Here is a 72,089-nt window from a genome sequence, read left to right as displayed (position 1 = left end):
TATTTTTTACTTGGAAAATAGGATCTTATGATTCTTGTGTTGATTCTTGTGTTGATTCTAGCTATGATTCAATTTTCGAACTCTCTCACTGAGTGTGTGTAGGATCTTGATCCTGATAACCTTGGTGAAACATCATAAGAGAAAATTCTTGAAACACACATAAATGCGCATCAAAATTTACAACAAGCATAAATGTCACATTTTCATTGGTACATCTAAATTCAATTTTTCAACAAGTACTGTGGTAGTCCATATGTAAGTACTATGTAATCTAATCACAATTTGACACTTAAACAAATTGTAAAATTAGATATGATCTAAGCATAAGTTGATCAAAAGAGTGTGTTGGGAAATTTAGACCCCAGTTGATATAATTAACAAGTTTTAAATCCAAGTTTCTAATTAGATTTATTATGAATAAAACTTGTTAAGAAAAACAAACATCAATATCATGTCAATAATGAATGCAGCGGAAAAGTAAATAAGACAAGATATGATAACCCAGGAAAACCAATAAAACAAACTAGTTTCACAGTAAAAAACTTAGGGGAAAACCTTCCCGAAAAGCAATCCACTATAGTAAAAAGAAGTTTCAGATCTAGTACAAAACCTTTGTCCCAAACTCTACAATCCCTGTAGATGAACTCACAGCAGAAACCTTCTACCGCTTCAGAACCTCTGAACTCTTCAATATATGAACACTACCTTTTTGCACGGATCTCAGTACGTGACTAACCAATAATGCACAGCTCCCAATACATGACTAACACACCAACTAGAAGAAGATGTTGGCTACAAAGTTCTTCACTTCATCAATAATGAAGATCAAGAAGCACTTGGTTACAAAACCCTATAGCGCAAAGACACAGTAGCTTCTTTAGAGAGAATAAGGCATCGGTCACCTTTTGCATATGTTCTCCTTGTATTCTCTTAAGTGATGGCCTCTAAAATAAGCCTTATATATGTCTAGGGTTGTGAGAAAAGAAACCCTATACATGCATGTCAGCATTGGCCAAAAATCAGATCTGGAAATCTAAATTTCATAATTCTCGATCGATTGAGAAGGTGTCGAGCAGGTGTTAAGGGGACAGAAATTTGCTCGATCGATCGACCTAGCTATCGAGAGGTGTCGAGATTGCGATAAGAAGCAACTGAAGAGCTCGACAGATAAGCCAGGTGTCGAGAGGTGTCGAGCAGCTATCAAGCTTTAAAATTCAGCACTTTCTCACTTGATTCTTGGACAGACTTTCATGGCTTTAACACTTGAACTTGAAACAAGGTTTCTTGAAGTATTAAACACATCCTAGATCTACCTAAATACAAGTAAAGTGCGTTTTGTCAAAGGATTAGCCAATTACATAAAATAGTGACATATGTTCCTAACAAGTGAATCACATATGTCCTAACAAGTGAATCACATATGTCCTAACAAAGTGGATAAGGGAGCCCAACATCAAGTGCACATTCATATCGCCAATGGCAAGCTAGGACATATCCGCCAACCACTGCCAAATGAAATTAGCTCAAAATTCTAGCCTCTAAGATCAATTTCTATCCCCAAGAACCTCTTTAGCATGAACAAGTTTGGCTCGTCCCATATACTTAGGTCCCTACATAGAGCCCATGCATTGACTAGCACTTGTGCACCCTTTGGGATTGTGAAGCCCGTAACTTCAATATTTTACTTTAGGTTGACGTGAGTAGGGATGTGTAGTCAACCCACCAACCTGCCAAAATTGACCCGACCCAACCTAACCCGCCAAGTTGGGTTGGTTTTTAGGGACTGGTGGGTTGGATTGAGTTATGAAATTTTTTTTAATAGTGGATCGGGTTGGGTTTGAGTCATAACAATTACAACTCGCCTAACCCAACCCGACCCACCTATATATTTAAAATTTAAATTATATATATTTACAAATATATTTTATAATTAATAATTTTTTTTATTTAATTTTTTCCCTATTCGGCTTCTCTTATATAAAACCCAATTACCTCGCAAACTCTAACAATCTTATTTCTCTCTATGCCGCCTCCCACTCCCACTCTCCCACTCCACACCTATTTGTTTATAACTGAGTTAAGACACTAGTTCATATATATTTTGTTTATCAATTCAATTGGATATATTTTGTTTATAACTGAGTTGGAATACTAGTTTGTGTATATTTTGTTTATCAATTCAGGTGGCAGGTGGGATATTTTTTTTTTTTTCTAATCAATTTAATAACAATAGTAATAAACAAATAAAAACTGTCCAACCCATGGGTTCAACCCAACCCAACCCAATTCATGTGGTTGGGTTGAACTCTTGTGATGAGTTTGTTTGGGTTAGACTTTTTTTAACCCACCATGGTGAGTTGGGTTGAAAAATCTCCTCAACCCGACCCCTAGATGTGAGTGGAAGGGAACTACTAGGTGCAATTGGAAGGTACCAATTAAAACAAGTCAACATTTCAAGTAAACTTTCTTTTTCTTTTTCTTTTTTTTTGATGAAAACATTTCACATTTGTTGGTAATTGGATACGTGGGCCTTTTGGCTTAAATACACAAAGACTATTTTCATTGATATATACATTGATCTTCTTCTTCTATTACTATTACTATTACTAGTATGTAACTCGTATGCAACCCGTATGCTTACGCACGAGAATGATGAATTCTAGTGATGTTATTGATATTAGCTTGGGTTATTAAGCATATAGAACATTAGTTTGACCAGGGCATTTGGAGGTACTAAAATAATTTTTCCTTACAATTTTCATAATATTAGTTATACCAAGTTTCTCACTACATTGCTATTACGTATATAATTTTGAAAGTCATTATTAGATATTACACATACAATATCAATTCACAACCATAGTATGTGAAATTTTACTAAATATAACACAAAATAAAAAAGAACAGATTGGTCTAATAGTATCTCCTGAATTGAACAGGGATATGTGCATGAGATCGTTTAACTCAATTACAATTTGTTATCTTCAAGATCTTCACATGCAAAATATATGAATAGAAACAATATAAAAAATACGATCATTAGTTTAGAGAAATAATAACAGCAAAAATCTAAATAATTTAATTTTTATGGGAAGTTAACAAAAACAAAATCCAATTTTGGTTCCAATTGAATTTTCTCTAAGATTTGGTTATATATATATATATATATATATATATATATATATATATATATATATATTACCTAGTTAGTAATGGACCGTACATAATTATGATATATTACATAAATGACTTATAAATTTAAATTATTTTTGGTTACACAAAAAAATGGCTCATAAAAATATAAAATTATTCAAACTCCTCGTTTTCTACATTAAATTAACTTGCTTGGTACAAAAGTTTAAAAGCTTAGATTAGAAGGGATGTGGTGCAAAATTAAATCCTAATTGAAATCCAATTTATATACTAAATTAACTCACTTAGGATAAAATTTTAAAACTTAGATTAGATAGGACACATGACTTAAAATTATACTCTATAATTGAATTCTAATTTGAAATCTAATAAAATTTTCTCTTAATTCTGTCTATTAATATATATATATAGAGAGAGAGAGAGAGAGAGAGAGAGAGAGAGAGAGAGAGAGAGAGAGAGAGATTTTTTACATAAATAAGATGGAATTTATGTTGACAGAACAGACTAAAACATTTCAGACACAGCAAAAAGTTGGAGCGGAAATGCTTTATTACAGTGCGGCAGCTTCATTTTTGTTTTCCGCATTAATTAGTCGACTGGAGAAAAAAAAATATATATATATATATATATATATATATTTATATGGAAGGATCTAAGGGCGCTTGATGTAAATTGAAGTTAAATTGTATCTAGCTAACAGAATTCACATGCATCAGGGAACTCCTTTTGTACTCATCTAATTGCAAAACGATATGAAAATACTAAAGCATATTTTATTCAGTTCTTAAAGCAGAAAATTATTCTACGTACATAGCTAAACAAAAAGCAAAACAACATTAGAAAATGATAGGAACAGCTCGTAATGGACGTGCCATATCTGACGTAAGGCCAAACTTATCCTCCAGGTTCATGTCCTCTGGTGTGATCCAATCTGCAAGCGTCTAATCAAATGAGCGGATGAGGGAGCCCGGCATCAAGTGCACCATTCGTATCGCCAATGGCAAGCCAGGACATATTCGCCTCTCACCACCAAATGGAATTAGCTCAAAATTCTGGCCGCTAACATCAATTTCAGACCCCCAAGAATGTCAGCATCTAACATGCCGACACTGTGTTCCGTCTGCCATGTATGGATTTTCCATTATTGGGCTAACGGCAACGACCAAAATTGACATGGTTTTTCATTTTCAGAGACTGAGATAGGCGCGAAATTAAATTAGGAACCAAAATGAGAATATGCCTAAAACATAGAGAGCAAAATTAAGTACATTTTTACCAAAAAATTAATAAATGGAAGGATGTAAGGGCTGTTTTATGTAAAGAGAAGTTAAGTTGGACTCAAGTCTCGACAGGAATTCACATACTTCAGGAAACACCTTCTGGACTCATCTTACTATAACATTTTTTGCACATAAACAATATTATAGACCCATTGATGTGGATAGTTTTTTTTAGCAATGTAAAACTCACCAATTTTTGTATTTTACAATGACCGGTGTGATTGCTCTAATCGCAACACAATATGAAAATACAAAAGCATATCGCATTTGCTATTCAGTTCTTAAAGCAGCAAGTTATTTTACATAGCTATGCAAAAAGCAAAATGACATTAGAAAGTAATAGGAATAGCTTGTAATGGTTGAGCCATATCTAATGTAAGGCCAAACTTATCCTCCAGATTCATGTCCTCTGGTGTAATCCCATCTTCAAGCTTCCAATCAAATGAGTGGATGAGAGAGCCCAACATCAAGTGCACCATTCGTATAGCCAATGACAAGCCAGGACATATTCGCCGCCCACCACCAAATGGAATCAGCTCAAAGTTGTGGCCTCTAACATCAATTTCTGACCCCAAGAACCTCTCTGGCATGAATGAGTTTGGGTTGTCCCATATGCTTGGGTCCCTGCCTATAGCCCATGCATTGACCAGAACTTGTGCACCCTTTGGGACTGTGAAGCCCTTAACTTCAACATCTGCTTCGGCTTTACGAGGAAGTAGTAAGGGAACTGCTGGGTGCAGTCGGAAGGTTTCTTTGATTATAGCTTGTAGATAAGGTAACTTAGGAATGTCTGATTCTTCAACTGTATTGCCTCTGCCAATGGTTTGCCTCAGCTCCTCTCCGGCCTTTGATAGTATCTCCGGGTTGTGTAAAAGCTCTGCCATTGCCCATTGCAGTGTGGATGATGTTGTGTCCGTGCCGGCAGAAAATAGATCCTTTTGGAATTGGCCACGTGATTGAAACAAGTTATACATAAACAATAAGTCAAAGCTATTAACTTACTATGAAAAACATTTATGTTAAACAGAAAAGAGTAGAAATATACAGACCAGTAAGAAATGCTTAATCTGATTTTTATCAATCTCCGCCCTGTTGTCCTCACTGATGTTGAGTAGAGTATCTAACACATCTTTATTTGATATAAAACCAGGTACTTTTCTTAACTTCAACCGTTGGCTAATTATGTTGTCATAGACGTCTATCATTTTCCCAAAGTGAATTGTCATACGCTGCCTTATGCCTTGTATGTCAAACTTTCTTAGAATGGGAAAATAATCCCCCAAGTTTGGCTTTCCGGCCTCTTCCATGATGCTTGACACGATCTGCTTGTACACTCTAGCTGTATCTGAATTTGGAATTGCTAAATCCATTGAAAAAATGGTGTTTGATAACAGATTCAGTGAAATTTTAAAGGCTGCTCTGCCAATATCAACTGCATCACCGGCTAGGCTGCTTTTATGGATATCAGTAAGGAGCTCTTGCACTTTCTTGCGTCGGAGATTTTGGTTGGCATCAAGAATCTTACTGGAAAATAATTCAGAGTTGCATATTTTCCTAAGGTTTCTCCACCGAGTGGAAACAGGCATCCAAGGCAAGCCAAACTCTTGGTGTTTGTGGGCATGGATACAATTTGGGATGGTACGGTTTGAGAACACTTGGTCATGGGTTTGGAGAGCTTCTCTGGCCATGGCTGCTGAAGATATGACCACTGTGGTTATTTGGCCTAGCTTTAGGCTCATTAAGGGACCATGAGTGTTGGCAAGCTTGGCCAGCATCTTGTGAGGTTTGTCACCAAGTTCAAATACATTTCCGATGATGGGAAATGATTTTGGTCCTGGGGGAAGCTTACTGGGTATTGCTGTGCTTCTTCTTGGGATGGAATGAAGCGCTTGAATTATGGTCCAGCTGAGGCATAGACAGATTACAAAGATCCAAAAGTCCATCTCTGTCTGTGTATCTCCTAAAAGACCACAAAACAGGTGAACTTATAAGCACCTCTCGCACTACCAAAAAAGGAAACGATAGTCACTTTCTTTGAGTATTCTATATTATAATTATTTGTGTGGTATAAGGGGGTAAAGAATAGAATTTATGTTTTCGAAGTAAGCTTCACTTACTTTTATATTTAGGTTAGATGCAGTAGAATTTCTATCATATATATATATATATATATAAAAATAAATATTTTTGACTTATAATTGAACCCGGCTTGAAAAAGAAAAAAAAGTCCAAATACAACTGTGCACGTGAACGTATGGTACACGGAACACATAGTATAAATGTTTTTAACTTTTTGACTTCTAAATTGAACCCGGCTTGAAAAAGAAAAAAAGAGTCCAAATACAACTGTGCACGTGAACGTATGGTACACGGAACACATACTAGAAGACAATCTCAACCTGACAAGTGCGTGTACCTTTGATTCAACATTATCGTCTCATCCTGTCGCATTTTCGCTCACCTCATTCATCTGTTGTGTTGCATCCACGGTCCACCCTTCCTCTGGTGGGTCCAATCCGCATTAGCACCAGATGAATGAGTGAGGAGGTTAGGGAAAATTAATGCTACAGGATGAAACGAGAATGTTGAATAATATGCACACTAGTTACTTTGTTCGGTGGGTATGATGGAACCTTGTGTTTGTTACACACGAGTTGTTGCACACAATTTTATACATGTTATTTTTTTTAATTGAATTCGTAATTTAAAATTATGATTTTGAAGTTCAAAATTGTGATTGTAAGTCAAAGTTTCAATTCAAAAATGAATGTGTATAACAGCTTGTCACCCACAATTAAACCAATGGTAAATATCTCCTTCCACTACCAAACTCTTATTTACCGACCAACAAAAATAATTGACAGATCCAAAAATTGTGACCCATAATTTGTAAAATGTCCTATGTTGTTATGTGCTTAAAATGCATTTCCCAAAAAAAGAATTGGTCAATTGACCTTGTAATTATAGAGGCAGAGATTTTTATTTTCCTTAATTTCATTTTTTAATTGTAAAACTTGCCCTTATATCTATTAAAATTTTGCATCATTCAAGTCTTTGAAATCTTGATTGGTTCCATTGAAATTTTGTTATTCACTTTGGTAGATGATTTAGTAATTTATATTGAAAATGAAAATATCTCTAATTACACCAAAGAGATGATAAAAGATGAGTTTTATTCTATAAAAGATCGTCATCGAACATAATTTAGATATGAGATACCAAGTTCTTTTATTATAATTATTATATTTTTGTGCATGTATAATATCAAACTATACAACTTTTGTATACTTACTAGAATATTAAATATGATAAATTCTCCAAGAAAAAAAAAATTAGTAAATATACATACATAAAAGTTGAAAATTTTGTGTATGATATATTTATGAATTAAGACCTACTTTAATACTAGAACATTAAGGTTTATATATGTAAACAATGTTGGGTTTTGTGGAGTCTAGTTATGTTTGATTCGGTTGATGACCTGACCTAACTTGAATAATGTTGCGTGGTTTTTAATGGGAGATTTTAGAGGCTTAGTCCATGGAGCAGAAGCTTGGGCTAATAGGCCCAAGTTGGAGCGCTCATGGACAAACCTCTTAGAGGTCCAGGGGCAACAAATCCAAGAAAAATTTTTGGCCCGTTTTGTAGCCCATTGTGAATCCTGTGTGCAAGATGTAAAAACCGTTTTTGGTGATTAGGGTTTTGTATTGTTGTTGTTCTTGAGAGACTGAAACACTGTACAGCCGCACTTTGTATTTTTCCCTGATAATAGTGAAATCCCTGCAACTCCATGGATGTAGGCAAATTGTCGAATCACGTAAATACTATCTTGTGCGTGTGTTGTTGTTTTTTTTTTCTTTGGCGTGTGTTTTCTCTATTTTTGGTGATTAGGGTTTTGTATTGTTGTTGTTCTTGAGAGACTGAAACACTGTACTGCCGCACTTTGTATTTTTCCCTGATAATAGTGAAATCCCTGCAATTCCATGGATGTAGGCAAATTGTCGAATCACGTAACTGTCTTATGCATGTGTTGTTGTTGTTGTTGTTGTTTTTTTTTTTTTTTTTTTGGCTTTTTTTTTTGGCTTTGGCTTTGGCGTGTGTTTTCTCTATTTTTGTTTCTCACAGGTTGGGAATTTCGGGTTAATTCCCTACAAACAAACCCATAAGAGAATGCATGTTATCAATCGGATATATGCATCATCTCTCACAATATGTGAGTCCTACATAGTTATTTTAAGACCTACACATTATAAGAAAGATGATACATATATATTACACATGAGATAATTATTAATTGGCATCAAAGAGAATGATCATAAAAAGCCATAAAACATCTACCTCATTCCTTAAAAAAAAAGAAGAAGAAGAAAGAAGAATTTAATCTCGCATAACTAAATTTCGTACTTAGGTGGGAATGCCTGATTTTAACTTTGTTACATCATTAGTAAGTCACATTTTTATGAAAGAAATCATTAGTAGCTCACCTCACATTGGTGCCTTCTTCTTCTTCTTCTTCTTTTTCTCAAACTGAGACGTGAGACACTAAAATAAATCTAATTCCTTATTTATTTATTTATAATAGGCTAGAAATACATATTATTAATAGAAATTTACAAGGGTATGCCAGAAACTATAGCCTACATAAACTGAACTGCCAACTCTTCCAACCATACAAAAAAAAAAAAAAAAAAACATACTCAGCTAGTACAAAATTATTTACACAAAGCAAATGCCAACAATACAAGGCAAAATGGATAAATACTCTTAATTTTAAAACTATATAGCAAAATACACCTCTTTCCAAAGTATTTAATAAAATACCAACTTAACATTGCTAATGTCGAGTTCTACTTTCAAATACACATAGTTTTCAATTTAAGGATATTGAATTCTACATAAAACTTGATTTTGTTAAAATCGAATTTCAAAGCAGGAACATTTTACACAATAGTTTCAAAAGAAAGACACACTACAAAAAATTGGGCCTATAATGGCGTTTTTTTTAGTGGCGTTTGTCAAAAATGCCACTATATGTACCCTATAGTAGCGTTCAGAGAGTCTTATAGTGACATTTTAAAATAATAGGTCTATAGTAGCATTTTCAAGGGCCTATAGCAGCGTTTTTAAAACGCCACTATAGGTCTTGGTCTTACAAGGGCCTATAGTGGCGTTTGTCCTGGTCTTACAAACGCTATTATAGGTCTTAAAAATGCTGTGACATTTTGGTTTATAATTTTAAAATTAAGGATATTAACCCGTTTTTGCCCGCTACTCTATTTAACTTGGATGGAATAAAACAAAACTATCATTTGCACAAACCAAATTAATATTGCAACAAAGAATCCATTGTAGTAACCAATGTTTGTAAGATAGAGAACTTGGATTGGAGAGCCCGTACAACTTGAGTATTAGTTTCCAAAACCACATCAAAAGGCCCCAACATCAAGTCATTCAAGTGCAAATTGGAAAACAAAATAAGCTGCCATAAGAAAGAAAACCTCTCCTAAACCCATTATGCCCATTGGCCACCGCCAAAACATGAATATATGAGAGTTTAGAGTTAGATCAAACTTTTTGAACACCACGCCTTCGAAATCTTGTTTCAATCTAGTATAAGTCTTTGGCATCTTTGTCTCTATACAAAGAAAAAGGGCTTGAACTGTTGAGGGTTCCCAAGCCCTCATTAGTTCAAAAACAAAAGAATTATTCAAATGCGAAAGAAAAAATATAAGTTGATAAAAGACTAACAAGTTGACCAAGAAATTGTGGGTTCTAACTAGCTCAACTAGTAAAGTCTCTGATGGTTGAATAAGAGATTTGCGGTTCAATCCCCGTCTACACCAAAAACTGATTGGTGTCTTGGCCTGATGATAAAGAGCTATCATCAGGAGCGGACGCTATAGATTGAAACTCTCTCTCTCTCAAAAAAAAAAAAAAAAGCTGACCAAGAAATTTATATTTATATAAAAAAGCAGAAGCGTAGCATTTATTATTGATATGCTTCTGTTGAGCCACCCCATCAACCACGTCATTGATTACATCATTATTCTTTTTTATTTTATTTATTTTTTCCCTTTAATTTTTCTTTCTAATACAAATATATAAGTAGTTGGCTTTACAAATTCATCTTTAAGTGGTTTTAACTTTACATATTTATCTACTTTAATTTTGATGTTATAATTAAATAATAAATCAATGAAATATCAAAACAAAAATATTGTTTATACATATTCATCTTCGACAGTTTTAAGTTTTCATATAATTTTGTCTTTACATGTCTATCTACTTTAATTTAGATGTTTTAAACTAAAAATAAAATCAATGGAGAATAATAAAAAAAATGTCTATAAAAAGGTATTCACAAGTCTTATTTAATCTTTGATGGTAGAAAAGATAAAACTTGACAACTGTCCCATATGAGGAGTTTGAATCATGCATGTTATAGATCTCCTACTAGAGGTTTGTACCCCTTTTGTCCTATTATTTGACTAATTCATATATGTTTCTTAATGCAAGTGTTTTTTTTTTTTTTTTTTTTATTTACAACACTAAATTCTCTTAATGAATGGTGTTTGTTCGTGACCAAATTTAGGGGGAAATTATATTATAATATGTCTTATTTTGTGTTGTTTTTGGGTTTTAGGTTATTTGGAAAATAACAGGATAGTCTAGAGTCTAGACAATATAATGAAGAATAATTTGTGCAAATGAAGAAGATGATCTTTGTCTAGTTTCCTTTCACTGTTTGTAAATATTTTGCATACCAAATTAGTAGCAAACTGTTTTCTTTAATTTTTATATGATGTTCCTAGATACTTGAGTAATTGTTTTAGGCATTTACAAATATTTTATATTGCTCTTCATCCTCCTTATCTCATTAGTGTATTCCATGAGATTTTTAAGAAAAAAAATTCAATTTTGTATTTAAAATTATTTATTTCTCTATTCATTATTCACATGTTGGATTAGATTATGATAGGATTTACACAATACTTCTCATTTTTGTAAAATAAATTTCTCTACTTTTTTCCCTTTTGAAATTGTACTCTTGGTTTGTGTGTGTGTGTTTATATAAATATATATATATATATATATATATATATATATATATATATATAAGGAAAATGAGATACAATCATCAAGTATAAATTAAGCTACAACCAATATTTTTGCTTAGGGTTAGCTTCCTATTTCTTTTGCGTGACTTTAAAGCCTTATTAAAACTTTTTAATTTGATTATGCATTGAATTTTTGGCTTCATCACATCACATCACATCACATTTGATATGTTTTACATATTCATAATAAGGAGTTTGACTTTGATGTGAGTTTTAATTTTCCCTTTATTTTTTTTTATATTTTGATTTGTATTTTTGTTAAGTTTTATTAATTTTTGAAATACGTGTTTTGGTGTTTTAGGACATATGTGATTCAATGTTAGGAACATATGTCAATGTTTATGTAATTGGCTAATCCTTTGACAAAACGTACTTTACTTGTAATTGGGTAGATCTAGGATGTGTTTAATACTTCAAAGAATAAGAGTTCAAGTCTAGTATTGAGGCCATGCAAATTTGTCCAAGAAACAAATGAAAAAGTGTTGATTCATTAAAACTCGACAATTGCTCGACAGATAGCTATCTATCGAGGTTTGATGAGGCTCGACTGATACTATCTATCGAGAATTACGAAATTCAGATTTCTAGATCTGATTTTCGGCCCATGCTTATGTATTTGTGTAGGGTTTCTTTTCTCACAATCCTAGACATATATAAGGCTTATTTTAGAGGCCGTCACATAAGAGAATACAAGGAGAATGAATGCAAAAAGTGACCGATGCCTTATTCTCTCTGAAAGAAGCTACTGCATTTTTGCGCCTTAGGGTTTTGTAACCAAGTGTTTCTTAATCTTCATTGTTGATGAAGTGAAGAATTTTGCAGCCAACAATCTTTTTCAAGTTGGTGTGTTAGTCACGTACTGGGAGCCGTGCATCTTTGGTTAGTCACGTACTGGGATCCGTGCATAAAAGTGGTGGCATTCATATATTAAAGAGTTCAGAGGTTCTGAAACGGTAGAAGATTTCTGTTGTAAGTTCATCTACAGGGATTGTAGAGTCTAGGGGTAAGGGTTTTGTACTAGACCTGAAACTTCTCTTCACTATAGTGAATTGCTTTTCGGGAAGGTTTCCTCCCAAGTTTTTTATTGTGAAACTAGTTTGTTTCATTGGTTTTCCTAGGTCATCATATCTTATCTTATTTACTTTTCTGCCATGCATGATATTGACATGATATTGATGTTTGTTTGTTTTAATAAGGTTTATTCATAATAAATCTAATTAACAATTTGGATTTCAAACTTGTTAATTCTATCAATCGAGGTCTAAATTTCCCAACATGGTTGTGAATAGAGGGTTGGTATCTTTAGGAATTACTGTAGCAGTAGTTGTAAAATAATATATATTATTTTATTTTCTCTCTCTCTCTCTCTCTCTCTCTCTCTCTCTCTCTCTCTCTCTCTCTCTCTCTCTCTCTCTCTCTCCTCAGACCTTGCCACTAGCATAGGTGGGTCTTTTGGTAGATCGGCATACAGTGGTGGTGTGGGTTTTGACTCTTCTCACTCTCTCTCTCTTCTTTGTCTCTCCTCTTTGTGGCTTTGAATTTCCACCTTGGGGAAAATACTTTTATACATACCTATTCTGGTTGATTTATACCATAAGCTATTCTCATAAGATGATCTACACTAGCTAACAAGTGGTTGTGGGTTTGGAATAGTGGTTGAATAGGTGGTTGTGAGTTTGGACCAATGGACGAATTGTTGGTGCTGGGTGGTGGTGTTTGTCATTGCCATTCGTGCCTCCGATTTTGTTACATGTTTCGATAATCATTTCTATTAGTTTTTTTTTTTTTTTTTTTTTTTTTTTTTTTTTAGGTTTGTGATTTGAGAGTGAGATAAGGTTAAGGAAAGGAATATTGTTTGGGTTTAGGGGTTGGACAAATGGTTTTTTTTTTTGGTTCGATCTATTTGTCTCTCAGATTGGTGGTGGATGTCATGGTGGATATAGGTGGTGGCAAATTCCAATGGTGGGTTTAATGGGTTTCGGTGGTGGTTGTTGATTGTGATGTGGTGGTGCTGATTGTGGTTGAGAGAGAGAGAGAGAGATGGAAGAGAAGAGAGAGATAGGTTAGTTTATATTATTTTATTAGGTTGTATGTGAAAATAAGAATTGGGATGTTGGGTGTATTGTTAAATGAGTTGATAAATAGAAAAAAAGCAGTTTTTTAGAATGTAATAAAATAGTTATTTTTTTTAGAAACCCAAATATAAGTGCTCTTACAGCATCAACTCTCTGTCAACCCTCATGGTTCTTTTTCTTCATATTGCCTCTTGAATCTTCATGTCATGTTCCCTTTAACATGTAACAACTTGACCTTGTCCATTTATGAACTACTTATCTAGCTTCTGTTGAAATTATTTTTACTGAAAGTACTATAAATAAAAGTTAAAAGTTAAATAAAATAAGTAGGTAACTCAGGTGGGAGTTGCAAATAATAGGAAAAAATAAGAGGCAGTATTACATGTTTCGGCTACATGTATCCATCCTCTCATATATCGGATACATGTAATACCATCTTCTACTAAAGGAATTGCTTGTTGTCACCAATTCTTGTGCTACTGAACCAACCTCTTTCACAAATGCTTCAAAATATGTGGCATGGCATTAAGCCATGAATGAAGAGTTCACTGCTCTTATGCACAATGGCACCTGGTCTCTTGTACCACCTAAACCATACATGAATCTTGTAGGGTACAAATGGATATATCAAATAAAAAAAAAAAAAAAAAAAAAAAGCTACTGGATTTGTTAAGGGATACAATGCCTGTCTTGTGGCTAAGGGCTTTCATCAACAACAAGGAGTTGATTATGGTGGGATGTGCATGAAATATAGACAATAAATTAAGTACTCTCATATTTGCTTATTTAGCCTTACTTTTATACTATTTTGCGACTGATTATAAATTTTCGAATATGCATTGAATATATGCATCATTCATTTCAGAACATATTTATTCCATATATTTGGGAGATCTATACACTATGAGAAGCAACAATAGCATATAATTTATAATTATCAAAATCAGCAATGGCACTTGACAAGCAAACTGGGATAAAGGAGCCTTCATGATCAAGAATCGCATAGGACAAAGTCAATCAGCAGAGGATGTTTCTCTTAGAATGTCAAAAATAAAGAAGATAAGGGTCGGTTTGGTATGTGATTCCAAACAACACGTTTGGTAAGGGTGCTTTTTTAGGAATGTTTAAGTTATGTTACTCATTTTAGGATGTTTAAACACAGAATTTGGAAAACTCCTTTTACTAGTTTTTATATTTCAAACAACGTTGTTCAATGACACTTTTGTAAATATTTTGAAAAACATAAGGCCTATTTGATTAGACAACACATAAAACTTCCTTCTTCAATTCCAACTAGGGGCCCACTTGTTAGCTTTTTTCTAAAAAAAAAAAAAAAAAAAAAAAACACACACACACACACACACATATTAAACATACAATTATGTTTTTTCACATACTGAAACATGTTATTTGAAACATAGTACCAAACCAAACACATTTTTGCTTTATGAGAACTGTAAATACGTGTTTTCACAACACTTTTTAAATCATAGTTTTCACATCATTTTAAACAATAATACTAAAAATCTCCAACTAAGCAAGCCTAACTATTTGAAGACAACAAACTTGAGACACATTATATTCAGACAGGAAGCAAGGCTTCAGGAAGGCCATTCTTCTTACAGAAACGAAGCAGGGGTAGATGTTCTCCAAACATACAACCCCCATATAACAGCTAATGAAGCAATATTCAAACATACTTCAAAATTACTCCTAAAATTAACCACTGCTCATAGAAGTAGTGTCTATTTGGAATCCACTTGTTTTGCTGAAACTGAAAACTTTTTCCTGAAAATATTGTAGATAAAGGTAGAAGATAGTTGAAATAGTACAGTAGGATCGATAAATAGTACCAAAAAGTGCAATGGAGCCTATGAATACTAGCAAAAATAAGCCAAATAGTAAAATAAGCTAGCTTTTTAATTTAGAGCCAAACACATGCGTACAATGGCTGGGGAATGAGGTGACGGCATGATGCATAACTGTAAAAAAATAAATAAATAAATAAATAAAAACATAATTGTTAATTGAAAGTTCAAATAGTGTAAAAACACCCTTGAACGTTTAGACCCCCAAATTACAAATTAACCAATTCAAGCTTTATGTCAAACAACTAGTGTGCAGAAAATGAACAAAAGTTATAATATAGAATTGGAAAACTATCTAAACCAAATTAAAATCACAACCCACAACAGATAATAAAAGGCAAAGATAAAAGGGAAGGAAGATGTAAACAAAAGGACAACACGTGATGTGTTATCAAAGAGGAAACCGAAGCCCTCGGCGTAAAACCTCTCCGCCGCCCTCCAAGCGGTAAACAATCCACTAGAAAATGTAGTTGGGATACATAGACAGCAATAGACCCTCCAAGCCTAATCTACCCAGTGCACCTAAGCCTTCCAAGCTTCTTACTCCAACGAGGTTGCGCCGAACCTTTTTCTTTTCTAGCTTCCCGGATTCCGCTACTTGACCATAGCATCAACTAATGTAAATTGGTTCTTTTCTAACTGCTTCCCAGAACACCAAACAGCCCTCTCACAGTAATGGAAATAGTGAGAACAAGGTTTTGGTAAAATGCCTCTCAAGAATTTGACAAAGGAGAGGAAGAGAGTTGAGGAATTTGAAGAGATTCTTATGTATAGATTGTAGATGAATCAATCTTGTTTTACTCTAGGGTTTCTCTCTCAAAAATTCTCTTTGGAAGCTCTCTTTCATATGTGGGTATAAGGGGTATTTATACTGGGGTGAGAAAAGAATGTGAAACGTCAGGTTTTTCAAAACAGGGGTGGCTCGCGGCTTGGCCTCGCGACTTGACTGAGTCGCGAGATCCAGTCGCAAGATAACCATATGGCCAGTTGTCCTGTTTTGTCCTGTAGTGCTCCAGCTAGCATGACTGTTCACCTTCTGGCATGCTTGGCATGTGTGCTGCATTTGGCGGCTTGCAGCTGCGAGTCATCTGCGAGATCAAGCCGCGAATCTCTGTTTTCTTGCACACTCTTAAGCATTCAACACTCTATCTCACTCACTACCCTTACAACAAAACCCACCTAAATACAGGGTTACTAAATGCTGAAATACAAGCAAATTTAGCACGGAATAAAGCCAACAAGATAATTGATTAAATTCAACCTTACAATCTCCCCCTTTGGCTATTCCGTGACAAAACCCTAAAACAGACTCTAGACTTAACATGTGAGTTGGAAACAGTTGAGCAAAACTCACTCACACCTAACTCTAGAAGCTGTGAAGCACTTGAATCATAAGAACATGAAACTCCTGAAACACAACAATACACCATGATCATTGTATGCGGAAAAACATGAAATGCATATGAAACATGTTTAAAGTGATCAAGTAATGATGAAGTGAAGAACCAAATCATGGCTTGATCAAACAAGTAATCACTACAAGGTAGTGATCATAGTGCTCATTCACACTTGAAATGAACACTTGAACATACAAGCAAACAAGAACAATGCAAGTTACTTGTATGCCCAACACTCAACCAATGCATAATACACTAAGTATATGCATCTAGGAACAATCCTACAAGGGCACAAGAGTGACAGTACTTAAAAGAAAATGCAAGACATTTAGATAGAAGTACTGATTTAAACAAAGTATAAAAGGCTGCATAAAGCATGGTACAAACCATAAAGCCTACAAATATGCATAAAACATAACCCTAAAAGCTTACATAAGCAACATGGGTACAAAATACAATATCTACTAAATAACATCAACAATATATATATATATAAAGAGTAAACCAAGTTTATAAGTTATGAGTTAGAAACAAAAATACACCAAAACCACAGTGTATCAAACTCATAATAACACTAAATATCCAAAAACATAAACCTATAAATTTAAAGGATAAGTCTTAAAACAAAAGTATGTGTGTACTCCCCCTATTACTATGCACACTTCCCTTTGAGCTTTCTCCCCCTTACTGAATGCTCTCCCCCTTTTTGGCACGAATAGCTAAAGGCTGTCGTCTAATTTTTGTTGAATAGCTTCTAGCTGATTCTCAATGGTCTCGAGTCGCATTTGAACATGGTTGTTGGTGAAGTAGAGAAGTGTCACCATCTCATCAATGCATTTCTCAATATTTGCAAGCAAACTACCCACTCTATCAGTTTAAGGGTCAATCTGTGCTTGCGGAATGCTAGCTTGTGGAACTTCAGGGATGACACGCGAAGTAGGTGTGGTATGTACAGGTGTCTCTGACTCAAGAGCAGATGGAGTAACCGGAGAGATGTGTGCACTCTTTGGTGTTTTAGAGGAATGACTTCTGCTGGCTTGTAGAGTGTACATGGAAATTGGACGCTGATGGGTCAACATTTTTCCATCTAAGGGAGGAACAATGCCTTCATGAAGAATGAACTTCATGATGAGACTGCAAAATGGAATGCATCCTCAAGCTGCAGTTCGAGCCGCGGTTTTCCTCATGGTTTGAAAGATGTGAGCACAGATATCAATGGGGGCTCCTGTAATAAGATCACAAAGGAATTGAGCTCTCCCAAGATTTATGAAGGTACTGTTGGACAGTGGGTAGAGATTAGAGAACATGATCAACTTTAGTGTGGTCAACTCTGGTGCAAACTTTGCGGTGTTGATGGATGTGCCTGTATTGGATACTTCATGATCAGATCGTAGAACTTGTAGAATGTCTTGAATCTCTGGAGTTCGATCATCGTACGGAGTTAGATCCACATTCTGAGGTCTAGTGATGCAGAGAATATCGGCGATGGAGTTCGGGGAAATGCCAAACTCCTTTCCTCTGACCCAGAAAATTAGTTCAACTCCAAGATCACTCGTATTAGAGTAGCATTCCTTAACCAGTTCATCCATTGGATCGACAAAATTCCCAAATAAGTTTGCCCAATCTCGTGGCTCAAAGATTCAAGGGATAAATGTGGTCCCTAAGGTGTCAAACTCAACCACCCGTTCCACTATAGGAGTTGCCTTGTCAAAGATGTTTGAGTAGATGTGTGAGGTAAGCAGGGCTTTGAACCTCTCCAAATTGGAGTCTTGAGATGACTGAGATGAGAGTCGAGTCCTTTTAGCAATTGGGGTTGCTGGATCATCAGCAACAATGTCTTTGCCCTTAGAGGATCGACGAGACATCTGCAAGAGAATAGGCACACAGCAAAGAACCAAAAATAGCACCACACAAGATAAATATCAACATGATTAGATGCAAATAAGAGTGTAAACCAAGAATTTTATACACAAATGCAAACTTAAGACAGGTCAGACCTAAACAAAACCACAATCAATACTAAAGTGCACAATGAGTCGGGTGCAACAAAATGGTGAAAGTGCAATAGAGCATAGAGAAACACAAATTTAGAAATAACTATCAATGAGACAGTCTACCATGACCATGAAATGCACAGATTGAGAACATTCGAACATTAAGGACAGATAGCATAAATAAGACCACATAAGATAGGAACAGGCATAAAATATCAAAATGAAAGATCAGTGGAAACCACAAACACCCAAAATAGAGCACATGGCAGTGAGGCATAACATTCAGAAAAAGAAGTGTTTTAAAGAGATACTTTCAAGACGCAAGCACACACATGTTATGTCAACATAAAAACACAGTAATATGAGATAAGTAATCCAATGCCTCAGGCATACTTCAACACACACACAAATGAATGGAGTAAGTCACAAAAAGTACCAAACCCATTTATCAAAAGAGTTTGAAAATCAACAACAGCCAAAGCACAGAACAAGGAATAAGAACATTATGACCAACAAAACAATACCAGACGAAATTAGCATCAAACACAATCCACCAAACCCAGCACATAAAGAGTAAAACGAATGAACACAATATGACAAAAATAACAACCCAAACAGCAAGAAAGTAACACATAAACCATAGCATATGAAGTGAGGAAGAGAAGACCCATACCTTTTCTTAATGATTTTGAGAAGAAATGAATCGACAATGGAGTTTGAAATGGATTACACGGAGCGTTTGGGAAGGAGACAGTTGAGAGAGCAGATGAATAGTCACAAAAAGTTCGAGGGAAAACTGAAAAAGATTTAAAAACTGCCTCTATTTTTGCCAAACACGCGTTTTTCGCGACTAAAGTGAGTTGCCAGGTCAAGCCGCCAAAACATTCAAAAACAAAATTTTGAAAAAAATTTCTAAGTGTTTTTCGCGACTGGAAGGTCTACCCGCGAGGGAGTCGCGAGCTGAGCCGCAAAAATCTCTGAGTAACCCTTGCGACTGGACCTTCCACTCGCGAACAAGTCGCCAAAATTGACCCGCGAACTCGTGACTGAGGCCTGCAACTTGACTTACCCGCGACTGAGTCGCCAAAACAGGGCAAAAATGATTTTTGAAATTTTCAGATTTTAAGAACAAAATACTTTCCAAAAACACCTAAAACATTCAAAAATCTTTTTGGGCTTGAATCAAAAAAGATTGAGCATATGAAAACACATTTCATCAAGTACAATCACACAAATGAATATGACATTTATTGAACATAAACTTGTGTGTTGTGTGTGGATATCAACAATGAGATAGTCCTTAATCTAATGTGAAACTTCAATGATCAATTCAACCAAGGCATACACAATTAGCACTAGATCATGTGACCCATCTCAATTATAGAAGTATGCATATATGACATCCCACAAGACTTAATAACATAAATTGGAGTTTTACATTTGACTCCACTTTCAATCATACCATTTGATCTTTTTGATCATTTTGAGACAATCACCTCTCATTGTGAGAGTGATGTTTGATATTTCACTATGATGAGATAGTCTTTGGCTTTTTGAATAAACATTCACTTTAATCTTTGGTCGCTTTCCCTTTTTCCTAGTCGAATACTAGTATGTGCGACAGGCTTTTACAACTCAATATCTCTTTTCATTTGGAGATTTACATTTGGTGAGCTCTTTTTAGCAAAAACAAAAATAAAGAGTGGGAAGATATATAGTCACAAGTCTATGCATGTCTCAAGATCAACATAACCATTCACTAATCATTCATGACAAGTTTGAAGATCTATTTACAATAATCACATAGATTTCAAGATTTCTCTTACAGTGATAAGAGTGCAATGAAACAAGCTACGCTCGAAAATGCACAAAGCCATTAGCACAAAGGTACAAGGCAAAATAAGTTTTGAGACAAAACTCAACAATGTCAATCAAACTTTTTGATTTTCTATTTTTTATGTGATTTTTGGATTTTTGACACATAAGAAGAAAAAGATTGAACAAAAACAAAAATGACCAAAAGTATGCACAAATAGACAAACAAACAACCATCAACATAAACAACAAGCAAACAATCAAACAATCAAACACCATCACAAAGCATAGGAAGTATTAATGCATGGACATGTTGTAATGTTTATGCATGAGTACCCTTTTTCACCCACACGTCACTTGCGTTTGGGGTGATTTCCTTATAGGATTGGGTACGAGAGTTAGGACTTTCAAACCTTCGTGTGAAGCTTTCCAAGCAGTTGGTGAATGCACCAATCATCTTCATCACATTCATCATTCCGGGATCACCGTTTTGATCTCTTGATGGTTCACCAGCCCGATTTCTCCTATCATTTCTAGGTCCTCGTTGCCTTTGAGGAGTTGCACTATTCATTGCTCTCAGCTTTTGACAATTTGGTCGAGTATGCCCTTGAAGTCTGCAATGATGACACACATAATTTGATATAGGACCTCTTTGTGGTCGTGGACGAGACTTGGCTTGGGATTCAGACCTGCCCACAGATTGATTACGTGAATTCAACAACCGTTCGTTCCCCACATTCCTCTTCTCCTCTATCTTGGGCTTCTCAGCAGTAGGGCCAACATCAGCTGATTCTTTGGCCTTTATAAATTTCACTTCTTTAGTGACATTTTTAGATGAGCTACTTCCTCTGGTATATCCCAATCCGGATTTGTCTGAAAAGCTCTTTTGAGATGAAATAACATCATCTAGCTTCTTGGTGGTGACCTTCTCTATTTTAGCATTCGCTTGCATAAACTCTTGCTCAAGAAATCTCACTTTTGTGTAAACTTCTGACAGCTCACCGTTTAGTGTTTCTATCTCACATTTGGCCTCCCTATAGTCCTCATCTGCCTTCTTTATTTTTCTCACAGCTACCTTGGCCACCCTTATGTACTCCCCCGACTTCTCCAGGAGTGAGTTATAATTCTCTTGAAGATTAGCTGTACTATAATTCTCTTGAAGATTAGCTATACTTTCATCTTCTTCAACATCTGATTCTTCAACAACTCCCAATGATTCTTCATCACTATGTTCTCCAAGGTCTCGTACAAGCAGATTCAACTCGTCTGAAGACTCAATATGGGCAATAGTCATAAAGGCTGAATAGTTCCCCTCTCCATCACAGCTTTCTTCAGAATCTGAGTCGGATGAATCCGAGTCACTTAATGTCGTGGCATACACTTTGCCTTTCGATTTCAAATAATTCAGACATTCTTTCTTAAAGTGTCCATGCCCGTTGCATTTGAAACAAGTGACACCTTATGTAGATTGGGATTCTTTTCCATCTTTCTTTTTGAATTCCCTTTTCTCCCTTCCTGAACTTTGGAATTTTCTTTTATCACCAAATTTTCCACTATTCTTGAATTTCAAGAATTTTTGGAAATTTTTTACAAGGTATGCAACATTTTTGTCAACCACATCTTCTCTCGATGAGTCATGGTCTTCCACCTTCTCATTAATGGTCTTAAGAGCAAGAGACTTACTCTTCCGTTGATTGGGCAGCGACATTTCATAAGTCTGAAGAGAACCAACCAGCTCCTGGACTTTGATGTCATCAAGATCTTTGCTCTCTTCAATCGCTGTCACTTTGGCACGAAAACTTTCCGGCAATGATTGAAGGATCTTCCATACAATTTTAGAATCCTCCGTTTTCTCTCCCAAATTAAACTTACTTACATTCACCTCATTCAACTTGCTATAGAAAGAGTCAAAAGACTCATCCTCACTCATTTTTAACTCTTCAAATCGAGTGGTTAGCATCTGCAGCTTGGTGTCTTTTACTTTCTTTGTGCCTTCGTAAGTAGTCTCCAATATCTCCCATGCTTCTTTGGCAAGAGTAATGTGAGAGATCCTGTGAAATTCATCTGGAGACAGACCACAAAAAATAGCATTAAGTGCTTTACTGTTAGCGTTAGATGCAGCGAGTGCTGCCTTATCCCATGTGGATTTGGCTGCCTCAGGTCTGGTCCAACCAATCTCAACAGCATCTCAAACAAATTCATCAATGGAACACAGAAATACTCTCATGCGAACCTTCCAAAAAGCATAATTACTACCATCAAAATATGGAGGAACATTTAGGGATTGAGACCTATCCATCTCAACAGGGAATCAAGGATCACACAAAGGTAATGAAACCACTAGAAGTGTACCCGCTCTGATACCAATTGAAAGTTCAAATAGTGTAAAAACACCCTTGAATGTTTAGACCCCCAAATTACAAATTAACCAATTCAAGATTTATGTCAAACAACTAGTGTGCGGAAAATGAACAAAAGCTATAATATAGAATTGGAAAACTATCTAAGCCAAATTAAAATCACAACCCACAGCAGATAATAAAAGGCAAAGATAAAAGGGAAGGAAGATGCAAACACAAGGATAACACGTGATGTGTTATCGAAGAGGAAACCGAATCCCTCGGCGTAAAACCTCTCCGCCGCCCTCCAAGCGGTAAACAATCCACTAGAAAATGTAGTTGGGATACATGGACAGCAATAGACCCTCCAAGCCTAATCTACCCAGTGCACCTAAGCCCTCAAAGCTTCTTGCTCCAACGAGGTTGCGCCGAACCTTTTTCTTTTCTAGTTTCCCGGATTCCGCTACTTGACCATAGCATCAACCAATGTAAATTGGTTCCTTCCTAACTGCTTCCCATAACATCAAACAGCCATCTCACAGTAATGGAAATGGTGAGAACAAGGTTTTGGTAAAATACCTCTCAAGAATTTGACAATGGAGAGGAAGAGAGTTGAGGAATTTGAAGAGACTCTTATGTATAGATTGTAGATGAATCAATCTTGTTTTACTCTAGAATTTCTCTCTCAAAAATTATCTCTGGAAGCTCTCTTTCATTTGTGGGTATAAGGGGTATTTATACTGGGGTGAGAAGAGAATGTGAAATATCAGGTTTTTCAAAACAGGGGTGGCTCGCGGCTTGGCCTTGCGACTTAAATGAGTCGCGAGATCCAGTCGTGAGATAACAATATGACCAGTTGTCTTGTTTTGTCCTGTAGTGCTCCAACTAGCATGACTGTTCACCTTCTGGCATGCTTGGCACGTGTGCTGCATCTGGCGGCTTGCAGCCGCGAGTCACCTGTGAGATCAAGCCGCGAGTCTCTGTTTTCTTGCACACTCTTGAGCATTCAACACTCTATCTCACTCACTACCCTTACAACAAAACCCACCTAAATACAAGGTTACTAAATACTGAAATACAAGCAAATTTGACACGGAATAAAGCCAACAAGATGGTTGATTAAATTCAACCTTACATTAATTTTGTTACATCATTAGTTAGTCACATTTCATTAAAAAAAAAGTTAGTAATTCACCTTAATGGAGTATTAATTCCATGGGTGTTAAAAGTTATAACCCTATCCCTTCTCCTCTATCCTCTATGTGTGTTTGCTTTTCAAAAAATAATTTCCATGGTGAGTAAGTTTTTAAGTAAAAATTTACATGAATAGTACCATGGTCCATATAAAGTGTACGTTTTAAGCAAATATGTGGATAACATTTGTCATTTTGGGTGACTAAGAGCATTCACATTGGGTCTTGTAAATGTCATATGTTGCTAATATTTAGCATCTAACCATTAAAATGATGCATTACCCGGACTTGTAAACCTAAAAATTTTTACAAGTTCGCTATAGTGCTCTCTTACATTTTGTTACTGTAGATTATTGTATTTTCTTTTTTAATCCCTTTTATTCTTTCTCTCTCCTCTATGTCAGACTCATTTTCTTTCTCAACTCTCTCTGTCCTCATTTTAGCATTTCGTCTCCCTCTCTCTCTACGACTTGCTCTCTATTAGGACATATGTGATTTGATATTAGGAACATATGTCAATTTAGAATTGGCTAATCTTTTGACAAAACACACTTTACTTATAACTAGGTAGACCTAGGATGTGTTTAATGCTTCAAGGAACAAGGTTTCAAGTTCTAGTGTTAAAGCCATGCAAATCTATCTAAGAAACAAGTGAAGAAGTGCTGGATTTTAAAACTTGATAGCTAGTATCTATCCAGGTTTAAAAAGTTGCTAAAGCCCGATGCTCAACAGCTAGTTCAATAGATACTCTATCTGTCAAGGTTTATGGAATTTAGTTTTTCAAAGTTGATTTTCATCCAATCCTTATGTATATGTTTGGGCTCTCTTTTCTCATAATCCTAAATATATATAAGGATTATTTTAAGGGCTGTCAAAGGTTGCACAAGTGTGCAGCAAAGTTTTGTTCACATAAATTACGACTGGAGACAAAATTTTCCCTAGTTCATCTTTCTCGTGAAAAGAATGCTATGTTTGTACACCAAAGGGTTTTGTGACCAAGGAGCATTGTGATCTTCATTTTCTGATGAACTGAAGAAATTTGCAACCAACATTTTTCTTAAGTTGGTGATTAAGTCACGTACTGAGATCCGTGCATCTATTAGTTAGTCACGTACTAGAAGTCGTGCACTGAAAATGAGAGATTGTCACTATAGAACAAGTCCAATTGGGTATTGGGGTAAGAGTTCAACTGTAGGTTAGTATAAGGTACTAGGATTCCTTCACTTGTAACCACTTATTGTGATAATAGTTAATTCTCGGGAGTAGTGACCTTAAAATCACCTGGCGAGATTTTTGTTGTGTTGGTTTTGCCCATTCATAAACAAATAATCGTGTCAATTTGATTTCCGCTGCATTTAGTTAATTGGTGATTTGTTTGTACTAACACGCATTTTGCATGTTAATTGAATTAATTAACTTGGCTAAATAAATTGGTTAATTTATCATAAGGGGTCAATACATTCTTAGCCTATCACTCTTGTCTCTCACTCTCTCTCTTTGTACTGGTGGTTGGGCCTCCATGCCAATAAGAAGCAAAGACCGTGGGTTGCAATCCGAGCTGTGAGTTGGATCTGGTGGCGATTGCAGCCTAGGCCGTGAGTCGAATCTGGTGGGTTAGGTGATGGGTTTGGATTGGTGGATCAGTTGTGTGGGTTGTGGGTCAGGTGGGTTGTAGTGTGGAGATTTGTGGGTTTTTCTTGGTTATTTGATGGTGGTTCTTCTAGGTTTGGGACCTTGGGTGTTGTGTGTGTAACTCCATTGGTGGCTTCGATGGTGGCTCCATTGATGGTTTTTTTTTTTTTTTTTTAAATTTTAATGTGGTTTTGGTTTTGGTTTGATGGTCCGTTGGGTGGTGCTGGGTGTGATTGTGGTTGTGTGTGTTTTTTTTTTTTGGGTTCTCGTGGTTTGTGGCCGGTGTCTGGTAGTTTTTGGTGTGGTGGCGTGGTTGTTGTTTTTGGGTTTTGTGGTATTTTTTTTTCCTTTTCTGTTGTGACCGGTGCCTAAAGGAAGAGGTGGGTATAGCTGAATTGGGTATGGGTTTGATATGGATGGTGGCTAAATTTTATCTCTGCTCTTTCTTTCTTTGTGAGTATGGCTGAATTGGCAATGGAGAAAAAAAAAATCAAGGCCTTTTTCAAGTTGCAGCAAGGCGTGTATTGGTGGGTGGTTGTTTCAGGTTTGGGTTGGTGGTAGGTGGATGAGAAAGAGAGAAAAACAGAGAGACAGAGAACAGAGACGAAGAGAGAAGAGAGAGAGATAGAGATTTTTTTATATATTATTTTATTGTATAATTTATATTATTTTAATGTATTGTATGTAAAAATAAATAATAGGACGTTGAGTGTATTGTAAAGTATGGTATAATTGATAAAGTAGCTTTTTGAAATGGTAAAATGTGATATTTTATACATACGGGATGGAATGCTCTAACATTTGTCACTTTTTTTGGGCCTATAATATAGGCTTTATATTGTACTATTCATGTAAACTAAACTAATAATTGTCAATATGAATCACTCAAATAAATCTGGTTGCGTCTTTACAAAAGAGAATGGTCATGCAAAGTCATAAAACATGTGCCTCCATCAAATTTAGCTTAAAAAAAAACAAAAAACAAAAAATCAATATGTAGATCTCATGTGCCTAGGTTTTGTACTTATGTGGAGATGCAATTGTGCTAACTCTAAACCCAAAGAAGTTAGGCGTAAAATTGACCTTTTGTCATCTTTTGAAGATGGGAAATATTTGTTGTCCACAAACACTGCTTTATAGAGCCCAAAAAGTAGACGTGGCAAAACGGGCAGGTTGGGTCAGGTTTGGTTCGGGTCGCAGGTCAAAACAGGTCATTTTTAAATGGGTCAATTGGGTTGTAGGTCGGGTCAGGTTGACCTGTATTTTTCAAACATTTTTTTTATAGTTTTTATAGTTTTTTTTTTCCAATTACAAAAACAAATCAATGACAAATTGTTTAGAAAGAGTGAATAAAATCAATTAAGAAAATGAATTGCACTTAATGCCACTTGTTAATATCCTTCCAATTCTGACAATTTTGAGCATAAAAAAAATTATTTATAGTTATAAATTCATGATGGAAAAAGTATTCAATGTTAATAGTTCACTGTCAAAATGCATATAATTACAAGTTTACATCTTCAAAAAGAGATAGATCTTAAAACAAACAAAAAATTAAGCCAGCAAAGTAGCAAGTTATCGGTCTTCTTAAGTGCACATGTTCCTATTGCATTTAAAATAATAGTAAAGTTAGATTACTTAGAAAGATAAACTAAACAAAAAAGATTTAAAAATAAACATTACATATTAAGTAAAGAAGAATAAGTAAATATTTTATGAGAATTACACCTCAATCTCAATCTACTCAACATTGGTAGCAGATTCAGCATTGCAAATATTCATACTTGCAAATTGTAGCTCAAGTTGGCCAATTTCGTTAGCATCTTCATCTACAATACAATATTTTAATATAACTTAATGTACCATGAAAACAAATCAATAAAGAATTAAAATTGTATAATTATGATTACAAAAAAATTAAATTACTGTCAAATCCATATAGCCAACTTTTAGTACACAACGTAACTTCCACATTCTAAGGTAAAAGACATGATCGATATAGAGTAAGAATTTTTTTCCTAGGGCTAAAACTTGATTCAGAAGCAACAATGGTTATCGGAATGCTCATGAGATCCTGTGCCATTAAAGAGAGCTTTGGAAACCGATCGTAATGCTCTTTCCACCAAGAGATAACTTCCAACTTTGAGTTTTTCTTTTTGTTTAGTCTAGGCTCTTCTAATTACAAGTCCAACTAAGATATATATATATATATATATATATATATATATATATATATATATATATATTTTTTTTTTTGGCATCACGACCACTTTCATAATGATCAAATTCCTAATCACTAAAAAAAATTGCAATGAAAAATAATAGGCGAAAATCACATTTTCGTCTCTACATTTTCACGCGATTCCCACTTTGGTCTCTAACTTTTTTTTTCACCGCTTTTAGTCTCTATCCTGGAAAACGTGTCTCGTTTTTGTCCCTGCTGTTACATCAGAAATGGAAATTGCACAGGTGGCAAACGAAGTACACTATTGGTACACTAAAAGCTGACGTGGCCATTAAAATAATAATAATAAATGTTATTTGGCATTAAAAAATGCCACAAAAGCATCTAAATTAAAAAAAAATTAAAAACATAATTAAAAATAAAAAATCACATGAATTGAGATCTAAGTGTGTCTTGAACAAGAACAACAAGAACACAAACTTAGATCTAAGAACACAAACCCATAAATAAAAATAAAAAATAAAAAATAAAAACCTCCAAAATTGAAAATTCGTTTTCTTTTGCTTTTCTCAAGAACCAAACAACCGCGGAGGATTGTTTTTGTCTAAGTTTAGGTGAAACCTTTCTACTGTCTGAATAAACAAAAACAACAGAAAAAATTCAAAAAGAGGAAAACTCCAAAATTTATTTTCTTTTGCTGAACCCAACCAAAATCTTTTAGAATCAAAGAATCCCCAACAACAAACCGCTCATCATCATCATCCAAACTTGACAGAATCAACAATCAAGAACTTAAATTTACTAAATTGAACTAATAATTCTAAAATCACACAAAAAAAAACCATAACAATTCATTAAATATAATAAACCCATATTTACACTTAGAAGAAAAAAAGCCACAAACCCCATATAACTTTCACCAATTCCAAACCCAAATTTCACAAAAGTCAAAACTTATAGTGAGGGAAAGAGAGAGGAGGGCAGAACAAGTTGAAGGAGAGAGAGAGAGAGAGAGAGAGAGAGAGAGAGAGAGAGAGAGAGAGAGAGAGAGAGAGAGAGAGAGAGAGAGAAGGGGAAACGATCGTGAAGGAGTGAGGGAGGGAGTGAGGCGACGGCAGAGGGAGAAGGGGTGGCGAAGATGGTTGGACTGGGCTAGGCGACAGCGATGGTGGCTGGGCTGCGAGAGAGAGAAAAAGAGAGAAAAGGAGAAAGAGAGGGTTTTGTTGTGAGGGAGCGAGTGAGGATGAGGGAGTGCTGAAAATTCAGTTTTCACGGTGTATTTTTTATTTTATTTTTAAATTTCTAGGTTTGTGTTTTTATTGTTCTTGTTCAAGATACACTTAAATCTCAATCCATATGATTTTTAGTTTTTAATTCTGTTTTTATTTTTTTTATTTAGTTAATTTTTTTTTAATTTAGATGCTGATGTGGCATTTTTTAATGCCAAATAACATTTATTATTATTATTTTAATGGTCACGTCAGCTTTTAGTGTGCCAACAGTGTACTTCGTTTACCACCTGTGCAATTTTCGTCTCTGATGTAATGGTTGGGAAAAAAACAAGACGTATTTTCCAGGATAGGGACTAAAAGCAGTGGAAAAAAAAATTAGGGATCAAAGTGGAATCGCGTGAAAATGTAGGGACAAAAATGTGGTTTTCGCCAAAATAATACCACACAACATTACAATCTTTATTATTAAAAAAACATAGCACAACCTATACTAAACAAAATGCAATTCACTTACATCATCTTCCTTACTTTGTGTGAAACTAAAAAAGTGTGCAATGTGTGAAAGTGTGAAAAGAAGGGTAGAGGTGCAAGAGACAAGAGTAGTGGAACTAAACTGAGGAAGCTTTGGGGCCCTTTGTGGTTTGGTTTATCATGTTTCAACTTTCATGTTTGTGCATTGTGCATTGTGCCTTTGGCTTTGGACTACAGCTAGTATTGAATGAGATATATATATATATATATATATATATATATATATATATTTTAATGGTTGTCTTGACAGTCTTGTGTTGTCTTTGTCTCATTCTCTCATGTCATGTCTGTAAAACTTAGCTCTTATTGGTTGTAATGAAGCTCAAATAGTCATTCTCTCATGTCATGTCTTGTCCGTTGTTTTACTTGTTCAATTATATCTATAATATATTGACTATTGGTTTTGGTACTTTGTGTTTTATGCACCTAGTATCAAGACGTAATCTAAATATTCTTTTAGCGAATTTTTTTTAACAGGTCGGGTCATGGGTTATTCAGGTCGAGTTGAGTTCAGGTAAAAAAAATTAGGTTTGGGTCAAGTATTTTTCGAGTCAGGTCAGAAAATTCTAACCCATATTACCATGTCTACTAAAAAGGATAAAGGTCGGAGCCTAGTGGTGGGACTTTTCATAATGAAACTCCAATTGGATAACTACACAGTACGTATACCATTCAAATTGTAGAGGTCAATTTAATTCCGTAACGTTTGCTCATGGACAATGGCAACCACTTGTAGAGGATTCGTAATATTAAAAAAAAAAAAAAAAAAAAAAAAAAAACTTTATTACATGCATAAGATATCTTATGCTCGAATAAAAAATCTGGAGTTTAATCCCTCCCTATACCATAAACTATTTAGTATTTTGATATAATAATAGAGAACTATTATTAAAGATCGGGTTCTATCTATATTCATACATTTCTTTTCTTCATCTTCATCTTGATTCTTGAGGCTTGTTTGGTATGTATGTTTAAACAATAGTTTTCAATTTTTTTTAAATATATGTAGATGAAAAAATGTGTAAAAACATATATAATATTATTTAAAAATTAAAAATATATATTTAAAATAATATTCCAAATATTTTTTCATAAACTCAGTGAGTCAATCAAGCTTGAATTTTTTCTTCTTCAGCTCTTCCCCTCTCTGTTTTTCGGAAATTAAGACTCAGAGTCTTCTATTTATTTAACTTAAATTATATATATTTTTTAGTTTATTTCATTGATGGGAGTTCCATCATGGGGCACTTTTTTTTGCTAGGAACCTTTTCTGCTTAGGACACGTATTTTGCTTTAAAACTTAGCCATAGGATAATAGTACAGGCCCTGCTGGCCTGCTCACATGAGACCTGCACTGCACAGGCTGTACAGTGCGCAACTGTGCAGTGCAGCCCATAGTTTTTTTTGGGTAAAAGGGAAATATTATTAAACACAAAAGGAAAACCTACCCAGCAACAGAAGCCATACTGGCAGCGGCAAGTCTACAACAGTACAGGCCATTAATGTCCTTAGCTAATAAAGTTACTAAATAAGCTGTAAAAGGCCAAAAAAAAAAGACAGCAAAGTCTTCTTGCATAGAGCAGCCCCATTTTGCCAGTCAATCCGCACATTTAATGACTTCTCTAGACACGTGAGCCACCCGAACTTGAGGAAACTTGTCCAGAACCAGAGGTATCTGCAATCAAATAACAGTGCAGCCCAGAGTTATTACTTAAGAGCATCATCAGCGGGTTCTCTAAATTTTTGTACTGTTTGAAGAATGAACAGTGATATTTAACTTTTATCTATCTACTTTTTTAAATACACTTTCCAACAGATTCTCTATTCCATTCTCTATTTCATTTAAATATTATTTCTTCATTATTTCTTTATTTTTTTTATCATCATTTATTATTTCTATATTCATTCCTAACAATTATATTTTTTAATGGAAAGTGTTATATTCACAACATTTTTCACAATACTTTCATAAGAATCACATCAAAATCTTATGTGAAAAATTGTTATTAGTTCTAATTTAAATCCACTGCTGAAATTATATTTTTACTTACCAATATTAGCTAATAACAATATATTATTTAAAATTTATTGTGAAATTATTGTGAGAATATTATGATAGAATTTCTAAATTATCATTTCTTTTTTTTATATTATTTTTCATTTCTTTCTTTCTATTCTATCATCCATACGTTTCTCTCTTCTTTTTTTTTTTCTCTTGATTTTTCTCCACCACACACGTATACCCATATATCCCATCCCCTCCCTTTTTGTTTTCTCTACTTTCCACTTTCCAGAACCTCCCTCTGGTTCTCCAGTTCTCTTTCTCAACTTTTTTTTTTTTTTTTTTCATCTTCTTTCTCCAGTTCTCTTTCTCAACTTTTTTTTTTCATTGTAATAAGAATCAGAGAAATAGGTAGAGAGAGAAAGAACAGATGGGTTAGATGGCTCCGCTCTGCCGCCGCCGCTCGTCATCCTCTGCCGCTGCCGCTCGTATTCCTCCCAACGCAGCCCAGATGGTAGATAGCTTGTTTTTTTTTTTTTTTTTTTTTTTTACCTTTTATTGTTATGGTTTGATTAATTTTAAGATTATGTTTTTGAGTTGTATTTTGGTTATGCTTGAGTTTTTAGAGATGTTTGAGAGAAAGAATTGTTATGAATATATATATATTTTTTTTCCATATTTGCTTGTTCTGATTCAATTTTATTTTAAGAATTGGATTTTGTTTTATGTTTTGTGTTTGGATTCTGTGAGAAACGGAGAGAATGAGAGAAAAAAAAAATTCCGGAGGAGAGAGAAAGAATTGATATAATAGTAACTGAGATAATATTTTAAACAGAAAAATTGGTTTGGAGTTGCTACAGTGTTCTCTAAATTAAGAGAATCACTTTAGCAACTTCAAAAATAAATTTGGAGAATTTGGATGTTTGGAGAATCGGCTGGAGCATGAACAGTGCTGTTTGGTGGTCCAAATTTGGTTTTACATGAGCTGTTGGAGATGCTCTAAAACGGTTTCTCACTACTTTTTATTTTTTATTTTTTATTTTATTTATATGAAAATGTTTCTAACTTTATCTATTATTATAAATTATTATATAATTAATAATTTGATATGTATCATATCAACTTATTTGTATTATAGTTGTAACACCCTATAATTTTGATACCAATTAAATTATTATATGTAAATTTTTAAAGGAGACCTATAATTAAAATGGATTAAATTAATTTGGGCTTAAGGTATTAAAAAGAAGATAAATACAATGGAATATGAAGCCCAAGTGATTTGACATAAGTAAATATTAGCCTTGAAAACTTTAGTCTTTTACCCCTTAAGTTACACGTGCATATTCTCATAAGGCTTCCTTTTTGCTTCAGCCGCATCAGACTATTGAACTTTGCTTCTCTTCACTGTAGCTGTGAGTAGAGATTACAGGTATGGTTTTTATGATTATACTAATAGAGAAAGGGCTCCTAAAATTGTTATTATATTTGATTAAGAATTGTATTATGGCTTTATGTCATGAAGTCTTTGAATTGAACCAATAGAGTTTGTGGTTACTTTACTTTCACACTAAGTCTCAATTGTTGACCGGTTTATTTGCTTTCATACTAAGCCTCAATTGTAGTTTATTTGCTTTCACACAAAGTCTCAATTGTTGACCGGTTTATTTGCATTCACACTAAGCCTCAATTGTTGACCATAACACTAGTTCAGCCGTGTACTAGATTTTGGGTCTTTAGGTTGATAATTACATTATTATAATAAGAATTGTTTATATAGCCGCTTTGAAATTGATTATGTATGAATAGTATGTATAGTCATACCTCTAATGGCTCTGAGATTGATTTGGCATAACTATATTATTGCACTAGCTATCTTCTAGCTATATTGAAGTTTCATGAATATTCTGATTAGGCAGCAATATTTATAAGTCCAAAAATTTGATCAAAGCTGAAAGTAAATTGGATAGTTAGGTGAATAAATAGAGGATTTTGGATAAATCAATGTTGTCTAGGATAAAACCATTTTAAGTGTGAAAATAGATTTTTAAGTGGGAATTTGTGTATTGATGAACTTATTTTTTGGTGTTACTAGATTCTAATTCTACTGAATTGTTGTGATTCAAGGGAGGTTGATTTCCTCTATTTTTGCAACTTATATGTAAGTGGTGTTTACTAATTTTGGGGATTTTCCCAAACAGTGTTGGTTATTAAACTATTATATCTCAAAGAAATATATTGTTATTCTATACATATAAATGGATATTTTATAATTTCTTGATGTGCACATTAATTATTTGTTTTATGAAAAACTTGTGGGACAACCTAAATTTATTTAAATTGGTATGTGCGATATATCCTTATATTTTCGAGAATTATGATTGGATTATTTTTGTGAGCATCTTGAATGGATTATTTATGTGAGTATCTTGTATATGTTTTGAAAACCTATGACAAGTCGTGATTAGAAACTTAGTATGGTATTTAGTTCTTAGTAAGGGACAATCATACTGCAGCTAGTCCTTAGCAAAGGACGGTCCCAAAAGGGGACAATGCACATTTGATAGCTCCTTAGTAGGGGAGCATACTATTGAGGATCCAAAAGAAAGCTCCTTAGTAAGGGAGTGTACCTTTAGGTTCCAAATGAGCCATCCTTGAGAAATGGGATGAAAGGAGGTTTCAGTCCCAAAAAGGGGATAACACAACCCTGTCAACGGGGCGTAAACGTTGACCATGAGAAAAGTCTAGAAAATTGTTTATGTGATGATATCAATATATATATATATATATATATATATATATATTATGATGGCTCACGTTGTAAAGATATTTTTCTTTTACATGAAATATTTAGTGATAAATATTGATGAGTTATAAGTTATAAAATTGCTGTAAGAATTATTCATTGAAGGTTTGTTCCCACACCCCAATGTTAGTGAATTCCACTTATTGAGTTATCTCACTCCCCTTTATTTCCCATTACATATACATTAGAGAGATTACTGGAGTAGAGATTCTTGGAAGACAGCTGTTATGAACTATTTATGTAGAACTGAGGATTTTTTTTTATTATTTTATGGCATTAAACATTGTATTGGAAAATTATTTTGAGGATGTTTTGTATTTGGTGAATTAGAGCTCTGACTTTTGTGATGAGATTCAAGGTTGCTAGTTCTTTTATTTAATATTTTTATGGATTATTCAGATTAAATAGAATATTATTGCTTATGATTTTGGGGCGTTACAATAATGATACTAATTTATTGAACCATGTATTAAATTAATTTTTATTGGTGTAAGTTTAGACTTCAAAGTGGTTACAAATTTAGAAAAATTGAATAACGAGGTTCTATTGTTCTACTATGTCACAAAAAAGATTAAATGAATTAGTAATATTATCAATTAAAAAAATGGTAGAAAAACTTAAATACAAAAATTTAATCAGTAATTTTGCATCTTAAAAAGTAAGAAAAATAAATTTTAAATAAAAAAATTCAATATATATATATTATTTGATTAATATTTACCCTTAAAATTTTTGCCGACTTGTTGAGCCGGCCCTGTCCGTACTTAATTATGTTGGTTAACAAACCGACTTTAAAATCTCTAGACCATTCTTTTTACTACCAGCAAGTATTTTCCTCCCAAGCTTCTTGACTCTTCTTCCTTTTATCTCTAGCACAAAGTGGTATTTTGACCATACATTGTATGCAAATATGTAGTTAATATTTGTCTCGGCATGAATCACTAAAATAAATCCTATTGCATCTTTATGAAATAAAATGGTCATACAAAGTCATAAAACGTGTGCCTCACATTTTACTCTTAACTCTAAACACATAAAAGCTAGATGTAAAAATGATTTTTAATTTTTCATATTTTGAAAAGGGGAAATAATAGTTGCAGGGATAACAACACAGTTCGTATACCATTCAAATTGTGGAGGTCAATTTGATTCCGTAACGTTTGCTCATGAACAATGGTGACCACTTGTTGAGGATTGGTAATAAGAAAAAAAGAAGTTACTTTATCGCAGGTACAAGAAAGCTTCTCGCCCGGAGGCCGTAGGGAGGGAGATACATTCCAGTTCCTTTTTTGGTTCTCTCTGAAACACACACAGAGATGGAAGTTTTAAGCTGTATACTCTATCTTTGCCTCAGCTTGACCATTATTCAAGCCCTCCATACCATTGCAAAAAGAAGCAAATCTATTCCCAAAAAGCTTCCTCCAGGACCAAAGCCTTTTCCAATCATTGGAAACCTCCTGGAACTTGGTGACAAACCTCACAAGTCTCTGGCCAAGCTTGCCATGACAAATGGACCCTTGATGAGTCTAAAATTAGGCCAGATAACCACAGTAGTCATTTCTTCAGCTACCATGGCCAAAGAAGTCCTCCAAACACATGACCAACTCCTTTCCAACCGTTCCATACCAGATGCAATCCGAGCCCACAAACAGCATGAGTTAGGGTTGCCTTGGATACCTGTTTCCTCACGTTGGAGAAACATTAGAAAAATATGTAACTCCCAATTATTCGCCCATAAGATACTAGATGCCAACCAAAACCTCCGGCGCAAGAAAGTACAAGAGCTGCTTGCTGACGTCCATAAAAGCTGCCTAACCAATGATGCAGTCGATATTGGTAGAGCAGCTTTCAAAACTACGCTTAATTTATTGTCCAACACTATTTGCTCTGTGGATTTGGCAGACCCGAATTCTGATATGGCAAGAGAGTTCAAGGAACTTGTATGGAATATCATGGAAGAGGTTGGAAAACCAAACTTGGCAGACTATTTTCCGGTGCTTAGGAAGGTTGATCCCCAAGGCATACGTCGCCGGATGACAATTTACTTTGGGAATATGATAGAACTCTTTGATAGCTTGATCAACAAACGGTTGCTGACAAGAAAAGTACCCGATTCAATCAGAAACATTGATATGTTAAATACTCTTCTTGACATTAGTGAAGAAAGCACAGGGGAGTTTGACAAAACTCAAATCGAACGTTTGTTCCTGGTGACAATTTTCTCCATATTCTTCTTCAATAATTTATAGATTGATTCATTTAAGTACTTATTTTTTTGAATGAATTATTCATCTATGTACTTTTTATGAATCTGGTTTATGGTCTAATATGTTGTCTCACTTTGTTTAAATTTTTGTGGAATAGGACCTGTTTATTGCAGGTAATGATACAACGTCCGCTACATTAGAATGGACAATGGCAGAGCTGATTCACAACCCAGAGGTTCTATCAAAAGCCAAAGAAGAGCTCAATCAAATCATTGGCAAAGGAAACCCAGTAGAGGAATCTGATATTGCTCGTTTACCATACTTGCAAGCAATAGTCAAAGAAACCTTCCGGCTACACCCTCCAGTTCCACTGTTACTTCCCCGTAAAGCTGAGGCAGATGTAGAAATTCAGGGCTTTACAGTCCCAAAGGGTGCACAAGTGCTTGTAAATGCATGGGCTATAGGCAGGGACTCCAGCATATGGGAAAACCCAAACTCATTTAAGCCAGAGAGGTTCATGGGGTCAGAAATTGATGTCAAGGGACGGAATTTTGAGCTTATTCCGTTTGGTGCTGGGAGGAGAATATGTCCTGGATTGCCTTTGGCGATACGAATGTTACACTTGATGCTGGGTTCGCTTATTCATACCTTTGATTGGAAACTTGAAGATGGCTTTAAGCCTGAGGATATGTCCATGGAAGATAAGTTTGGTTTAACCTTGCAGATGGCTCAACCCCTGCGAGCTATTCCTATCATGGTTTAACAAATAAACCTAGTTTGTTATGTTTGTATATTTTAATAAAAATATATAATTATTGTGTTCATAAGGTTGTTGTTACAAAATTTATTGCCGTATGAAATATTATGAGTTTTTTAACTTAATGACATTATTTGATCTCTTTTTATGAGAAGAAGACAATTATTAAACTAAAAAGATTTTTTATTTTTTATTTTTTTTTTAGAATTAGTTTTTGGTATAAGTAGAGATTAAATTTTAAATCTCTTATTCAACCATCAGAAACTTTATCAGTTGAGTTAACTGAAACCCACAACTAAAAAAAGTTAATTATACTACTTTATCCACTCGTGGTTTGGATCGATTTAATGTTGACTATATGTGGTTTGCGTAATATATTATTTTGATCCTTAAACTTTACTAAAAATTTGTTTTTTGTCCCTAAACTTTAAAAAATAAAAAATTATCCTTAAATTTTGTAAAGAGTTTTTTTTTAATATTTTATAGACAAAATTCGGGATTAAAAAGAATGTTTTTTAATAGTTTAGAGACGAAAAAACAAACTTTTAATAAAGTTTAACGATGAAAGAAACATTTTTAATACTTTAGGGAAGAAAAACAAAAATTTCACTAATTTTAGGACAAAAAAATAATTTTTTAAAGTTTAAGGACAAAAAACAAACATTTGGAAAATTTTAAGGACCAAAATAGTATTTTACAAAAAAAAAAAATTACAATAACAAATAAAAAGACATAAAAGACAATGAATCTACAAATCCTAGAGTACACAATCAATCTACTTGGTCAAATTTAAACATGGCAAAATGGGCAAGTCTGGTTAGGTTTGGGTTAAGTTTTATAAATTAATGTTTGAATTTTATTTATTTATTTGTTATTAGTGGCACATCAGCTTGTAAAAATTATGCATAGTATCCTAACCTTATTTCTGAAGACTCCAAAAAAGAATCACATGCTAATGAACATAAATCCAATAATACTAGTGAAAGTTAATTAATTTTTAAAAACTTTATATATATTTTTAAAAAAACAACTACTTTTTATATTTTCTATAAAAAAATCAATTTTTTTTTAAAAATAATCATTTAATAAATGTCTTAACGATTAATGGTCAACTCAAGCAATCCACGTACACAAACAGAGGGAATCGAAAATGGCGTCGTACATTCTTCAGGTATCCAGTTCCATGTCTCTACATCAACAGTTACGCACTCTCTCCAAAACACTATCCCTTTCCTCTCATCCTCACCGACTCAGATCCCTCTCTTCCAATTGCAAAATGTCGACCGAGACCGAGTCATCATCCCCTCTGACTCACTCCATCACCCTCCCGACTCAACTCGCTGAACCCGTCCAGATTGTCGCCGCACCTGGCATCTCTGACTTCCAATTCAGGTCTTTTCTTCTCTATTTACATTTTTTTTTTTTTTTTTTTTTTTTTTTTACTTATTTGTTAATTTTATAATACTATTGAAAAGCTTGCTAATTTTCAAGTTTCGTTATTGTCGATTCGCCTCAAAAAAAAAAAAAAAAAAAAAAAAAGAAGAAGATAATTTTTTTTCTCAAGAAAGTATTACTAGAATGAATCATTTTCCGTGCAACCAAACGGAGCTTTAGTTTAAGTTTTTTAAATTGCTATATATGAAGGATTTATTTAGATCTTTACATTACCTTGGACTTACAACTGTTGAGAGAAAACCCATTTATTTGACAAAATTAGTTTTTGCCAAATTGACCCCATTTCCCTTTTCTTTTCTTTTTAAAAATTTTTGCCAACAATGGGCACATAGTTATTAATATATGGCGTTTGGTGTGATTTGATGTTGCAGGACTGCTATTAATTCCTCATTGTTCAAGCAGTGGTTAAAGAACTTGCAAACTGAAACTGGAATTTTAGCTAACAATGCCATGTCTCTTAAACGTGTACTTCTCCAGGTAGCTATTCTCAATTATATGTCTGTTTGTTTTTTATGTATGTAAGTATTCTCATGAGTTCTGACTCAAATGGCACTTTCATCCTTCCACTAGAAATGGGTGGAGAGTGAAGTTGTGAATTCGAAACCCACTTGGTGTCTATGTAACTTACCAATTAAAAACGAAAAAGAAAAAAGCATGCATGTATTCTAATTTGCAATACATTCTCGTGCTAGTTCTACTAAATAATCACCCAAGGATTTGTTATATCTTTTGATGCTTCCAATATGTCACTAAGATATACGATATATTCTGATGTTTTCTTGTTGGTTTTAGGGAGTAGATATGTTTGGAGAGCGTGTCGGGTTTCTCAAATTCAAAGCTGACATTGTTGATAAGGAAACAGGAAAAAAGGTATTTAAACATATCCATGCACTGCTTTTGAATCCTAATTATCTGGGTTCTTTTTCTTTAACTTAAATTTTAAATATTTAACTATGTTCAATTTTGTGGGTTTTATTTTGTTTTGTTTTGTTTTTTTGTATTTTTTTTCATCTTGTTTTATTACTTAAGGCTAATAGAATAGCCTTACTGGTGTTCAACAGTCATTCTTGATTTATTTATTTTTGTAGCTAGATGAACCTGAGGCTTTGTATGTGTAGCCTCAATAAATATATCTCATTTCTGGTGGCAATCTTCATGTGGTTCATCTAGTGCTATTATTCTCTTGTTTCTGTTCGAACTAAAATGTGATTAGGTTCCAGGTATCGTATTTGCACGAGGACCAGCTGTAGCCATATTGATCCTCTTGGAGTCAGAGGGTGAAACTTATGCTGTTCTTACTGAACAGGTAGGATTTTTTCCCCCTGCTGTATGTTGATGTTTATTATGAAGCTTTACATGAACGTTTTTTGAAAACACACACACACACGTGTATATATATATATATATATATATATTCTATTATTATACATTAGGAATTGATTTAAGATAAGGACCCTAAGTTTACTTAACCCAGACCTTATTAAAAGTTCTCACATGTCTAAGGTTAGGGTCCCTGTTGGGAGGCTTAGTTTGGAATTGCCTGCTGGAATGTTGGATGATGACAAGGGTGATTTTGTTGGCACTGCAGCGCGGGAGGTCTCTCTCTCTCTCTCTCTCTCTCTCTCTCTCATGCACACACACATCTACTAGTTTAGCTAAGTTTTAATATGACTTTGATCTTCTGATTATGACAGGTTGAGGAGGAGACTGGAATACACTTAAATTTAGAAGACATGATTGATCTTACAGCTTTCCTTGAACCATCCACAGGATGCAGAGTCTTTCCTTCTCCGGTATGTTGTCAATGGTCATTGTTTGGCTATGTACCTTTTCATTGTTTCAAGTTTGGGTTGTGGAGTTAGTGCATGGAGAAACAAGGATTTAAAGATTTTTTTTGTTAGGAAAGTGTCATTGATGATTGGAGACTGTTAATAGCGTTAAATAATTCTTTAAGTTATTATTTTGTTGGCATTTTCAAGAATATAAGTCCAGGAGTCATTGCTTAAGAGAACTGTGAGCTCATAAAAGTTGGATCTAGAGATAACTAACAAGGAGACCATCAATTACACTTTTAATGATTCTATCAAGTCCTGATATAAGTTCAGAACTACTTGAGTAGGGGTAGTGTATGTAATGTTAATGAAAATCAAGTGCTTCCATTCTCAAATCATCTGGTTTAAGTGAGTTATTATTTGTACATCAACTCTATCTTGAATAATACATGAGTTTTTGAGTTGCATATATTTTGTTAAATATATAGAAACGAATGGTTCCTAGTTAGTATGATCTAGAGCAAGATATATATGTGTGTGTGTGTTTGTATATTATAACTTTCTCATAAGAAAATGATTGTTGGTAACATGTATCCGTTCAACCATCTCAAACCTTGCACCCCTGCGGGGAATTTTCTTTTCTGTGGTTCAGTTTATCATTTTCATTTACTTTTCCATGGTTAGGGTGGGTGTGATGAAGAAATTAGCCTCTTTTTGTACCGGGGGCACGTGGATAAAGAGATCATCACGCAGCTGCAAGGAAAAGAAACGGGTCTTCGTGACCATGGTGAACTCATTAAGGTCCGTGTGGTTTCATATAAAAATCTGTGGCGCATGACAGCTGATTCAAAGGTTCTAATGGCCATTGCTCTCTACGAAATGGCCATGAGAGAAGGGCTACTGCTTCAATCAAAAACCTAATCCACTAACATTTCTAAACACTAGAGGCTTTTGATGATGGGTTAGAACCCTCACCAAATTCTGTTTTATGGACTGATGGAAACTATTTATCCCAATTTCTCAATAAATTTGCTTTTTGGGAAAATAAGTTTTTTGAAGTTGGAATGCAGAAGAAAAAACTTGTTAATGAAAAAACAAGTTTGAGTGAAGAGAGAGAATGGGTGAGAAGAGAGGAGTGAAAAAGGGGATGTCTGGTTAAGGCCACCGCTGCAATAGTGGTGGCGAGTGGTGATGAGCAGTTTGGCATTGAAGGTCCGACTAGGTTTGGTAAGATTGAGGGACATCTGAGTTTAGTTTAGTTTAGTTTAGATTTTTTTTATTTTATTAATATTTATTTTTTATAGTTTAGGCCACATGATAGTACGTGTGGCAGCATATGTGGCACATAAATAATTTTTTATTATCATTGTTAGTCATATCAGTGTTTTCCATTCACCACTTAATGATGATGATTATTTTGATACAATACCAAACTAAACTAATACATTTAAAAACATTAGGGATCATTTTGACATATGGAGAAATGTTAGGTACCAAAATGGTAATTTACCCTATTATTTTTTACTTTGAATTTTGGATTTGGTTTTTAATGTTGAGGGTTTTATGGGGTTTAATTGTAACTTGTTTAGATATTTCAATATTGATGAAATTCTTGAACCGTATTAAAGTAGTGCTCTTGTAATCATGAACAATGATACAATTTGAATAAGACTTTTGGGTTTTTTGTTTTTTTGTTTTTTTTGTTCTTTCTCTATTTTTGCAACTTTTTTGTACATCAAATGAACAAAGATATATTGAGAATTTCTATTGACCGAATAACCTCTATTTCCTTGACAAAAAGTTACGACACGAGCTGAAAGACAAAAGCCACCAGGTTTCATCAAATAACTTACATTATCCCTTAGCTAAAAGCCATCACTGTCGATTCTGACCCAAAACTTTCAAACACACACACACACCCTACATTGCCAAAGAAGCACACACAGGAAAAAAAAACACACACACACCCTACATTGCCAAAGAAACTCTTCACTTTGATGAAATTCCTCCTTTTCTCTAAAAAATTCTTCAACAGTCATTGACCCTTAGATACAAAAGTTAAGCAATTGCATTTCTTTTTGGGCGGTGTTTGTTTTACATATAATGTGTCTTTATACTTGAAAGCTTGACTTTAAATCATGTTTTTAGTTATAAATCACAGAATGTAAAACAAGTTTTTTTGCCTCTCATTTTAAAGCTAAGCTAATTAAAATTTCTGATGAATTTGTAACGAGAGAGAAGTCAAGTAGGGCTGCCTCTTCCAGTGAATCTACTTCCTTCATCGTTGCTATTACAAACTGTAAATGTTAAGGTGGCACTGAACTAACAGTGACTGTTGGATTGGAATAGGATTCAGCTAGATGTATATCAATACATGTCAAGCAAACATGCAATTCGAAATAAAATGAGCTACACAAGAGGATCTAGGATTGTCCTTTCTAACTTTCTTTCTTTTCTTTTTTTGATGCATTTCCTTATCATTAACTCAACGGCCAAAACTTCTAGCTATAAAAGGAAGTGATAACTCTCTAGCTACCAGCTTGTCCCTGACTCTCTCAAGCTCTCTCCAGAGGTCCACATTACTAGCATGAAGAACTTCTGCCTCATCTATCCTGTTATGAGTGCAATTCTAAAAACCCCACCACCTGAAACCAATATTCCATCAACAACTTCAAACCCCAATCCACATCACCCCTCAATACAACAGACTATGCGAGATCTAGATTGGCATTGTAAACCTTTCAATAAACTCTATGTACTCTGGCAGGATCACTGTACCCCAAGACACTCGTTGTACCCCAAGCCACTTGAAATCGGGGAGCTCACACGGTGTTAGGAGCATTATGTGTTGCTGATGATGGCATGAGAAATGAGGGTGCTTGGGCAGCATTGGGCCAATCACGTGGCTTCATGTTTTCTCAACACACTTATGACTCCTCATGCCTAACTAGTGATGCTCCTAAGGGCTCTTTGAGGGGGACTTGCCCAATCTCCCTAGTCGAGTTGGATCGATGAGCAGTGATGAGGGGCAGCATGTGGAGGCACCTTGCTCCACATGATGCCCCCAAGGCCATGACAGAGGAGGGCTATGGTGGGCAGAGATGGTTTTGATGATGGGCAGCAGCAGATGGTGCTGACCCTATGTGGTGGTGCATGGCATTGGTAGCTTAGTTGCTAGTTTCTTGTGTGTGGGCTTGGTGGCTTAAGTGCAAGGCAGGGCTAGGCTACTGTGATGACTAAATGTTGCATGCAAGGTATTGGGCTAGTGGGGGCTGGCTGAATGCATGGACAAGTGCTAGTAGGCTAATGACAATTACTTTGTGTACTACATGTGGGCATGTTGTGTGGGCTGTAGTGCTGATGGGAGACCTTGAGTATGGGCCAAGCCTCTCCAAAACGTGTGGGAACATGTTGTGTGGGCTGTTGGAGGATGGGTAGAGGCCCCATGGTCTGTTGAGACATGGGTTGTGCATGTGCAGCATGTGCAATGACAGTTATTAAGCAGTTTCCAAGCAATTCCTAACTTTCTTGATGATCAGACCTGTTGTGTAGGGGTTGGAAATGTGGAGAGCAAGCTAAGACAACATCAGTTGAAGGTATCCTAAGTCAGAACACAAGGAGCAGATTGTCCAAGACCCAAGTAGTTACTAGGCAATAACTGTCATAGCAATTAATTCTGTGTATTTAACCCTAAGGTTGTTGGGGGTGTCAACAGTAGAGTGTATTTGGCCTTGGAAAAATTATGTGTAATTCTCTAGGCTTGTAAAAGGGCTTTCTTTGTACTTGAGATTAAGTAATAAAGGTTAGGGGTGGGTTCCCTATAAGTATTGTGTGTGCTGTGTGTTTAAACGTCCCTATTTAATCTGTTCTAAATGTTATTGCAGTGTGTATATGGTGTTGGCTGAGACTAAGTTAGGGACTTAAGGCCATCACAGGTAGAAAATTTGAGTGAAAAATTGACCTTGTGACAATTGGTATCAGAGCCTAGCTACAATGTCTTCGGACACCAAGGCAAGGGTGACTGTCTTGGAGAACACACTTGAAGTTCCTACAGAGGGAGAATAACTTTCTGTGTGTGACAAATTGGATGCACTGTCTGTAAAAACTGTTGTGATACGGAATGAGAATTTTGATTAGAGGGATGTTGTGTTGATTCGTGTTGAAGAGTTGACTATTGCACTAGATGCCCAGGACAGTGCAGCAAGAGAGACCCAAAGCCAACTTAAGACAAAAATTTCCTTATTAAAGAGGGCAATGCGTGGCTTGCCTAGGGAGGGGGAAGTGGCCACCAAAGTGAAGGTGCCTGAACCAAAGCCCTTTAATGGTGCTAGGAGTGCCAAGGATTTGGAGAGTTTCATTTGGGACATAGAGCAGTACTTCAAGGCTGCAAAGGTGCCGGATCAAGAGATGGTAACCATTACTAGCATGTATCTTTTAGGGGATGCCAAGTTATGGTGGAGAACCCGTATGGAAGATGATGCAAATGCTGGTAAAGGCAAAATTGACTCGTGGGAAGTCTTAAAGAAAGAGTTGAAGGACCAGTTCTTGCCTACCAACACTGCATGGGTTGCAAGAGACTCCTTGAAGAAATTGAAGCAAACTGGTACAGTGAGAGAATATGTCAAGACATTCAGTTCTTTGATGCTGGATGTCAAGAACATGTCAAAGAAAGATAAGTTGTTCAATTTTATGTCTGGCTTGCAACCTTGGGCATAGTTGGAGTTAAAGAGGCAGGCAGTGCATGATCTGCCTGCTGCTATGTCTGTTGCAGATGCTTTAGTGAACTACAAGTTCAATAAGCCCAATGGGGATGATGAAAAACGTAAGTCTAAGGACAAAGGCAGAGACAAGTAGAAGAAAGATGGCAAGAAGAACAATGATAAGTAGAAGAAAAATTGGGGTAACAAGAGCAAATGAGAGAGTTCTACCTCTTAACAAAGCAAAGAACAGCTTAAGTTAAATGCATGCTGCTTCATATGCAATGACCTTCATCAAGCAAGAGACTGCCTTAAGCGTGAGAAGCTTAATGTAATGGTTGCTGAAGATAAAAGGGGGCAGTCTGATAAAGAAGTTCCCAGCAGGGTAAACCCCTTACAATTGTTGAATGCCCTTAGTGTGAGAGGTAATTCTAAGGGGCTGACTTATGTGCAAGTAGAGATGAATGGGAATGGGGCTAAAGCAATGCTTGATACTGGTGCTACCCACAATTTTGCTGATGAAAGTATAGTCCAACAGCTTGGTCTGAAAGTGAGCAAGTGTTCAAGTAAGATCAAGGCAGTAAACTCTTAAGCAAAACATGTTTCAGGAAATGCTTTTGGCATGAGGTTCAAGGTTGGCGAATGGACTAGAAAGGTGAATTTCCTGATTATGAAGTTGGATGACTTTGATGTAATTCTAGGTGATGAGTTCTTTGTGGCTGCCTTGCTACCATTCATCGGTGTAATGTTGATTTTCGATGAGAAACAGCCACGTTATGTTCCTGTTAGGCATGTGGCAAGAAATAGCAAGACTAGCAAAGGAAAAGAGCCAATGGTGTTAGCCATGCAAGTTGAGCATGGGCTGAAGAAGGGGGAGATGACTTACTTGGCTGCAATGATTGAAGTCAAGCAGGGCAAGTTTGTTGAAATTCCAAATGTTATGTTGGACTATTGGAGGAATTTGTTGATGTGATGCCTCCCAAATTGCCTAAGACCCTTCCACCAAGGCATGTTGTTGATCACAAGATTGAGTTGGTTCCTAGTTCAAAGCCTCCTTCTAAGGCTTTAAACAGAATGTCCCCTATGGAGTTGGCTGGGATGAGAAAGTAATTGACTAAATTGCTTGATGTAGGCTACATTCAGCCCTCCAAAGCCCCTTACGGTGCCCCTGTTATGTTCCACAAAAAGTAGGATGGATCATTGTGTATGTGTGTGGACTATAAAGCCTTGAACAAAGTAACGGTGAAGAACAAGTACCCGGTTTCTTTGATTCAAGACTTGTTTGACAGACTATGCAAAGCCACTTACTTCACCAAGCTGGACTTGAGATTAGGATATTGGCAAGTGAGGGTTGCTGAAGGAGATGAACCAAAGACAACTTGTGTAACTCGGTATGGTTCTTATGAATTTTTAGTTATGCCTTTTGGTTTAACAAATGCCCCTGCTACCTTATGCAATTTGATGAATGATGTATTCTATGGGTTTGTAGACCGTTTTATTGTGGTTTACTTAGATGACATATAGTGGTATATAGTGAATCCTTGAAGGATCACTTGAAACACCTTAGGAAAGTGTTGTCCAAATTGAGGGAACATCAATTGAATGTCAAGAAAGAGAAGTGTGAGTTTGCCCAGCAAGAGATTTTGTTTCTAGGGCATAAGGTCAGCAAAGGTCTTGCGATGACGGATGAGAGGAAGGTGCATGTTATCCTTGATTAGCCTTCACCAAGTAAAGTTGTTGAGCTATGGTCTTTCCTTGGGTTGGCTAACTATTATAGGAGGTTTATTCAAGGGTATTCTAAGAAGATTGCTCCTCTTATAGATTTGCTAAAAAAAGACAAGAAATGGGTGTGGACAAATGCATGTCAAGAAGCTTAAAGCTGCTGAGTAAAGTGAGCTGGTGCTGCGTTTGCCAAATTTTGAGTTGTCATTTGAAATCCATACTGATGCTTTTGACAAAGCAATTGGTGGTGTGCTGGTGCAAGAGAAACATCCAGTTGCCTACTAAAGTAGGAAGCTGAATGATGCAGAACAGAAATGTTCAGCACATAAGAAGAAAATGATTGTTGTGGTTCATTGTTTGCTAACATGGAGGGTGTATCTACTAGGCCCTAAATTTGTGGTGGGGACCGATAATGTAGCCAATTCCTTTTTCAACACACAGAAGAAGCTATCTCCTACGTAAGCTAGGTGACAAGAGTTGCTGCAAGAGTGTGTAAGAGCATAAGCCTAACAAGCATAATCAAGTAGTAGATGCACTTAGTCGCAAACAAGTCCAAGAGTATGTTGCTGCCTTGACCAGAGTTGAGTCAGATTTTGTGGAAATGATAAAGGAAAGTTCTAAGCTTGATGCCACTTACTAGAAGTTGGTGCAAGATGTGGCGGCAGGCCTAATGCGTCCTTACTAGCTTGAAGATGGGTTGCTGTATGCAAAAGGTGGTAAGTTGTTTGTTCCTAGTGGGAAGATCTATAGAGAGTTGTTGAAAGAGACTCATGATCTACAATGGACAGGACATTCAGGTAAGGAAAGAATGTACGCTTTACTGTCCCGTTCTTATTATTGGCCTAAGATGAAGTTAGACATTGAGGTGTATGTTAAGACTTGCCTAGTTTGTCAACAAGATAAGAGCTTAACTCAAAAGGAAGCTGGTTTGCTACAACCTCTTCCTATGCCAGAAAGTCCATGGATTTTTGTTTCAATGGATTTCATTACTGGTATGCCTAAAGTGAAGGGAATGGGTTCAGTTTTTGTAGTGGTTGATCGATTTTCGAAATATGCTATGTTTATGGCTTCACCAAATACTTGCACAGTAGAGGTAGTTGCTGATCTGTTTTATAGAAATGTGGTGAAGTACTTTGGTTTGCCTGAAGATATTATGAATGATAGAGATTCTCGTTTCATTGGTTGGTTTTGGACAGTTTTGTTTGGGTTGCTGGGTTCACAGTTGAAGTTTTCTACTGCTAATCACCCACAAATAGATGGTCAGATCGCGAAGATCAATGTTGTGTTGGAAGATTACTTGAAACATTATGTGACTGCAAGTCAGAAAAACTGGCTGGACTTCTTGGATTCAGCACAGTTTGCTTACAATCTGCACAAGTCTTCTTCAACGAGAATGAGTCCATTCGAGTTGGCAATGGGGCAGCAGCCCCTAACACCTAATGAGATTGCAAAACAATGTTCAGGAGGTAGATGTCCTGTAGCATACAAATTTGCTATTGCTAAACAAAAATTGATGCAGGAAGCACAAGACAGTTTGTTAAAAGTACAGCGAAGAATGAAAAAGTATGTTGATAAAGGGAGGAGGTCTCTTGAGTTCCAGGTTGGGGACAAGGTGCTGTTGAAGCTAACTCCACAGATTTGGAGAAAGTTTAGAAGTGAGAGTGTGCACCGAGGGTTAATTCTAAAGTATGATGGTCCCTTTAAAGTTATGAAGAGTGTTGGTAATGTTGCTTAAAAGTTGAAACTGCGTGAAAGGTTGCAGATTCACCCCACAGTTCATGTGAGCTTTCTCAAGCCTTATCATGGGGATGAGCAAAATCCTGCAAGAAATGAGGCAAGGCGTGCCCCACCTATTGTTATGGTACAATTTGATCGAGAAGTAGACATAATTCTTGATAAGAAGGTGACGACTTATCGAAAGGGTGGAAATATGATAACTTATTACTTAGTGAAGTGGAAATGGGCAACTGAAAAAGAAGCAAGTTGGGAGAAGACATCAACTTTATGACAGTTTGAAAAGGAAGTGAAGGCATTTGAAGATACCCTCCTGACGAGGACGTTAGCTTCTTTTGGTGGGGGTGGTTTGTTAGGAGCATTATGTGTTGCTAATGATGACATAAGGAATGAGGGCGCTTAGGCAGCATTGGGCCAATCACGTGGCTTTATGTTTTCTCAACACACTTATGGCTCCTCATGCGTGACTAGTGATGCTCCTAAAGGCTCTTTGAGGAAGACCTGTCTAGTTTCCTAGTAGAGTTGGATCGATGAGTAGTGATGAGGGGCAGCATATAGAGGTACCTTACTCCACATGATGCCCTAAGGCCATGGTAGAGGAGGGCCATGGTAGGTAGAGATGGTTTTGATGATGGGTAGCAGCAAGTGGTGCTAAACTTATGTGGTGGTGCATGGCATTGGTGGTTTAGTTGCTGGTTTCATGTGTGTGGGTTTGATGGCTTGAGTGCAAGGCAGGGCTGGGTTGCTATGATGATTAAATGTTGTGTGCAAGGCATTGGGCTAGTGGGGGCTGGCTGAATGCATGGACAAGTGCTAGTGGGTTGATGAAAGTTACTTTGTGTATTGTATGTGGGAATGCTGTGTGGGCTGTAGTGCTGATGGGAGACCTTGAGTATGGGCCAAGCCTCTCCAAAACGTGTGGGAACATGTTGTGTGGGCTATTGGAGGATGAGCAAAGGCCCTATGGTCTGTTGAGACATAGGCTGTGCATGTCCAGCATGTGCAGTGGCAGTTACTAAGCGGTTACCAAGCAGTTGCTAGCTTTCCTGATGATCAGACCAGCTGTGTAAGGCTGGAAACGTGGAAAGCAAGTTAAGACAACATCAGTTGAAAGTGTCTTAAGTCAGAACACAAGTGACAGATTGTCCAAGACCCAGGCAGTTACTAGGCAGTAACTACCATAGCAGTTAATTCTGTGTGTTTAATCCTAAGGCTGTTAGGGGTGTCAACAGCAGAGTGTATTTGGCCTTGGGAAAATTCTGTGTAATTCTCTAGGCTTGTAAAAGGGTTTCCTTTGTACTTGAGATTAAGTAATAAAGGTTGGGAGTGGGTTCCCTGTAAATATTGTGTGTTTAAATGTCCCTATATAATATGTTCTAAGTGTTATTGCAGTATGTGTGTGGTGTTGGTTAAGACTAAGTCATGGACTTAGGACAATCACAGGTAGACATTTTGAGTGAAAAATTGACCCTGTGACACACGGCGACGCTCTAGCCAACAGCGGGTTCAACACAATAGTATTTAGTCACCAACCTTGCTGGGATCATGCCAAAGAATATGGTTCCAGTGTGATTAGACGGTCCTAGACCAATTCATGTCCACAACCATTTTTCATAGTTGTGTTTTTGAAGATTTCATTCACTTTTGCAAAATTCCATGGACCTTTCACCTCTTTGGAAATAAAATTCTCCTTCTAGAGTAGACTTCCCTTTTTCATAACAATGGAGTTTACCCATCTCAAAATATAATATCAAACTACCATGCAATTTTGGCATGATAATCACTCTATAAGTGTTTATGAGATGTGGGATTAGGGAAGAGAGGGGAGAGGGGAGAGGGGAGAGGGGGGGGGGTGTGGAAGGATCAGAATTCAAGCCTCTAGGAGAGAGTTTCACACCTATACACTTAAATTAGGCTAGAGTAGAATTCTATCTTAGATAAAAATAATAATAAATAATTTCAAAAATTGTTTTCCTTGAAAAGGATTGCACCCAAAGAAAAAAAACCAATATATCCTTGACCAAAAAAAAAAAAAAAAAAAATCCTTTTTACCAAAATGATTTTCAAAAACTTAAAACTTGTGCTTCCATAGATTAAATTGATCGAACCCATGGACTCTAAAATCAAACCGACAAGGTCCCAGCAACCCTTAATTTTATCCTTTTCTTTCTAAATGAGAGAATAGATGGAATTTACTCTTCCAAAAAAAAAAGTGATTGAAGCATGTATACTTTACTTTCAATATAGTTTCAAAATAAATCTTTTCCAAAAATTGAAATGACAAATGTTTAAGTTGCCTTTCAAATAGTAAGTCATTGGAATGCATTGAAAACAAGAAATCATCAAAAGATTGGTGTTGTGGGGTATCTAACAACTTCCTTATACGTAATTGCAATTATGAGTCCACATGTTTAGGTTCAAGAATTCTTTTATCATCCATGTTATCTTAGGATCCAGATTTTCTTAGCTAAATTAGGAAATAAAATTAAGGGTAAATTCCATTAACTTACCCTAAGGTTTGGGCTAATTTTAATTAGGTCCAAGACATTTCAAAACTGATTAACTTGGTCCCTAAATACCATTAGGCCCTTTAGTCATTACTCTCTCTCTCCAACTGAAACCACTCTCCTCTTTTGACTCACTCTTTCACTGTCTATCCCCTTCCTTCAACCAAACTTCTCTAGATTTTTGTTTCCAGATCAACTCATTCCTCAGCAGCCATTCATTTAACTCAGCTTGGAGAGAAGCTTCAATTTTACAGTTATGCTCAGTAGCATCCCTCTTCTAGATCTCGTATCTGATCTGTAAGGATATTAATCCTTGTTCGGCAATGAACAAATAGTTCCTTATTCCACTTCTTTAGAGCTGTCCTGGTGGCTTGTTGCTTTCTAAAAAGTTTGTAACAATCTGGGCCTTTGGAATCAATTTGCCAGGAATTCTTGACAACTTCATGGCTTTTAGGGTCTCTTGTCCATGCAACTTCAAATCTAAAAGAGCGAGAGAGGAAATTTGGTGGGTTTGTATCCAACAGAAGAGGGTTGTGATCAGACCTTACAGCCCCTAGGTGGGTAATTGAGGCTTTAGGATATTTTATTCTCCACTCCATACTGGCAATGTCCCTATATAACATTTCCTTAATAGAATTCCTGCCCTATCTTTTATTTTGCCATGCATATCTTCTGCCGTTTAACCCCAAATCAATTGCTCCCAGATCAAGGAGCAGATCCTTAAGGAAATTTGGCATTGAAGAGCTATCGGACTTGCCCCAAAATTTCTCCTCATCATCAATCACTACATTAAAATCTCCAATGCAGGTCCAAGGATCCTCTAAGGACTCCGCTAGTGCACTAAAATTAGTCCAAGCTTTCTGCCTTTTGGAAGCATAACAAGGACCATAGAATCCCACCATCACCCAGTCCCCATAACCCTCACTTATTTTCACTGCTACAATATGGCTATTAAATTCAACAACTTTAGCATTCACACTGCTAGTACACATCATTCATAAACCACCTGCGAAACTCCTTGCATTGAGAATCTAACTACTTTTTTCACTTTCTCCATACGATCTTAGCCAACCTTTGTTGCACATAAAAAAAGCAACTCAGGGCGATGCCTCTTTATTAGAGACTTGAGGGCTCTTACTGTCAAGATGTTATGGATGCCTCAATAGTTCCAACTAAGTTACTTCATGTCCAAAGATTAACAGCAATACAAAGACAACCTCACCAAAGCAGCCACAACAGAACCATGGAAAAATTATCCAGCTGTGTAACTTCAATAAACCAGCTTAATAATAACTCATACTCAGCAATCCACCCCACAGAGCAAACTCAGTATGTACCCCATCACACTTAGCATTAACTCTGAAAAAAAAAAAAAAAAAAAAAAAAAAAAACTCTATAAACTAGATACAAAGCATGGCCCAACAAACCTTAACAATTATCAATCTCGACAAATAATCACATATCAATCTCAGCAATCAAATTCAACCAAAAAAAAAAAAACCAGCAGGATAAACCTCAGAAAAAATAAATCACATCAGAATAGCAACATTACTGATCCAATAGCGTGAATTGGCTAAATCACATTCAACCTCCCCAGGTTAGAGCAAAAATGGGTGGAGAGAGAGAGACAGGAGTGATAAGGTGGAAGGGGAACAGGCCTGCGGTGGCTAGATCAGCGATGCAGTGGCTAGATTGTTGGCAGTAGGTGGAACATGGTGACAGGCGACAGTCCACAGTGGCTAGGGAAGAAAGATCCAGTAAAATGGAACAAAAGATATGGACCCACGGAGGGGCAGGGAGGACCCATGGAGGTGTAGAGGGGGAAGTTTAGAAGATATCTCCAAGAAGCTTTCTTGGAAAATATTCAGTTGCACTCACCTCAATCCATTCTATGTTACTAATTCCTAAGTGTTAAACCTAATAAATGAACATATGGGAGATAATATAAATAGGAGAAGTGCTACATCCACAACATGTTCACAACAAATCATAGGTAGTTAGTTGATATTGGTTCTAATTTGAACTTACCATTGAAATTACTTTTTTACCCCACCAATAACAACCTATAACAACCTGCCACTTAGAATTTTTTGTGAAGATATTATAGAATTTGTTGTGAAGATATTATAGACATAGCATTTCTCTATAAATAAACATCATGGTAATCCTTATTGTTGTGACAAAGGTGGTGACATCTATTCAACAATAGTGTATGGTTCAAATGATATATTCAACAAACTTAATAAAGAAGGACTGATATTTGGATCATTTCATGATTTAGATTAAATAAAAAATAAACATCATAATCCATATTATCGTGACAGAGTTAGTGACATCTAATCAGCAATAGTGTGGAAAGTTTCAGAATCAAGACGGGCAGCAACATCTATTGGGCAATAGTTTTGAATGGTTCAGATCATATATCTAACAATTTTTTTTTCTTTTTTCTTTTTTTAATTATATAAAAAAAAAAAAAAAAAAAAAAAAAAAAAAAAAAAAAAACTAATTTTTGGATTCGAGTGAAAGAAAGAAAGGAGAGATAAACAAGCAACAGAAAAATAGACAAGTAAATGAATTTTAGATCCAAGAAAAAGTACTCCAGCAAGTGTAAATGTGCTATTATTTCATAACCACGATAAGCATGCAAGCTCAAAATTTCAGCAGCCCGCGTACATAGACTTGAATCAACAAAGGAAGAGGTGTTCTGCTCTTATCATTTATTAAATGTACTGCTGAAATTGTTTCATATATATATATATATATATATATTTTTTTTTTTGGACATTTTGTTTCTTACAGTGGAATTTTGAATTATTAGAACATACAACACATAAACTACAATGTCATCACCAGGAATCCAAGATGCCTACGATATTAGGAGAAGTTTTTGTTGGGTTTACTTATGATACTCACACCTTGCTGACCATAAAATCTCTGTCACTTGCTTCCCATATGGTGGTTCCATCACAAGTGCAAATGCTTTTGTAGTTCTCACCAACCCCAGCACTTCTAGCAATTACTGAAGCTGTCACACCTGGATCTGATTTTTCTTCAGTTCCATATACCACTATAGATCGCCCAATAAGATCAGCAATCCTAAGCTTCTCTTTCATGCCTGAGAAGAAGGCCTCACCTTTTTCATCAACATCTAATGTTCCCAGGTCGCCAAGTGGCTGAAAAGAATAAGTTATTTTAATTAGAATTTCTATCATAATATGATTGGAGAGAGAGAGAGAGAGAGAGTTGTCTTTATTATGTTGGGCATTAGGTTTTATTGCATTTGGAGAGTTGATGAAGCAGAATTTTATTCCATTTGGTGAGTAGTTGGGGGTTTAGATTTCATTGCATTCAATAGCTGCAGGTATAAAAAATGGATTTCTCTGTCACTTGGGGTAGACATTTACGTCTACCACAAGTGAAAATGAAGGTCTCATGCATGTTGCCAAATCCAAAGCAAATTCAGCAGTACACTTTAATTCAAGATTTTATTGTATATTATATTGAACTCTGCAGAGGAGCACTAGATGTAATTTCTCAAATCCTAAGCAAATTCAGCAGTACACTTGTATTCTAGTCTAACTGATTGCTTTACTTCCATAGTGCCACAGAAGAGCTAAAAAAACAAAGGGGGATAAGATGATTTGTTGTAGTGTTTAGTATAGGTGACAAATTACCACTTCTGAAAAGCTTAGGGGTAAATTGAATGGGCCCAAATTCCCCCTTAATTAGTGGAGCCAGTTACATGGGATTTTGAACTTATTAAATGGGAGGTATAGTGGAGATAGGATTCGAACTCAAACCACCTGCCATAAAACCATGATAAAGTACAACTTGTCCTCAAATCATAAACCATTAAAGGGTGAATTTATTTATTTAACCATTATTCTAACAACAGGGAAAGCTATCACAATATAAGCTTAAAATCAAACAATTTATAAATCTACATTCCATACCAATAATTCTTTACCAACACGAACTAGGACTGATTAGTATGTTTTACCAAAGATAAGGGTGAATTTAACCATAAAAGGGGGTAGCTATTTTAATATACATTCTGATTTTCATATAAAATTTACAAATCTACAATGACTCCATATATTCCACACCCCCCCCCCCCCCCCCCCCTTCTTACCCCCCTACTAAATGATTCCATACATCTTATTTCTTAACAATAACATATTTATTATAAGACATAACACTTCTGCAGAAATTAGTAGGTTAACATAAATACGAAATTCATATTAATCCATCATCACTTGCAGAAAAATAAGTGAGCCCTATATATAGTATGTCTAGGCCATTGAGCTATATGTTCACTAACAAAGGAATATTATCTTTTAAACCCAACACAATCTGAGTCATTTTATAGTCAGGAAAGTTAGACTACTACTTACTATCACATGGTCATTTATCACATAAACTTAGAACATAAATTTTGGAGAAAGGGCGAAGCAAACCTTTTCTGCACTTCCTCCATTTATTGGATTGAACACTTTGCCAGTGCTGGCCGCACCTCTTGTCAGATCTCCAAATTCATTAATAGACCAACCATGTTTTCCGGGAGACAACCCACTAAAGCTAGCTTCAATCCTAGCCAATTCCATATTTACCTGAGCCAAGCGAACCACGCCAAAAACCTCAGGACCTTTGAATTCCGCCACAGCAGCAGAAATTAGAAAATCTGCAGAGCAAGAAGAAACATACTTCAGAAGCATTAAATAGTTTTTGAGAAGACAACCAAAAGCAAAAACAAGGAGAATTCAATGTACTATCACTTGCAAGAAATCCAGGATCATTATGCAATTGTAGGAAAACAGAAACAATTTTGCAGACAAAAAAAGAAGAAGGATTATTTGCTAACTGGGCATTTAAGATAAAAGTGTCCAGTATATGATGCATTTTTAATGGCAATTGATTCCTACATAAATTTTGAGTAAACAAGGCTGCCCTGCTCATAACGTGGGGTAAAAGGCATTTTGAAGGGGGCACAATGATTCACTACATAGTTTACATGTCCAGTCCAGCTGAATGATTAACAAAACCAACAATGACACACCAAGCAATAGTATTCATATACAGAAGCCAATAAACTTCACTGCACACCCCCTTCCCCCCCAACCCACCAAAAATAAATAAATAAATATATAAAACCTCAACAAAGATTTGTGCAGGCAACCTTCTGGGATCCCTTGCCCAATTAATCGAGCTTTTCGACCTGTCTGCTCTAGAGCTTCACTCATGGTCTTCACAGACGTTGAACCAAGAATCCTCACCACTTGATTGCTTAAGTCCGCCTCAACATTTTTTACCCCTAAAATCAATTCACCAGAATATCAAAGAACATACCATAACTTAAGCCTGAATAAGGCAAAAAAAATGAACAAATAAATACATAAAAAATATCCTTCCAGAACAATCAAACAAGCTCAAATCACCTACCATGAACAGTTTGTAATTTATTCTTGACAGCTTTGACACAACCCTCACAATTCATATCCACCATGTACTCGGTCTGATACCAAACCAATACCCAAGTTTAAAATTTCCAACATAATCCAACAAAATCACCTAATTTCTATCACCCACATGCGTTTTCATATAATATAATAAGTCTAATAACAAACTCAAAATCTTGATACAGATGAGCAAAACCCTATATTATTTACAGGACCAAGATAGGACTTAAAAAAGAAAAAGAATAAGGATAATTGAAATATAAAAACTAACCAGTAGCTCTGGCAAGTCAGCATCACCCTGAGATTCAAAAATTGGGCAAGTTTAAAATTTTAATAAAGACCCATTAATATTGAAGTAAAAGAAGAAATGGGTTGCAGAGAAAATCGAACCTGAGAGGTGGGTTTGTGAACAGATGTGGGGGCGTCCATGTGAAGAGCTGAGGGCGTGTTAGCGAAATTCTTGACGAGGCCAAAGCGAGTTGGGAAAGGATTGGGTGTGGAGTTGAGGAATGAGAGGTTTTGGGTTTTGGGGAACTGAGAAGATTGAGAGCAGAAGGCAAAGGCAGCGGGGAGAGCAGAGACTGCTATGGCAGTGGATGTTGTGGCCACTGACCTCAGAAATGCCATTTTTATTCCTTTATGCCAACCAGCAGTTATAAGCCCTTCGTTATCGTTAGATTCACTTGAGTTCCTGTTTTTGTCAGTCGGTTTTGCGCTGTCACAATACACATTTGTAACATTTTAGGTTTTTTTTTTTACAAAATTTTAGATTTGACTTCCATTGTTTCGTTCTAAAATATTTTCAGTATACCGAATTTATTTTATTATAAAATTTGATTAAATCCAAAAATGTTTTTCATTGATTTTATAAAACTTGGTAAAATATTTTATCAAAATATATAGTGGCTTTCCTCCATTTAGTTGCCGGGTTGCCAGTTTGGAGGTTGGTGCCAACGGTTTAGTTGCCACGATTGATGGTCTAGTCATCAACTCCAACCAGCAAACCACTGGCTCTAATGACTACACCACCAATTTTGGTAATTTAAACTTGAAAAATTTTACATGCCACACAAAACACATTAAAATGTTTTTACATGTAAATATTTTACAGCATAACAAACGGACTATAAAGGTTTTTTTTTTTTTTTTTTTTTTGGTTAAAGGGATAATATATATAAACTAAGAAGCCAAAATAGCTAGGTTCGCGGCTATAAGCCTACAATAATTAGTCCCATTTACATCAAAGCAGATAAGATCAGTAACAAAGGATGGGGGAGCATCAAAAACACGAAATTCTACATCAAGATTACATCCATTCTTTGCTAGAGCATCAGCACAATAATTAGCTTCCCGAAACACATGCTTCACCGTGGCTTGAGGCACCCTGTTTAGCAACCACCTGCAGTCCACCAACAGAGAAGAATAAGCTGCATTAGAGCATTTGCTGGAGTTAATCAAGTCAACAACAACTTTTGCATCTAGTTGAATTTCCAGGTGCTATATTAGACCATCTCTTAATGCCCAAAATTCTGCTACCATATTCGTTGCTCTTCCAATGGATCTAGAAAATTCTTTAACCCAATTCCCCGAGCTATCCCTGATCAGTCCGCCTCCCCCAGCTCTCCCTGGGTTGCCTAGTGATGCTTCATCAGTATTTAACTTATAACAACCAGGTGGGGGCTTATTCCACTTCACAAGAATAGCCACCATATTCCGCTGCCTTTGAATCTTCCCCACACAGAAAAAATACTCCAACGCCTGGCTTACACAATGCTTATGCAGATTAGGATGTAGGTTGGTATTATCAAATACAACCTTATTTCTATGTTTCCAAAGATTACAAACAACAAAGGGAAACAAATACTGCTGAGGAGGGTGACTTTCCTTGCTTTGGCAATTTACCTTGAGCCAATCCTGAACTTCATAATTAAAAGAACCAACCAAAGAAGGAGGAATGCACAACCTATGCCAGAATTCCCGAGCATATACACACTCCTTCAACAGGTGAGTAATTGTTTCATTATGGTCTTTGCACAGTGGGCACCTTCCTTCACAATTAATTCCTCTTGATGCTAACACCTCCCTTACAGGTATACTGTTGTGTAGACACAGCCAAAGGAAATGAACAATCTTTGGTAACACATCCAATTTCCAAATCCATTGCCCCTGAAATTGAAGCTCTTGATCCTGAGGAGGCTTGGCAACATCATAAGCTGACTTTACAGAGAAATCACCATCCTTAGAGAATTTCCAAAGAATGGTGTCATTTGCCCTTCCAAACTTTTGACATGGGATAGCTCTAATCTTTTCTTTGATGCTAGATGGTAACTCAAAAGACATAGCACCCCAATTCCACCCTTGCCCATGACCACTGATCAAATCAGCAACCACCATGTCACTCTCATGCCTTGTTAAAGGGCCTTCCACAAGTTCCCTAAAGGATTCACCTCTTATCTAACAGTCAGACCAAACTTTAACCCTGGTTCCATCTCCTATACCCCAGCAAATACCTTTAACAAAGGTTTGGAACCCAAGCTTAATTGCTATCCAATTAGGAGAAGCAAGGAGTTTATCCGGGTCCCTAGAACTCCTCTTGTCTGTAGAGCAATATTTTCTCAAAATTACCTTAGACCATAAAGCATCCTTTTCTTGATTCATCCTCTAATTCAACTTGGCCAACAAAGCAATGTTTTTTGCCCTGGCTTCTTGAATTCCAAGTCCCCCATTCTCCTTGGTTTGTATGATTTTGTTCCACCCAACAAAGTGCATCTTCCTCTTCTCATTGGTGGTTCCCCAAAGGAAATCTCTATTGACTTTATCCAACTTCTCACATAAATGGACAAGCAAAACCCTTCCCTGCATTACATAATTAAGAATAGCTGCCATAGTTAATTTCACCAACACCGACCTTCCGGCAAAGGAAAGGAATTGAGTTTTCCAGCCTGCCAATTTGTTCATCACTCTCTCCACAATGAAGTTCAAATGATTTCTGACGGCTCCTCTGTGTTTGATTGGGAAACTAAGATATTTCCCGATCATTGTTGTGGCTTGGATTCCTAGTTTTTCACACACTTCATCTCTAACTTCTGCCTCCACATTTGGAGAGAAATAAATCCTGGATTTTTCAAGGCTAACCTTCTGTCCAGATTCATTGGAGAAAATCCGCAATACCTCTGAAATCGCCTCACAAGCTTCCTCATTAATCTTAGTAAACAATATTAGATCATCTGCGAAAAATAAACGTGGGAGGCCAACATTTTCCCGAGATGCTTAAAAGGCTTCCAAACACCTTCAATACATTTCTGCTCAATTAAGTATCCAAGGTACTCCATACACAGAATGAATAAGTAGGGGGATAAAGGATCCCCCTACCTGAGTCCCCGTGAAGGAGTAAATGGTTCCAAGGCACCTCCATTGAACAAGATTGAAATTCTTGTAGTGGTTACACAACTCATTATCACACAAATGAGATTCTGGGGAAATTTGAAATCTTGGAGCACTTTATGAATGAAGCTCCACTCCATCCTATCGTATGCTTTCTCCAAATCTACCTTGATGGCCATGTACCCTTGTTTCCCTTTTTTCCTATCCAAAGAATAGAATAGCTCTTGTGCAATCACCACATTGTCTATGCCTTCCTACCAGGAACAAATGCTATTTGGACAGGAGAAATCAACTTATTGATCAAGGGTCTAATCCTCCCAACAATGATCTTAGAAACCACTTTAGAAACTGTGTTACAGATGCTTATAGGTCTATAATTGTTCAGGGACTCCGGGGACTGACATTTCGAGATCAGTGTAATAAGAGTATCATTTAGATATTCAGGAACAACTCTACCATTGAAGATAGGGATTACCTCCGAGCACACTGAATTCCCAACATCAAACCAAAAGTGTTAGAAGGACCCCGCATGCAATCCGTCTAAACCCGGTGCCTTAAAGGGTTTTAAAGCCCATAACCCTTCTCTGACATCCTCTTCAGTAACTCCCCTACCAACCTAGGCTTGCTCCTCGTCCGTGAGATAACAGCAAGAAAAGTTGGATATTGGTGAGGCTATGGAAGCCTTTTCTAACCCCGTGGTATAGAGTTTCTCAAAACCAGCAATAATGTGCTGCTTTACACCTTCCTTATCAGCAATCCACTCCCCTCTATCATCCTTTATACATCTTATTTTGTTTCTATGCCTCCTAACAATCGTAGAGACATGAAAGTAAAAGGTATTACGATCCCCAAATGTGGCTGCATTCAGCCTAGATTTTAGGGCCAAAAATTCTTCTTCCTGAAGCAAGATTGATGAATATTCTTCAATAAGTTGCTTCTCAAGGCGAATAAGAAAATCATTGGGACTATTAGCTAATGCTTTCTGGGCACCACCAATTCTAGCCAGTACTCTTCTCTTCCTAGCAAACAGATTCCCAAACACCTCATGGTTCCATTTCCTAGCTTTCGTGGTGAAATTCAAAATGGACATAGAAAGTGAATTATCCCCAAGCCAAGCTTCTCTGACAATTCTGGGGAAGTCGGGGTGAATGATCCACATAGTTTGAAACCGAAATGGCTTCCTCAAATGGTTTGGATTGGGCCTACTTAACTCAATCAGAACAGGATGGTGATCCGAGAAGGTTCTGGGTAAATGAGTTACAACAGCCTCAAGGTATAGGATTCTCCATAAAGAATTAGCAATGCACCTATCAATCCTTTCAAGAATTAGATCCGTAATTTGCCTCTTATTGGACCACGTATACTTAGGCCCTATAAAGCCCAAATCCACAAACCTACACGCATCCAAACATGCCTTAAAATCCATGGCCCTATTGAGATTTATTTGACTTCCTCCAAACTTGTCTTCTCCACACAAGACCTCATTAAAATCCCCCATTATTAGCCAAGGAAGATTATGCAATTGACTAACTTCAACAATGTTAGACCATAAAATTTTCCTTTTCGCTAAACGCGGACTAGCATAAATAGCAATAATTAACCAAGAAAGGTTAGTGGAGCGTACCTTTACAGTGGCATGAATTTCCTGTTCAGTGGAGGCCAAGGGCAGAACTTCAGTTTCCTCCTTCTTCCACAAAATCCAAAGACCCCCCGCATAACCAATGGTATCCGTAGTGATGAAACCATCAAACGGAAGCCCCTCAGTAATTCTCTCAGCTCTCTCCCCTCCCACTCTCGTTTCAGTAATAACCATAATGGAAGGGTGATGATTTACAGCCATTTCAAAAATCCTTCTCTTAAAATCTGAGTTTAGAGCACCCCTACAATTCCACATCAGAATATTCATCTGAACAGATTGACCAATTGGTACCTCAACCTGATTAGGATTCATCATAGCCGCATATATCATACTCCACACTAGCCTCCTCAACAGGTCCTTGGAGGTTGACCAATTCGACTTCCATATCATCAAGTATTTCAGGATTCCCATCGTATCCTCCTTGCAGCACACTAGCACATCGCAAACTTGGATTGGAGTAAGAATCTGAATTAGTTTCAGCATTGGATGATTGCCCATGTGCAATGAAGCCATCCCCCTGAAATCCACCAGCCTCCTCTCCTGAATGAGCCACCCTAATTCGTCGAAGTGTGGTACTACAAATGGCCTTCGTTGCTTGTTCAACATCTCTGCATCCTCCCAAGACACCAGTGGGGTGTCCGTGAGGAAATTCCACCATTGGTTGGGAGTTTGCCCCCACGCTGGATGATCCATTGGAAGATCGCCCTCTCTAATGCTTAAAGGAGTGATCGAAAATAGATTTTTCCAGGCCTTGCTCATTTCCGCCTCGAACCATCCCAATGTTTCTGTTGGAGCTGCTTGGATCTGCACTATTATCTCGTTTGCCACTACAATACTTTTGCCCCTATACTAGATCCCCCATCCTATCTGAGGCATTAGGCTCAGACCCCATCTCTGTGTCTCCATCTAAATTGGACTGCGAATGCTTAGAGGAAGAAGCTCTGTGAAGCGTGTTAGAGAGCTGACCTTTAAGAGCTTTGGATCCTCTTACTCCCAAGTTTTTAAAACTCTTGGATTTTGAAGTTACTAAAGCCTTACCTCTAGTCCCATCATTCTGAACACTATGCATTAGTTTAACTTGAGAGGGTAACTTATTTCCCTCACTCTCACCCTCGGGAATGACCATCACATGGTGTTGTTGGACCAAGTTCTCACGTGTTGAAGCAGCCTTATTGACAAGCAAATCTTCTTCCAGCGATACCTGTGGTGTGTCATCATCCATGCTGTCCCATCTAGTCCCGAAAATTACCAATTTACCCTTTGAGTTATCTACTTTTCCCACGTCAGGCTTCATGGGGATTCTAGCACGTCCATTCCTAACTGGACTTTTCTTCCTTGTCACCAGCACCCACGAACCATAGTTAAGATCCAACTGGCTCTCCTCCTGACTTTCCTGATTCATCTTTTCCACATTCTCCTCTCTAGGTTTCTCCATTTTCCTGCCGCTATAAGGACAAATTTCTTGCTTATGCCCTAAGCATCCACAACAGAAGCATAAAGTTGAAATTCCTTCATACATCACCCGTTAAACTAATCTACCCACTTTAATTGAAGTTATGAGGGGCTTATCCATATCAATTTCGATACATAACCTTGCATAGCTGCCCCTTGAACTCGTGGCAGTGTAGGAGTCAACTCGGAGAACTGATCCAATAACACTACCAATTTCCTTGAGCACTTCAAGATCATAAAATTCAATAGACAACTCTGGAAACCTCACCCATACAACTATGGAATTCAGTTTTTCCTCTGATGCCTTAAAATAAGGTTCCCATGGCTTGATATCCAAGAAATATTCCCTAATAAACTAGGGCCCTCCTTGGAGAACTTTGTCATAGTCTTCAAAGTTTGAGAACTTTATCAGGAAGTAATCCTTTCCTAAATTCACACAGTCCATCTTAGCTATTGGATTCCATATAGCATTGAGCTTGAAAGTGAGGTAGCTGAGGATTATAAAGGTTAAAATCTAATTATTGATTAAAAAAATTAAAATTATACCAGTTAAGTTTGAATAAATTATTAATTTTCTTTCTAAAATTTATTTATATTTTTTTTTTCATTTTATTATTTGGTTCTTAGACTTTAATGTCTCTGTTAAATTAGTCATTCCTCATTGCCATTTATAAAATTGTTATTAAATCCAATAAAACAACATCGCATCATATATGTAAATATTGTCAAATTCGTAAAATATAGGACCAACTTGACAAGAATGTCAAAGTTAATAGACTAATATGACAAATACTAAACTTTAAAGACTAAAATGACTATTTACCCAAATTTAAAGGGTGTACGTTGTATTTTAGCTAAAATTTGATTCATTTTTCTCCTTTTTGATGGGGATTAAAAAAAAAAGCCATATTTTAATTCTTTCATCTTTTAAAAAGGAAAATAAGTTTTCAAAAGTATAATTTTTTTTATTAAAAAAAATCAAAATAAGAACAAACAAAAAGAATGCAAACAATTAAATGTATAAATAATTGGGAACAATTAAATATACTCAAAGACCAAAGATGATAAAGGCAAATCTAACTAAGGCTAATGTTTAATACTATATCCTTAAAATAGATACCTCCCCTTAGAATTGTGTTTTAAGTCTCATAAACATTTGTGTCCCAGTACATGATGAACATCGCAAGCAAAAGAAACACATTTTGAGTGCACAACAAAAACTCTCTCTCTCTCTCTCTCTCTCTCTCTCACACATAATTCTGGAATAGTTTTAGGGTTAAAATATAATTTTATAAAGCTTTGGGCTTTATTGTAATTTTGGGGTCAAAATGTAAGTTCAGAGAAATTTGTTACATGATTGTCATTCTAGATTTGGAAAATTATTGGGGTCAAACATAATTTTTGGGAAAGTTTGATGGCATTTTCATAATTTTATGTGAAATGTTGGCTGATGATTTTTTATTTTATTTTTTTATTTAGAGGTTATTGGGCTTGGTTAAGTTCGAATTGGGCATAATCTTAGTATGAACTGGCTTGTTTATTGGGCTTATATTTACTGGGCGGAGTGGGTGTAATTTTGGTGCTGGGGATGATTGTTTTCCTCTTTCTTTCTTTTCTTTTCTTTTCTCTTTTTTTTTTTTTTTTTTTTTTTTTTTTTTTTTAAGGATAAACGGCAGAATTGTTTTCCTTTTTAAGTACACATGTATGTAGGAGGACCTAATGGGCTTTAGTATTAGTGGGTATGGATAAGGCTTGCAACCAAATTAAGCTTGAATTTACTAAATAGGATTGGACTTTTGTTAATTTGGGTATGGATTTAAAAGTGGCTACTCCTTGCATTTTGTTTCAAAATGCGTATACGTGTCTAGAATCTAGATGCAGCTTAGTTTTTCATCCAACTTAAAAGTCACATTTTAGCTCAGGGCCGGCTTGACCTTTACATTTTCTAATGGAAACTAGGAAGGAAGTAGATTTACTGGGAAAGGCAGCCGCAGTTAACTCCTCTCTGTGTCAGAAATTATTATCTAGCTTAACTTTGAAAATAAATGCAATTGTTCAATTTTATTTTTTTTATATATATATTTTTATCCCGGGATCAATGCCTGTTGAAGAATTTTTAAAAGAAACGAAGGAATTCGTTCAAAGTGAACAGTTTCTTTGGTAAGGAAAGTGTAAAGTTTTATTTATAATTTTTATATATAAAGAAGTTGTGACACATTTTTTATCAAATTATTCGCCCCACTTCTAAATTATGTGATTTAACATGATGTGTTAAGTTTGCGAACACAGAAAAAATCACCTAAAATTTCACTCTCGCATAAACTTGCCACTCGTGTCACTTGAACCCATCATAACACAAACGTAAGAGATGGTTTGTGAATTTTTTTGAGAAAATTTTGATGTCTAGAAGTAATAAACATAGTGGCTATTGGCAGAAATGATTTCTCAAATTCACACATTTGAAGAGGTGTTTGGACATGAAAGTGACTTCTACTTATAAAAATGTAATTTATATTTGTGAAAATAAATAATAATAAAAATATGACTTTGTATGAATGGACCAAAATCTAACAAGTTCACATCAAAAGAAAAAAAAAAAATCTAACAAGTCATATTTATATTGGAGGCAATTCACACATTTGAAGGGGTGTTCGGACTTGAAAATAATATTTTACTCAAAAAGTAAATCGAAAAGACACCTTCTAATGCGTATGATGCATTTTCAAGATACGTTTTTATATGGAAAAAGTTTAAGATCACAAATTTTTTTACAGCTTCTAGTCACAATTGTGATGTGGCAAAATGTGATTGATAAAGAAAAAATAACGAATCCATGTATAAATGATGGTTAACTATTCACTGTTTGTCACATCAAAATTATGACAAAAAAGTTGTGAAATTATTTGTGATAAAAAAAAAACTTGTGGAAATCTATGAATTACAAATTGATGCTATCAAATTACAATAAAACATTTGTGAGCAATACAACTTTGCCTTCTTAGTGCTGCTAAATTCCAACAAGCTGACCTTCAAATCCTAAATCACGGTGGGACAGAGCATTTTTGTTCCAATCACAAATTCTCGTCACAGGCCACTCGATCTTTAGACTGAATTTTGTCTCTCACTCTCCACACTCCACCATATATACTTGATCACTTGAATGAGATAAAACCAAAAAGGACTAACATTCTTTAGTTCACGAAACATGGAGAACAGAAAGTGTGGGGTGTTGTCAATTCTGAAAGTTGTGTTTCTTTTTGGTATCATTTCCACGTTTAATCTCTGCCCAATTCTGGTTGTGTCATTAAGAGACGAGGTAGAAACCAAAATAACTTGCACACTTACATTGTCTTTGTTTAAAAACCGGTGACGGAAAGCAGAGTTACCTTGGATTTTGAAGAGGCGCATGGCTGGTACGATTCATTCTTGCCAGTTAACAAAGACAATGTGACCAAGCAACCACGCCTTGTTCATTCCTATCGAAATGTGGCCGCCGGTTTTGCAGCAAGATTGACAGCTGAGGAAGCCAAAGACATGAAAGAAAAAAATAGAGTGTTGTCAGTTCAACCAGAAACAATATTGTATTTGCATACATCCAGTGGCAGAGCTAGGAAATTTATCCAGGGGGCCAACTAATTATAACAAAATTCTTGAAAAAAAATTTCATCAAAACAAATACTTAGATCCATATATTAACTTTAAAAACTCACACTTTAAAAGCTAAATATTTGAAATTTATAAACTAGTTATATAATTAATTTAAAATATATATAAACTAAAGAATAATATATTAGATGTTAGTATATGAATAGTGAATAAGTTGATTCTAAAGGCTAAAGAATAATTCTTCTTAGAAATAAAAAATAATAATAATAGGGCAAAATGCAAAATTGACCCTTTAACTTTCTTCAGATTTCATTTCAGTCCTCTAACTTTGCTTTTATTCATTTCAGTCCTCTAACTTTCAAGTTTATTCAATTAAGGTTTTTCTATCAACTTTTGTTATATGTTGTGTTTAATTTTTCAATTTTATAATTTTTTCTTCAAATTTTTTAAATTTAAAAAATTCAATTAATGATTGAAAAATATTTTCTAGATTTTTTTTTTCAAAACTTAACAAAAGTTAACGAAAATGCCTTAATTGAATAAATCTGAAACTTAGAGAACTGAAATGAATGAAAGTAAAGTTAAAAGACTGAAATGAAATCTGAAGAAAGTTAGAGAGTCAGTTTTGCATTTTAGCCAAAAGAATAATAAAAATAAAGTTATAAACAAACACATACAGCCATACTCGTGTTTTAGCCAAAGTTTAGAGTCAATCAGTTCAAATTTTAAAGTTACAAGACAACAGTAAAACTACTAAATGAGCACATGGTATCGCACAAATAAATAAATAAATAAATAAAAGCAGAGAGAGAGAGAGAGGGGAAGAAACCGATGGCTATCGACTTGGACTGGAACATGAACTGAGTGGACCACTTCGACAGGGCGATTTGATTGACGACGTGGTGGCGCGAGGTTTTCACACAATAAACTAATCTGTTTTGTTTTATCGGTACTTTTTTCTCTGTTGATTTGGATTTTTTTTTTTTTTTTTTTGAGAAACTGTTGATTTGGATTTTAGACAATTGGGGTTTTTTAAGTATTTAAAGAGGCCACGCCCATAGTTGATTAATGGGCCAAGGCAATATTTTGTTTTTTGGGTTTTTCCTTTCCAATATAATTGTATAGCACCTAACGCCCAAGTTCATATTGGGTCTTGGACCATGAATCAATGATATGGGCCAAAGATCCAACCTTCACATCAACAAGAGCCCTGGCCCAAACCCACAAATTGCTACTAATGTGAATTGAGTGTTGCTTGGACCCTTAGAAGGTGGATTGCGTACACCCTGCTCACAGGGTGCTCGAGAAACCATATCCGGGCACTATGCATATGCTCGGTCACATTGCCCGGGCACATTGTCGTTTAAGTGCCCGGCAGAACCTTAGGAATCTCCGCTGTCGAACACATTAACGGAAGTGGGAACCATTTCCAAAGCCACTCGTACCTAAAAATCCACTTAAGCCCATTGACATTGGACCCTTCTTTGCACTAAGAGAGAAAATAATGATGATCACCACATTAACGAAGGCTATAAATAGGAGAAATGAATGGATAGTGGGGGGATACAATTCTGAGGAAAGAAAGAATAAGGAGATAGAGAGGAGATAACATTGAGAAAGAGGAAGAAAAGTGATTGCATTGGGTCCCTTATCCTAGGACAACCCAAGGTAGGATATCCAGACCCACCATACAAGTAAACTGCGAGCCCAAATAGTGGTTTGGCCCAGCAAGCCCGTATTTGGAGCTTACAATAATGTTTTGGGTTTTTTGTTCCATTCTTTTTTCAAGTTTGAATATCGAAGGATCAAATCTAAATGTTTGAGGACTAAACTCTACTTTATATCTATTTGCTAATAATAAAAAGTTCTAACTTTTTTTAATTTTGGGAGGTCAAATTCTAAAATTTCAGGGGGGGCTGAGAAGTAAGTTGTAAGTGATTTTTTTTTTTTTTTTGGACAAATGGGAATTTCAAAAAGTCAGAGGGAGGGAGGGAGGGAGGGGGGGGGGGGGAGGCACAGCCCCCCTCACCCCTCCCTGGCTCCACCAGTGCATACAACTCATAGCCCAAACTTCTTGGGTTTGCACCAAGGCTTTGGAATCTAGAAAGAATCTAACTTTGGTAAAGGCGTGATAATTGGAGTACTAGACACTAGGTTTGGCCAGACCATCCTTCATGTAGTGACGATGGAATGCCTCCTCCACTAGCTAAAATCCAAATTAACTAACTGACTAATAAATTCAAATTAATTCAGGCTTGATTTGTTTTGTTTTACTGCAGTTCTCTGTGTAATGACCATGATCCTTGTAGAAACGGCAATATTTCTTCTTGTCACGCACGTTGGGTGACGAATATAATGGTTGGGGCCATTTGAGGTAGTACTCATCTTTAATCTGCGTTAAAATCTGGTCAACAGGCATAAATAAAGGAGTGAATTTTACCATCCGAGGGGTCTTTTCATCTTTCCGTCTATTCCCGTCAGTATTCAGACAATCTGTCCATTCCCTTTTTCGTCATCTTCAGTCGTCCTCCTTTCTTTCCTTCTCCTTGGGCTTCTCTATTTCATCTATTGCAGCTAGGGCATCCTCAGCGTTCATGTACTTCTGAGCCTTTAGGAGCATTTCCGCCATCGTCTGAGGAGGATTCTTCACAAGCAAGACCACGAACTCCCTGGATTTTAATCCATCTTTAAAAGTCGTCAGCTGCACTTTGTCACCTGCTTCGTCCACCTCCAAAGTTTCTTGAGTGAAACGCTTCACGTACGACCTCAAGGTTTCATTTTCTTCTTATCTAATGGTAAGCAGATGGTCTACTGGCCTCTTTAGGCGTTGTCCATTGACGAAGTGACATAGGAAGGAACTGCCTAGTTGCTCAAAGTTATTGATGGATGATGTTGGTAACTTAGTGAACCATTCTCTCGCCGCTCCTTTGAGAATGGAGGGAAAGAACGGCATAAGATCTCGTCAAAGGGCTGCTAAAGACCCAGAGTCTTAAAGGTGTTAAGATGATCTAGAGGATCCATCAGCCCGTCAAATGGCTCGAGCTATGGTAGACAAAACTTTGAGGGCACCGGGCATTCTAGGACCGCCGTAGTGAAGGGTGAATCTATCGTCCTGGCCATTCGATCTAGGCTCCAGTCTGTTTTCCCCTTGATCGCATTCCTCAACTTGTCCATCTCTTTTCTCATTTCCATGAGAAGGTCTGAGCTCGCCCCTTTTGGAGTAACTGGTCATCGCGGTCATCCCTCCTTTGGCTGTCTCCATCGTCGTCCCGGTTGGTCTCCGAGCGATTGTCTTCTTGTTGTAGTCGCAGCCTCATCTCTTGGTTCTGTCTGGTAAGCTCTCCTCCACGCTAGTTGTGAGCGTCTGGATTTGCAGAGCTAATGCTGCAGGATCCTGGTTAGTGTTGGACTCCATCTGGACTTGTGAGTTGAATGGAACTATGTTCTCAAACCCAAGTGTGAAAAAGTCATCCCCATGGACAGGGCCAAACTGATGATACCAAAATCGTCAGTTAAATGATTGTCCAGAAAGAAAGCCATCTAAGATCCTGTCAAAATAAATGAAGAATGGACGAAATAAAGATCACCGGTATGGTGCTTGCCACAAAACCTCCAATGATTAAGTTAGATAAACTAGGAGAGAAAAAAGAACTTGATATCAGAATATTAGAGTATAGGGGTCAAAATTTTCTTGAACCTCTCCCAAGGTCCTGAGGTACTTATATATACGTATTTGCCTCTTCATCATATAGTCGTTGGCTGTGTTTGATAGCAGTCTTCAATGTAATATCTGTTACGCCTCTGAGGGGTCTAAATGAGAGGATCTTGTTCCTCCCAATAGTAAGAATACTTATTGTTGGTATGTAATGCCTTCCCCATTGATTGGGGTTTAATGTTCTTCTTGCGTCTAGTGTTGACCATTATGGACGAGTACTTTGCCCGAGGAGAATATGTTGGGCTTATCAAAATTAATTTGTGATGTAATATATATTTTTTGTCTTGATTTTTATTATTCAAGAATTTTATTATATTTAGTTTGGTTCCTAAAAAAAAATTTTGGTTTTGCTACTGTTCACAGGCGCAAGTGGGGTGGAAGAGATGCTAAACAAAAAATTGGACTTTTGCTACGCTTCTTGCCTTATAACATTTATAAGTCTCATCTAATATATATTTTCATTTTTCACTTAATAAAAAAACAAATCACAATTATTTTCACACAATGCACAGATTTTTAACTAGTAATAAATAAATGTTTGAATCATCTTTTTTTTATTGGTGACATGCCAATTTGTAAGACCTATATTGTAAAATTTGCAATATCCTCAACATTGCTCAAGTGAATTTTATTCATATTAAAAAGTACAAATAATGGATTTAAATAAGAAAATTATTATATAAAATATTCACTAATTAATTTTAACTAGTGTGTAGTCCTATGCATATGAATGGATACAATTAAAAACAATCATAATTATACTTTTATTTTAGAAGAGATTCAAATTATACATAGTATCAGCTTATACTTTTATTAAACCATACTTTTCTAAAATATGTAATGATTTGTCATTATATATATATATATATATATGATTTAGAATTTAATTGGATTTTCTTTTTTAAAAAAAATTAATTAGATTTAAACTCTTCGGTTTTTTCACCCTATAATTCACTTGTCATAATAAATAAATAAATAAATGAACATGTAGTAGAAAATCGGATTCCAATTGAAATCCAATTTAGAATTTGGACTCTTCGATTTTTACACTCAATAATTCATTTGGCACAAAATTTAAAATTAAATAGAATTAGGGGTGTGCACGAGACGGATTGGGCTAGTAAAGACCAATATTTCTATCCAATCTGCCACTAGCGGGTTGAGAAAATTCTAATCCGCCACAGACCCACCAAATTCTAAACCCAATAGATTGGTTACAAATTTTGGCGGTTTCAATTCGGCAGGTTGGGCGGATTGGCATTAACAATGTTCTTTTTAAAAATATTATCACAAACTACAATTCGTCATTGAATAATCTTAAAATATAACTAATGAATACAAAAAATTAAAAGTAGATTTCATTGAA

The 72,089-nt window shown here is 35.9% G+C and overlaps 4 protein-coding genes across 6 annotated transcripts; 2 read left to right on the top strand and 2 right to left on the bottom strand.

Annotated features, from left to right (window-relative positions):
• Positions 1-4,678: 4,678 nt before the first annotated feature.
• On the bottom strand, positions 4,679-6,523 carry LOC126709843 (geraniol 8-hydroxylase-like). Its single transcript, XM_050410192.1, has 2 exons — positions 5,483-6,523; positions 4,679-5,368 (listed from the first exon to the last, which is right to left on the bottom strand). The coding sequence occupies exons 1-2, from the start codon at positions 6,374-6,376 to the stop codon at positions 4,763-4,765; spliced, it is 1,500 nt and encodes a 499-aa protein (XP_050266149.1). The 5' UTR covers positions 6,377-6,523; the 3' UTR covers positions 4,679-4,762.
• A 25,607-nt stretch (positions 6,524-32,130) lies between these two features.
• Positions 32,131-37,761, top strand: LOC126710431 (geraniol 8-hydroxylase-like). 3 transcript variants are annotated; one of them, XM_050410884.1, is made up of 4 exons: positions 32,131-32,328; positions 33,189-33,246; positions 35,851-36,830; positions 36,985-37,761. In XM_050410884.1, exons 3-4 carry the CDS (start codon positions 35,937-35,939, stop codon positions 37,588-37,590), a joined length of 1,500 nt encoding a protein of 499 aa, XP_050266841.1. In that variant the 5' UTR covers positions 32,131-32,328; positions 33,189-33,246; positions 35,851-35,936; the 3' UTR covers positions 37,591-37,761. The 3 variants fall into 3 exon arrangements, with proteins under 3 accessions (XP_050266841.1, XP_050266840.1, XP_050266839.1); XM_050410883.1 differs by having other exon boundaries at positions 35,721-36,830; XM_050410882.1 differs by having other exon boundaries at positions 35,715-36,830.
• Positions 37,762-38,690: 929 nt separating this feature from the next.
• On the top strand, positions 38,691-42,206 carry LOC126709597 (nudix hydrolase 14, chloroplastic). The gene is made up of 7 exons (XM_050409894.1): positions 38,691-38,976; positions 39,411-39,516; positions 39,832-39,909; positions 40,253-40,345; positions 40,543-40,635; positions 40,734-40,832; positions 41,496-42,206. Exons 1-7 carry the CDS (start codon positions 38,735-38,737, stop codon positions 41,730-41,732), a joined length of 948 nt encoding a protein of 315 aa, XP_050265851.1. The 5' UTR covers positions 38,691-38,734; the 3' UTR covers positions 41,733-42,206.
• An 11,859-nt stretch (positions 42,207-54,065) lies between these two features.
• LOC126709149 (copper chaperone for superoxide dismutase, chloroplastic/cytosolic) lies at positions 54,066-57,640 on the bottom strand. The gene is made up of 6 exons (XM_050409260.1): positions 57,318-57,640; positions 57,199-57,225; positions 56,911-56,983; positions 56,648-56,782; positions 55,929-56,152; positions 54,066-54,644 (listed from the first exon to the last, which is right to left on the bottom strand). Exons 1-6 carry the CDS (start codon positions 57,552-57,554, stop codon positions 54,381-54,383), a joined length of 960 nt encoding a protein of 319 aa, XP_050265217.1. The 5' UTR covers positions 57,555-57,640; the 3' UTR covers positions 54,066-54,380.
• Positions 57,641-72,089: the final 14,449 nt, after the last annotated feature.

Source organism: Quercus robur, chromosome 12 (assembly GCF_932294415.1).
Source record: "Quercus robur chromosome 12, dhQueRobu3.1, whole genome shotgun sequence".
Taxonomy (NCBI): Eukaryota; Viridiplantae; Streptophyta; class Magnoliopsida; order Fagales; family Fagaceae; genus Quercus; species Quercus robur.
Note: the sequence above shows the minus strand (reverse complement) of the source record. Positions and strands in the feature narration are given on the sequence as shown.

Coding starts and splice junctions, on each gene's coding strand:
- LOC126710431 (XM_050410884.1), top strand. CDS start 35,937: ATGGAAGTTTTAAGCTGTATACTCTATCTTTGCCTCAGCTTGACCATT. Junction 36,831..36,984: donor AAATCGAACGTTTGTTCCTG/GTGACAATTTTC, acceptor TTTGTGGAATAG/GACCTGTTTATTGCAGGTAA.
- LOC126709597 (XM_050409894.1), top strand. CDS start 38,735: ATGGCGTCGTACATTCTTCAGGTATCCAGTTCCATGTCTCTACATCAA. Junction 39,517..39,831: donor TTAAACGTGTACTTCTCCAG/GTAGCTATTCTC, acceptor TGTTGGTTTTAG/GGAGTAGATATGTTTGGAGA. Junction 40,833..41,495: donor GCAGAGTCTTTCCTTCTCCG/GTATGTTGTCAA, acceptor TTCCATGGTTAG/GGTGGGTGTGATGAAGAAAT.
- LOC126709843 (XM_050410192.1), bottom strand. CDS start 6,376: ATGGACTTTTGGATCTTTGTAATCTGTCTATGCCTCAGCTGGACCATA. Junction 5,369..5,482: donor AGATTAAGCATTTCTTACTG/GTCTGTATATTT, acceptor CAATTCCAAAAG/GATCTATTTTCTGCCGGCAC.
- LOC126709149 (XM_050409260.1), bottom strand. CDS start 57,554: ATGGCATTTCTGAGGTCAGTGGCCACAACATCCACTGCCATAGCAGTC. Junction 56,984..57,198: donor CTGACTTGCCAGAGCTACTG/GTTAGTTTTTAT, acceptor GTTTGGTATCAG/ACCGAGTACATGGTGGATAT. Junction 56,783..56,910: donor TAAATTACAAACTGTTCATG/GTAGGTGATTTG, acceptor AATTGATTTTAG/GGGTAAAAAATGTTGAGGCG.